At 40.7% G+C, this 72,089-nt stretch overlaps 1 protein-coding gene across 1 annotated transcript; it reads right to left on the bottom strand.

Annotated features, from left to right (window-relative positions):
• Positions 1-20,894: 20,894 nt before the first annotated feature.
• On the bottom strand, positions 20,895-39,921 carry WDR1 (WD repeat domain 1). The gene is made up of 15 exons (XM_030947412.1): positions 39,650-39,921; positions 39,249-39,370; positions 35,258-35,348; positions 32,296-32,443; positions 30,717-30,897; positions 28,814-28,891; positions 28,051-28,131; positions 27,699-27,932; positions 26,792-26,879; positions 25,755-25,911; positions 25,039-25,126; positions 23,949-24,059; positions 23,293-23,466; positions 22,132-22,276; positions 20,895-21,843 (listed from the first exon to the last, which is right to left on the bottom strand). The coding sequence occupies exons 1-15, from the start codon at positions 39,663-39,665 to the stop codon at positions 21,734-21,736; spliced, it is 1,824 nt and encodes a 607-aa protein (XP_030803272.1). The 5' UTR covers positions 39,666-39,921; the 3' UTR covers positions 20,895-21,733.
• Positions 39,922-72,089: the final 32,168 nt, after the last annotated feature.

Consider the following 72,089-nt stretch of genomic DNA (forward strand, 5'->3'; position numbering starts at 1 on the left):
TAAGCACATCCGTCATGGCATTGACTTCCTTCTAGAACTCAGACTGGTTAGTCAGACTCAGCATTTGTAAAGACATTAAAAACATGTTTACTAGAAATTGAACAGTTCTTATGCTGTTCTTAATCTTAGACATGTCTAAGAAAATATAGGCACAAGTTAACATGATTATCAGGCTGGAAACACCTGCAGTTCCCCAAAACCCAGGTGCTGTGGCTGTGGGCTAGCTGGGCTGCTCACCTGTGAACTCAGAGCTGGCAGTGTTGGTGGTGCATTCACTCACTTTAATGTCCAAAATGCACAGGAGGACAAGGGCCCAAGGAAACCAGTCTCTCCCTTTTCCTTTCACTGGAAGATAGAAGTATGGATTTGGAAGAAATTGCCCATACAGAAGAGGCATTGATGTAGAAGAATAAGGACTGTCCATGCTCTCCCTCATCTCACCTCTACCTTTTAATTGCATGGTAAAATACTCAATTACTCAGACTCAGAAGTTAATGTTGAATGTACCACTTACACTCCTGGGTGATCTCTTTCTATATGTACTATGCTTTAGGCATTATCTGTAAAATCATCTACTGCTTCAATTCTACAGCACAGATATTGTCTCCCACCAGTCTTGACCTTGTATTACTGGTCTTTATATGCCTTTATTTGTAGGGCCTTTTGGCTTTATGAATCCCTGATCTTCTAGCCTGTTACATTTTTGTGAATGACAATTTTGGAAATAAAAATTAGATATGTATCATTTACCCATATTGCCCAGGAATTTTCAAACACATCCAGAATTAAATTCTTGAACACCAGGAGGGTTTTTTTACAGAATTTTTGGAGAATCGCAGAACAGCCCAGGTTGGAAGGGACATCAGCAAATTGTCTGATTCAGCCTTTCATGAGAAAGGGAGCCCAGGTGAGACTGTCTAGCATCCTGTTCATTTGCACCTTGAAAACTTCCAATGATGGGAACTCTACCACATCGGAAGGTTGCTCCCATAATTGATTGTACTCACTATGAGAAATTTCTTTCTTATATGGAAACCTCCTCTGGAATAACTGACATCCCTTGCCCCTTCTCTTTGTGGCTCCTTGAGAAGGGAGAGCCTCTGCCCTCTTTGTAGCCATGCTTCAAAACCTGAAATTCTGTGGTGAAGCTCTTCCCTGAATCTTCTCTTTTCCAGGAAGAAAAGACCTAACTGCTTCAGTCTTTCCTCACAGCGCAGATTTTTCAGCCCTTTGATCACCAAATGTATCAGAATTATATATTTCAGGATTATAGTCACCATGCAAGCGAAACACAACTCATTTTAAGTCAAGGCTTGCTTGCTGTTGTTGCATAACAAGTATAACACAGACCTGTTTTGTATAAAGCTGGACTTCTGTATTATCCATAGTCCTCCTGGTAGCAGTTTCCCAAACACAGCTATTAGTAGATGAAATATTCTAGATTACAGGTTAAGATACAAGGTGTATGACTGATTGTTGCTTGTTGTGAGATCAACAGATATTGCCAGAACACAAAACATAATTAATATTATAAATTGCCCAATAGATCAGTCATGTAAAAGACCTCAAGGAGAGAAAAGTAGGAAATGACAACATTTATACATTGAAATACATACAAAAAGAGTTACTGCTTTGTTTTTATATAAATATTTCAGACACATTTTACAGATAATAAAACCATAAACTTTGCTTGCAGTGTCATGGCTTTCTTTTATATGAAATTCTTCCCTTTGACATCAACAGCCATACACTCAAATTACAGAGGAGTTTGTACTTCATAAAAGGTGATTCCTCATTTGTACTTTTCCATGAGTTCACAAATGCAGATATTGCAACCAAAGTTCTCCTATTTCCAGATTAAAACTAAGCACAGTCAGTCCTTCAGCTTTGGTGGAAGATACCAGGACTTTGTCTGGGAGTGCTTTGGGACTGGAACTTCATGGAGGCCAGAGTTATCATCAAGGTCATACTACATAACAAATAATAGACTTTCCCTCTAGATTTTGAAAATTACTGGTTAATAAAATATCTAATTCATACCCACTGAGTTTTTATCAATTAAGGTCTGGAAAGATCACTTGTGGAATAGGCTGCAAGTTGTGAAAGTTGGGTACAGCATTTTAGCATGTCATATTCTCTAGACTTATAATTTTCTATGGCTTAACACATCCTCATATTTTGTATATTACAAAAAAATCACATATTTTAATGTATAAACGTAATCATGTGTTGCAAGGCCAAACAATACTAAAATATATAATTCACTTATATATGACATTATATATGTATACTGTATATATGCATTGTATTGTATTTTAGATATATGCATGTATTGTATATATGTATATATACATTTTTATATCGCAGCTCCCAGGCTGTGAGCACTTGTTTTACCAAATAATAATTTGTCTCCAGTTTCCACCAGAGACACAAGAGTCCTTGAGCCAATTACCTATCCCAAGGTCTAGTAACAAGCCCTCAAACCAACACAGTCCTCTTCAAAATTTGAATCCTCTCATTTACTGATGGTCTTGGGTTCAGAGATGACTGATGTAAACAAGCAGATGAACAGACAGTCTTTGGATGGAGTTTTTAATATTCTATGTATTTTTTATTCTAGGGTACGAACAAGAAAGTAAGGATCATTTAGAAATGGTCCCCTTTCCAAAATGCAAAGATCTTTCTGTTCACCCTTCACATCTGATTCCCTTTTAGAAGCCCAGAAAAGCCAGGCCCCACTCCTTTATCAGGTTGCTGTAAACACAGTTTAATTCTCTGCTGAACTTTTGCCTGGCTGAGAACCAAGCCCTCTTTATTATTTTTATTCTCTCAGTGAATTCTTCCTCTACAAGATATACTCCTTTCTTTGTTAACATCTACTTTCTTTGTCCATGTCTTGTTCTGTTGCACTAAGGCCTCTTCCAAGGGGAAAAATAATTTTTTTCTGATTTTTGCCAACTCCTGACAATTCAGGTCCTTTGTTTGTCATGATGCAATTGTTAATAATTTTTTTCCTGTAGTAGAAGTACTGTCTCACTGTGACTGAGGCAGTATCACTGAATGGGGCTTTTATGGAGCTTGGGTCTGCAGGAGAACTCGGGGAGCAGGGGAACATGCAAATGTAAACAGATATTACTGCAAACCAGGTGGCAACACTAGACTGTTCTAGGGACCAAGACAGCAGTAATCTGTGAGATGCTTTGCCTGGCTCTATATTCAAGATCAGGTAGGAATGTCCTCCCTAAGAGCTGCTCTTCTTTTTCCCCAAATCCAACTTCTAGGCAAGGGAACGCAAAAAAGTTTCCCTGGCATATTCAGCTCCCAGCTAATGGAACAGGTAACAGCACAAGAACTAGCACTGGAGAATTGGAGAATGGGGTTGCCATTTCTATCAGTTTTTACTGCATGCAGGCCCATGGACTTCTGATGAAGAGCTGTCATTGACTCAGATCACAATCTTTTAAAAGCAGGTTCAGAAATGTGATCATTTAACACTGTGGGAAGTAAATTATGTGGTGTGAATTCTCACAGCCCACCTTAAAATAATATATATGTAAAATTAAGTGCTTCTTAGTTGTAGAGTAACCCCTTATAGAGTTTCTAGGGCAGAAACTACACTGTAAATAGGAGGGAAAGCACTCACATTGCTACTTGTTCAGCTTTTAATAGGTCTCAATGTTCAAATGTATTCCTGAAGATTTGTGGCAATAAACTGCCAAATAAAGTTATTTAAGAAAAAAAAGGGAACACAGCCCTTTACTCTATCTGCATTAAAAATACACTTTCAGAGACGCTGCAGTCAGCAAAGGGCTCGTAGGTGCAAGCCTGACACTGAACAAATAGGATCAAGTGTAAAAGTTTATCTGCATTAATAACAAAATTCTTCATCCTCTGTTTCAGCTGCTGAGTCTATTAGTCAGAATGATAATGTCAAGAATGTTTTACTGTAATGTTTTTGGAAGAAAGCCCAGGTTAAGAGATTAGAGCTTTGTACAAGCCTTGGCCACACAATTTCTCTGTGAAATGAAATTCTCTCCATTAATATATCTTCTTATCTCCTGCCCTTCTTATACTAACAAGAAACCACTTCAATGGTTTCTGATATCCTAAAGAACACTCAAGTGACTGTGTTGTGGTCTGTCCTCTGCAAGTAACGCAGAGAGAGTTACCTTCCAAATTTTCTCCTGGTTCTCAATGAAAGTTTAGTCCAAATGAACATATTTTCAGAAATTTTCAATTTAAAGAAAATCTATTAGAATGTTACTGCCAAATACTACCAAACAAATGAAGTAATCCAGAAAATTAAAATAAGCCATATTTTTGGGGCTTAAGAGAGGGGTAACAGATATGTGTGGTGAACAGGTAGAATGAGTGTCTGAACATCAGAAAATGAAGAAGAACTTTACTGTGAGGGCAGCTGAGCACGGGAACAGGCTGCCCAGAGTGACTGTGGAGTCCCCTGGAGATGTTAAAAAGCTGTTTGGACACAATTCTGAGCAAAATTCCCCATTCTTGAGCAGGGAGGTTGGACTAGTGATCCCTTCCAACCTTACCCGTGACTCAGGTCTACATCCATGTCTGCTACTTTCCTTGGGGCATTTCCATCACATTACATGTCTTGAATTTCCTTCTTGTTATACAGAGTAAATGACACAAATAGCAAATACAAACATCAAGGAAACAGAAATGCCCAGTCCTTTTTCCAAGGAGTAATACAAAGACTACATATTAGTTTCAGGAAGCAACTGCCTGGGGAAGACCTTTTTTTTACCTTATACAACTCTAAACCTCTTGTGGCTTTATAGCATCAAAATCCTCTGAGTGGCTTTGATCTATGAATTCTAATCCTACCAGCAAACAGACCTCATTTCATTATTTTCTCTTGTTAAAGAGAAATCTGCTGATGCCAAAATGACTGTGACGGCCAAGGGGCAGAGGCAGCGTGCTCCTGTCTAAATTATTACTCTTTTTGACCATTAGAATATTTCAAAAATGCCAGAAAACACTGGAAGCAAATAAAGTTAGTGAAATTGTCTTAATCTGGTCTGAGACAGTCCTTTCTTACGAGGTATTTGGTATATATTATGGTTAAAGTCCACTTCAAGCTGTCTTATGAGGATAAACATTTTGAATGAAAGTGAAAAACACAGAATTACAATAAAGATACCAGGCAAGAATATAAAATTAGATATTTTTTGTTTGTGAACAGGAAATACAAATCTTCTGAATTGCTCAAATGCTGCTGTTCAGCAAGGAGAAATTTCCATGAGTTCACATTTGGTTGATATTCGTGTGCTTCACTAGGTCTAATTTGTATAAATGAAAATTACTCTTGAAATAGCAACAGTAAGGTTAAAAGTGGACAAGTTTCAACGTAATAGCATGTTGGTGTAGGGCTGTCCATATACTCTGTCAAGATGAGGAGTATTCTCTCTCTAAGTGCACCAAGTGGCTGCTGTGACAGACACAGCATCAGAGAGGCTGAGCAGCAACAGGAGTAGGAAATTTCCACAGAATTGGCAGGTCAGATTTAATCATAAGACCTCAAAAATTGAGTGTTGCCAGACAGGAAGCATGGATAGTGAAGCTGGGAATTAAATAATTCCACATACAGCCTTCTAGTGAAACCCCTGTCGATTCGTTAGTAAGGATTAAATCAAATACTCTCTGATGGGTTTTGCTGACTGTTCTCCAAGTGCCCTAAGACTCAGCTCTGCAAGGACATACCCGTGTCACAGCATTTGGCAGCTCAAAGGCTGAGTTTGGGTTTATGTCTCTTATTAATTAATTTGAACAATTTTCTAGAAAATGAGGGCTTTTGATATGTTTTACATTTCCAATTTACCCCTTAGAACAGGTTTTCTCTGGAGCCTCATATAGAATACCCTGATTTGGAAGTGACCCACAAATATCATCAAGTCCAGCTCCTGGCCCTGCACAGGACAACCCTGGAGCTTGATGCAACTTTCTTTTTTACAAGAGAGGATATGAACAAAATGGTTGCATGTGCTGCGTGGCACTGACGTCTCCCTGGTTACTCCTGCCACACAAAAGCATATAAATTATTTACTTTCAGCCCGCTTCTCCACCTTAGGGCAGCACTGAGCCATTGTAGCCTTTTTCCTTTTGGCACCCAAGCCAGCTCAGCTGTCCATGTTTGGCGCTGCAATGCTCTGGGCAAATCTGCATCAAGGCACAAGAAGAACAACATTTTATTTGTTGCACACAGACTGCAAAACAACTGGAGGTCGAGCCCTTTTTTTACCTTGAATGCATTTGTGAATGTTGTTAGCTATACTGTAAATTTCCTAACAACAAAGAATTTACCTGGCTGTAAACATGGCCCCATCTGTCTTTTACAACTGAGTCACACAAAATGAGTTCTCTTTTAAGTAGATTTGTATCTTACATGTAATTATGAAGTGCAGCTCTGGAGAGAGACAGAAAATGAATAGATCTTTTGCATTTGTACAACACTGAAAACAGCAGGGCCTTGGGTTTGTGAGTCTGTGATTTATGATGAATGATGAAATACCTATGAACAAATATCAGACCACATATGAATCTTGGGCCTATTGAAACCAATGGGCATTTTGGTACTGGCATCAGTTACATAATATCTTCCGCATCTCTTCTCACATTTCAAACAAAATGTAATCTTTCAGCTCAGTTTAAGAAGTGGTGGGAAAAGAACCCAGTAAATTGCCAATTTGGAGATTTCTTTATCTGGTTCTTTGTTAATGCCAGTTAAGTGGAACCTATTAAATTCAGGATGGTATAAACAATGATGAAAATATTACCAGTGAGTTTTTCTAATTAGGATTAGGAACAAAAAGTTCAAAATCCTTGGTGTTTGCCCTCTTGTCTCAAAAGGCTTAGCATTTGTGATGATTTGTGCTGATTTTTGTTTAAAAAGGAAAACAGAAAATGGAGTAGGTATCCTTTAGTCATCCCTAGGATATGGCCTCAGCAGGATCTAGCAACAGCTAAGTTGTTGAAACAAAAACTCTGCAGTGGCTGTAGTTCATGTGCACACTGAAGTGGCCTGTTCCAAACCTTTGCATCTTGTCATGTAGCTTACTAAGGACAATCCTGGGTGGACCTTGGCAATAAGAAAAAATGTTATAACATATTAATTTACTAAAAAATGCCCAAGAATCCTAATTCTTGCTTACTGATAGAAAGTCCAAATTTTTATAACTGTAACTCTTACTCATATTTTCAGTTTAAAGGTTCACTTCTGTTAGGAGGAAAACCACAATACTGAATCAAGTGACTGATGGGTTAAGGCTAACATGTGACCTACACCCAAAGAGTACTTTTGTTGCAAAATCAATGACCCTTTTTAACCCATAACCTGGCTTGGCATTGCCAACACATATTTTACCTCAATACTTGTCTTAACCTTGCTCTGCCCTGGTTGCACAAACATGCTGCAGCTTTCCCTCGCATCAGATTTCTGTTGCTGCTTGTTCACAGGTAAGACCTCAAAGCTGTGCTCTGCTGTTATGTTTTTGAAGCAGCTGAAAAGCAAAGTTCACACTTGGACAAGGAATCTGGTTTTCTCTAGAGATACATTTTTTGGTGTTATTTCTTGTTATATCTAGATAATTGTTTTTATTAAGCTGTGTTCATAGCAGTGACAGCAGGACTCAAAATAGCTTTTTAAAACTGTGCTAAACTACAAGGTACCTGGACTTGCAAGGAAGACAGGCTGATCCCTTGTGCAGTGAGTGGAGCATCAGGAACCAGTGAGCTGTCCTGTCCAGCTGGGTCATCAGGCTGCAGAAGGAAGAATCATGCTCTGATTCTGTTGGGAAAGGATTCTAATATTCAAGTCCTTTCTCAAGTTCAATATTTAAGGTGAACTGCGAGAAACATTTGAGAATTTAAGACATGGCAAAATGGATTGAAATCTGCAGCAGAACCATAGAGCATGGTGAGGCCAGGGAAAGGTGTTGTATGTAGCAGCAAGGCTTTTAGAAGGAAAAATCCTTTCCTTTTTAATGAATAACATGTTCTCAGGCAGTACCCCAATTACTTACTTAAAGATTAAGTTTGATTGAGTTGCTGCTTGTGCGTGGTTTCGATTTGGTCACAGATGTTTTATGTTGAGTGCTGTCATGAATCAAACTGGAACTTAGTAAAAATTGGGGAATTTTGTCCTCATTGGAAAAGTAGTGATCTTTAAAAATTATCAGAAAAGAAAGAACAAACAGTATGGTAGGCTGTACTGCTAAGAATCCCAAAAGGCAGTTCACAGTCAGTGAATAGCTCTTTAAAGAAATTGGTAGATTCAAGAAGACCAATCTAGACCATGAAAGTCTTAGTCCATGTTTCCAAAATTGTTTTCCCAAAGGAATTGAAAATCTTTTCATGAACATAACTTTATAAAGGAAATAATAGTCCAAAACTGGGTAAATAATCTCTTTGGGATCTCTAACATGTAATCTTGGAGTACGCAGATTCCCAAGGTCAGTGTTGCTGAAATTATTAGACTTCCTCATGGACACTCAAAAGAGTTGTCTGGGGATGATGAAAAGCACAAGTTTGCTTTTCAAAGACCCGGTGATGAAATTATAATAAAAATTCATGCATGAAATTATAACAAAAATTCAGCATCAGAAGGAAATATCTGTGTTACTGTAATTATGTCTAGACATGACCTATTCACAGTCCTGGGCAATTGGTTGTAGGAGGCCATGCTTGAGTCTGGGGTGTAGACAAGATGATTTCCAGAGGTCCATTCCAACATCAACAACTCTGTGATTCTCTAAAATTATTATACATATTAAAAGAGAATTATAAATTTTAATATTTTTTAAATTTTTGTCTGTGATGAAGTTACTGTGAAAAAAGCAGTAATCAAAGCAAGTAAAATATTGTCTTTCTGTTTTTGCTTGATCAATGACTGTGTTGTTTCAGTATTTATGTCAGCATAACCCTACTGAAATCAGCTTTTTCTGACACCCTGGGGAATTCTACATCCAGCCATTTCCTTGTCTGACAGTTTGTTACAAAATCAAGAAATCTCCTGTGATGTAAAAGTAGGTCCATCCTTCATTCAGTGTTGATGTTTTCAAGAGGAAAAGACAGAATTATTCAATCATCAACCATTTTTCATTATGAATGTTCAAAGAAAATCCATCTTTAGTCAACAAAAAACTTGCATATGTGTCTGCCAGGAAGGCACATGACTTCTACATGGGTTTGTTAGTTCTGGGTGAAAAAACAGGCCAGATCTTCTAACTCTAGGTCCCATTTCAGTACTGGTATATATTCTAAGCTGGAATCACCTTCTCCCTATATCAGTCAGAAAGGCTGCATGACACAGTTACAAGATACGGGAATTCTGCTAACCTGCAGAATTCTGCAAGGTTACCTACAGTAACTTTCAGGTCTTAGGTAAAACCAACCCTTAGGTGAAACAACACTGCAGCAGCTGTCAGTATGTGACATGTTGTTGACCTGTCCCAGTTAGCCGACTACGAGATGACAATGGCCCAGTCCAGAAGACAGCAGACTGCAAGGAGCATTCACAATAGGCATTATGGACAAAACTGTGTCAGGTTTGGCTCCTCCACCCCTCACGATCCTCCAATGTTATCCCAGCAGACTTTGTACCCTCAGGCAATTTCTCAAGGCATGCAACACACCCAGGTCATGTCATGTTATCAAACTATGCCCCTGATGGGTTGCAACACAGACTTGTATGACTTCAGACTTGTTGAACTCATCAGAAAGTGTAATGCTCAGGAGAGGTACAAATCCAAGCACTGCATGGTGTGGACATGAGCAAGCTGTTCACGTTAACCCTGCTTTATCTTGCAGAGTGTAGCTGTCTCTGCTTGAATTTGCAGTCTGTATTCAGCCATGGGGTATTTGGCCTCCAGGCTTCTTGGTCCTGGTGAGAACAAGAAATATTTCTGCTGGGGCACAGGAAGGGATCAATCCTGCTAAACCATGGAGTTATAGAATATTCTGAGTTGGAAGGGTCCCGAAGGAATCATCAAGTCCAACTCCTGGCCCTGCACAGAATCACCCTAAAAGTCACACCACGTGTCTGAGAGCACTGTCCTTGAACTCTGCCAGGCTTGCTGCTGTGACCACTTCCCTAGGGAGCCTGTGCCAGTGCCCAACCACCTTCTGGGTGAAGAACTTTTCCTGATATCCAACCTAAACCTCCCCTGACACAATTTCAAGCCAATCCTTTGGATCCTGTCGCTGGTCACTACAGACGAGAGATCAGAGTCTGCCCCCCCTCTTCCCCTCACAAGGAAGTTGTAACTGCAATGAAGTTTCCCCTCAGTCCCCTCTTCTCCAGGCTGAACAAACTAAGTGACCTCAGCTGCTCCTAAGCACTAGACAATGGTGTAGATTTATCCCCTGAAAACTTAATATGTAACAAACAAGACATTCCTGGGTGAAACTTAAATGCCTTTGATATGTATCAGGCCAAATTTGATGATCTAATAGTTCCTTGTGACCTTAACTTGGGTGAGATATGCTGCATGGGGAGGTGTCTCACCAGGGGGCACTGGGCAGCCAATTACAGCCCACAGGAAATGGACTGAATTGTTTCCTTTAGCAATTTTTTTTGCGTGATACATTCCCATCTTCTCAGGTAATAAGTGACAGGGAAAGACTTTTCTTGCCTAAGAAAAGAAATGACACAATTTACGAGAAAAAAAAAGTACTAAGAGAGCACTGTGTTAAATAAGGTAACAGGAACATATGATCATGTCAAATATTCCTGTAAAATCTACTGGCATGCAGCAATGATTGTAATGTAGGTGTTACCTTAGGTGTATTATACTGGTATGTGTTGCAAAAGAAGCAGGGCAACTGTGATCATAGCAAGCAGGAGATTGTTCCGCTTACAGCATGCAAATGAAAAAGTCTCTTCTAAAATCAAATAAACCTGACTCAGTTGTCAGGATGTCATCAGTTGCACTTGATGAATGGCCACTTACAGCACACAGGACACAATTTTGGCACGGTATCCTCCTGGCAGAGCACCAATCCTGCCGTGCTCCTGAGGCAGGCACATGTGACTCAGCAGAGACTCTGTGCTGCCTGACTGGAGGCTCCTCTTCTAACAAAACCATTTGAAGAGAGACCGTTTGTGCTATGAATGGGAGGTGGGCACCCTGTTTGCATATCTCTAAAGGGGAATCTTCCCAAAATACTCATGATGTGGTTGCTGGTGGCCATTTGAGCTCTCTTTCTCCTTTGAAAGGGCAAGTACTAATAATAAACAAGAGAAATAATTGAGCAAAAGGAGGAGTTAAATGGACAAACAAATAGTGCAAACCATACATGCCTTCAAGTACACACACACTGCTCTGCACTAGCATACTGCTAGTGATGAAAATGCATCATGGAAGTATTTGATACATCATGTATTGGCCAATAATGGACAAATTCATCTAAAAATACAGGAGGAAGATTTTAAGGTATAGAATTCCAGTTTTAGAAGACTTCAGTTCCAATCTACATACCAGTAAGTGCAGTGTGGTTATTACAGGGCTTGACTAGATGGTAAAGAGAAAAGATTTTATGGTTGAAGAATTTTAAGCTAATTGACTTGGACATAAAAGAGCAGCCAAAATATAAATTAGTTGATCTCTTTAACAGCCTATCTCTTTAAGATTGTAGGTTCCATGGAGAAATCAAACCACTGTGAATTGAATCAGGACCATTATGATTTATATATTAATCCCTCTTCAAAGTATAGCATTTTTATGGAGCCATCATAATTTAATAATGTAAAGCTTAATGATTTAAAGTGAACCTCACAACACAATGCCAAAACAGACACATATATCAATATTCAAAAATAGTATCTATTACATTTATCAGAACCAGCCACCATTTAGAAAACCCCTCATAGAAGATGTTATCTTTCACACTCAGTTTACATTATCCAAACTGCTTTCCTCTTCCTTAAAAATATCCAGAAAGTTTAAAATTCTTGGCAGAACTTGAATCAATTTTAGTAAGTGATTGGCAGTCTTCCTTCCTAAAAGCCAGTGTTGCACCATTTCTGCTTCAATTGCAATGAAGGTGTTCCAGAGGTTAATAACAACTTCATGCCAAAGTGATAGAGAGGCTTGAAAGCAACAATACCTGGGAAAGTGACTCACCTTTCTGTAAATAATCACTCAGAGCCAGTCTTACATTTCTAGGTATCACAATGTACAAGGAGGAGACATCAAAAAAAGGGATAAAAGACCATAAATGGGATATCCAGCTCACAGTGCTGGGTAGATGCTGCATTCCAGCAAACTCTCTGTGGATCTGGGAAAAACCAACAGCAAAGAGCACAGGATGGATTTTATCTCAAGCTTTCCTTCCATGAGCCAGGCAACTTCAGAGCAGAAATGGGGTTGTCTCTGCAGATAATCTGTTACCTTGTGGATAAGGGTGCATTGATCAGGTCATTCAGAACCTACTCCAAGGGAACAGGAAGAGATAGAATTACTTAAAGCATTTAAATTAAGTACCTTCTGTCTCAGAGCAGCATTATCAAAGGTCTAGCAGGACTTGGTGAAGACACTCTAAGACCCTCTGGGAACCAGTACCATCACATTGGAGCTAGTGAGTGGAGATGGGTGGGATCTCTCAGTGGAGGACATGGGATGGGAGAGCAGACACATGGACACCCAGCCATACACCTGATACAAGCAAGGGATAAAACATAGGTCTAGCAGCAATAGGGTCAAGCTTTAGAAACAGGCTTGATTTTCTTTAGGTCTGGAGGGCTGATCTTAGGGAGGTTCCTCTTCAAAGATACAAAAAAAAGGTCTTCAAAAGCCATGATAGGGCTAGAGTCTGGCAAAAAGTAGCAGTTTTTCGTACTTGTATGCATTGGAAGCCTTCTTAAGTGAAATTCAGCAACTTCTCAGAGAGGACAGAGCTATCTGGCTGGCTGAGCTAGAGGTGTTCTCCTACATGCTATTAAAAAAAGTCTCTTTTAGTCACTTGTTCATGTGGGTGTGTCACAACATCTGTTCTCTACAGGTGAACCACAGTTGAGATAAGGTTAACTTCTTTAACTTCTTAACAGCTGAAATAGTAGAAGCTGATAGCAGTTGATGATAGGTGTCCTCCAAGCTCCCAACAATTTTTTTGGACAAACAGAAGTGCCAGGTAAGATACACAGAACAGATCATACGAAACCTGTACCCAAACCCAGTTACTGCGACAGGAACCTAATTGAAAAATACAACTGCCTGTGCTTCTTCCTTAAAATATATGTTTCTGGCTCATGGAAAGAGTTTTAACTCTAGATTATAACACAAATTTGAACTATGAACTTTCAAATAAAGAAATGCTCATCTTCTGGAAAAGGTGGAATGAAAAAGATCTCTGAAAAAAATCCAGCCATCTCTACAAAGTCTCCTCTGTATGCATGGGAAAACTGCCTACCTCTGTCCCCAGAAAAACTCTCTGCAGACCCTGCTACTCCCCCTGTGTGGCTCCCAGGCCACATGCCCACCTCCAGTTCTCCCAATGCCTCCACTGAGTCTGCCCAGCTCTGGTGAGGGCAGGCATATCTTCCCATCCTGCCACTGTTCTCCAGGGACCAGGGTGTCAGGGGCCAAGTAGGGCCAGTCGGCAACTTTGTCCTTGCTGTCTGTCCAGCTGCTGGGACACCGAGCCTGGTTCACACCAGGCATACAACTCAAGCAGCCACAGTGCCATGCCCAGCTGTGCTGTGCTCCCTTGGGCCTAACAAGACAACTCAACTCAGCTGAATTACTTTGTACCCAGTGTGAACTTTGGCTTAATTTCTTTTTTGATATTCCATAACCAGGTCCAGAGTGATAAGGTCACCCCTGAGCCTCCTCTTTTCCAGGCTAAACACCCCCAGCTCCCTCAGCTTCTCCTCATCAGATTTGTGCTCCAGAGCCTTCACTAGCTTTGTTGCCCTTCTCTGGATTCACTCCAGCACCCCAATGCTCTTCCTGAACTGCAGGGTCCAGAATGGGTCACAGAACTCAAGAAGTGGCCTCACCAGTGCTGAATACAAGGGGAGAGTCACTGTCCTGCTCTTGCTGGCCACGATATTCCTGATCCAAGTCGAGTGCCATTGGCCTTCTTGGCCACCTGGGCAACTCTGGCTCATGTTCAGCTGCTGTCAAACAGCACTCCCTGGTCATTTTCCACTGGGCAGCTTTCCAGCCACTCTACCCTCAGCCTGTAGCACTGCCTGGGGTCAGCCCTGCAGGGCTCAGCATTTGGTCTTGTTGAATTTCTTACCACTGGTCTTGGCCCATTGATCCAGCCTATCCAGATTCCTCTGCAGACGACTGGAGAGATGGTGACCAGAATCATCAATGGTGGTGAGCCTCTCTCCACTGCCCTGCCAGAAAAGCTCGTGTGAGAGGATGAAATGATGTTATTATCAAGGAAGACTGCTATGTATGTACCCTCAGGCATAGCTGCATCACCAAGAACTATGCTGCTGGGAGACCTAAGTCATGTCAGGCACTGTCTTTTGGGTATCCCTGTGCCCCTCAAGCAATCTGCTGAAGGCCCATGCCTCATAGCCCTTGAGACGCTGCCCACATTGCCAGTGCAGGACTGGCTCTGCAGCTTGCTCAAACCTGTCAGCTGCACTAGGCTGCTGCAAAACCCAGCAGCACTCCCCTGCCAAGGAGTGTAATGTACCCACCTTGAAAGACCTTCCCTTCATAAGAGTTCTTTGTTGGCTCAGCTGGTCCCTGACCCTTGCACAGTCCAGCTGTGACGTTTTCTGTGCATTCAATGTTATCAGAAGAGAGGCAGCAAAGCTCCAGCTCCAGATCACACGAGCAGGGCTGGCCGGGGCCGTGGGCTGCCGTGAGGGGATACACCGATACAGGAGTAGGGCTGGCCGGGGCCGTGGGCTGCCGTGAGGGGATACACCGACACACGAGCAGGGCTGGCCGGGGCCGTGGGCTGCCGTGAGGGGATACACCGACACACGAGCAGGGCTGGCCGGGGCCGTGGGCTGCCGTGAGGGGATACACCGATACAGGAGTAGGGCTGGCCGGGGCCGTGGGCTGCCGTGAGGGGATACACCGACATACGAGCAGGGCTGGCTAGGGCCATGGGCTGCCATGTGGGGATACACCGACACACGAGCAGGGCTGGCCAGGGCCGTGGGCTGCCGTGAGGGGATACACCGATAGAGGAGTAGGGCTGGCCGGGGCCATGGGCTGCCGTGTGGGGGATACACCGACACACGAGCAGGGCTGGCCAGGGCCATTAGCTGCCGTGTGGGGATACACCGATACAGGAGTAGGGCTGGCCGGGGCCATGGGCTGCCGTGAGGGGATACACCGACACACGAGCAGGGCTGGCCGGGGCCGTGAGGGGATACACCGACACACGAGCAGGGCTGGCCGGGGCTGTAGGCTGCCGTCCCACGCAGGGACAGCTAAGTCATTCCCGAAACAGAAATAGCTTGGAAGTGTCGGTCTGAGCAGGACAGTAGTGGGAAGCGGAGTGGAGGTGCCGTCAGCAGCGCTGTTCTGCCACCTGGCGCTGGAGCACGGTCCCGGCCGGCCCCGCCCGCTTGGTTCCGTCCCGCCGGTCACCAGCCCTGGGCAGCGCCCGCCCCAAGCCTCCCCCGCCAGCGATCCGCGACATGCCTTCACCACGGAACTATAACATCGCTCTTTAACCCTGGATGGTTTTTACTACTTATAAATATCATTCCCCTTTGCACAGGGCAGTCCTGGTGACTAAATTGTGTCTCAGAATGTGATAACTACTAGTTGCAAAGATGTACCTGGTACTTACCCATCATTTACAGGCACGTGGTGTGATACTTGGGGTTGTCCTGGGCAGGGCCGGGAGTCAGACTTTGATGATCCTTGTGGGTGCCTTTGAACTCATAAATTCCAACTATATTCCCTGATTCTATTTTCATTTTTAATGTCCAAGTCTAAAAAGTACCAAATATGTACATTTATGATCTGATTAGGTGTGTTCTTAAACCCTTCCTTACCTAACATTTCCCTTTTACATTTTAATACAGTGCAGGTGTTTTTGTTGTTGTAAACTGAGGCACAGCTTAGTCTGCAGCATGCATTAAAGATTTGGGTTTTAACTGCTTGGAAATGGATTGCCCGTGAAGATTATTAAAAGTACTCAGCAGAAGGGACTTTTTTCCACCTCCAAATAAAGGCTGTTGGGAAATTTGTAGAAAGACAGTGTCTAAATACCTTATGCTTTAACTTGGCTGCAGCTTCTTCCCCACAGTTTCCAATTCCTGGAACCAATGCCCCTGACTTGTGGGGTTGCACCTGGGTGCAATGGGCGCTTCTAGAGTCTCTGCACTAAGAATGATGCTGAGAACTTTGAGGAGATCAGTAGCAAGCCAGTGCTGCTTCCCTGCAGGTCAGTGGGCATTTGAAGGGCCTTCAAAGGCAACGCATGGGGCAAGCCCCTGTGTTCTGTACAAGTCATGCACAGACTGCAGCTGCATACAGGCAACAGGGTCCAGGAAACAAAGGCTAAATATGCCAACCAGAAATCTGGTCTGCCTGCAGTGCATGAGAATCCCGGCATAGACATTTAACAATACTTATTTGGTTGTAATATTCACACCTGGCTACCCTGAGAAGATTCCTCCTTCCCATTTTAATGCCTGCAAGCTTTATAGACTAAAGCAAATCAAACAGGCAAACACTGAGGCCTGACTGACATGTTAAACAACTCTCAGGTAGTCAGATAATCTGACAATGCAGCCTGAATGATGTTGATAAGCCATGTTTTCAGGGGTTGCTAAATACAGGTGACTCCCTTGCTCATGTGGGACAGATTGGCAGGCAGTCACACAGACCAGGCAATTAGGAATGTCAAGCAATTCTGGGTATCATAGAAGAAGCCTCTTTTGGTGTCAGGGGTAAATTGGACTTCGAACTTCTATGTTTTTCTGCAGGAAGTCAGAACTCACTGATCTAACTCGGAGGTGGGCACAGGCTGACTGCTCACAGAACAGATTGGCTGGTCTGGGCCAGCAGCCCCACTGCTCCCAGCTCCATAGGCAGCACACTCAGCTGCCAGCTAACCTACAGAGTGGGAATAGGGAACAGCTAAGCCTGGCTTCTGGATTGAGTTTCTCTCAGATTGGGTCAGAGAGATAATCAACCATGATATGTAGAATTTCATAAAGATATATCCATCTATGAAGCTCTTCTTATCAGGATGTAACTGTTATTACAGCTCCAGGACTGAACACTACAGAAATAATTTTAATCATTACAGAATGATTTCAAAGTGACGCTTATTCCTCAGACATGATGTGCTTTCTGTAGGTCTCAAGCAACAAGGCAACAAAACATAAAGTTTCTTCTTGCTTGAATTTTTCAAGGAAAAATGGAGGTCTGTTCTTAAATGAGGGAAATAAACTGGCACAAGGTGATAGAAAAAGCTCAAGTACTCAACACTTTCTGACTTTGGCATAGACGAAACAAACCATGTTTATCATGAGAGGGCTCTGATCACTGGGAAAAGAGTTCGACTCTGAATAAAAAGAAGACCCAAGGAACAGGGGCTTTTTTGCTTCCACTGCAGTCTCCAGAGGAATGAATGTACACTCCCCTTGGAATTAATCCTAAATACTTGCAGGACGAAGAAATAACCAACATGGACTTGTCACAGGCAAATGAGACTTGACCACTTCATAATTCTGCATCTCACTGCTGACAGCAATGCTGAGGATATGATGCAGCACATCTGGGCCTCAGACAATGCCTCCCACAACAGCTTTCCTTAGGAGCTGAGGTATGTGTGCTGGAAGAAGTCAACAATTTAACATCCAGCTAGGGGCCAGCAGGTAACAGAGAAAATATTCCAGGGGGTACAATGCCAAGGGCATAGTGTTCAACCTTATATTATCTGTTACTTCTCTGCTAGTAACAGATAATATAAATGTGTGGTCATGCAAAACAGCTTGGAGTATCAGGTTGGATATTAGGAGAGAGTTAAGTGGAAAAGATTACTCAAAGAGGCTGCATGATCTCCATCCTTTTCAGTTTCTTAAAACTTGATTAGAAAACAGAACAAAGCTGTCCAGTATTGCCTATAGCCTTACACCATACTTGAGATGAGGCCTTTAGGTCCTTCCACCATGTCTATGAATTGGTGTAACAGACTTCATTCTTGTCAGTAAAAATATTGGTACTTCAAACAAACTGCCTTTAGTATGCAAAACACACACATTTATTCATTGCAGTCTGATGATTGTTATGGGTCCCTTCCAAACTGAGACATTCTATGATTCCTTCCCTGCTTAGCTTCATTCCTAAGTCTCTCTGGGAAGGTTTGCACCTCTAGAACAAACATCTGCTGTATATATGTGAACTTGTGACTTGTTCTCAGCCCAGCCAGTTAACTGCATAATTCTGCTCCCAGGCCCACAGAAGGCACCTTTTTGTCCTCTGTATACTTTCATCACAGAGATAGGCATGGGAAAATTTACTGTAGGGAACAGTTTTTATCAGCAAATCCTTTCTTGTGACACAACCATGAAACAGTATCTGCAGTGACATACTGGGTTCTCTGCTTAAAAATGTACCTCAAAAAAAAAAATCAGCTCCAGGTAAAAGGATTCTACATCTTTGGCATTTTGCTTCAGAAAAATATTCATGTAATTAAGATTTTAAGGCTGTTACCCTCGGTCTGAGGAATTCTAATTGTTAAGAGCAAAAGCATTTGGCAGAGGAACCAGGGTGTCAGAACGTCTATTCATAATTCTATTGTGTGCAACAAAACAAACAACCTCCATCTCCAAATAGATCAGTGATGCCCTTTATCTTTCCCCTCTACCAATTTCCAATTAAAGAATTGCATTTAGGATTTGCTGATACTCCACACAACAGCTGCTGGTAAATTTCTGGCTGCCTGTACAGAGCAGCTTCTTGGAAGGCCAATGTGCTGTACAAGCGTGGCAGAAATGGAACAGGCAGCCAGGATTAAATCACAGTAAAGGGGGATGGGAGAGGAATGCCTGCATTACAGCCTTGCGAGGAATTACTGGTCATGTTACTTCTCCAAATCTACCCCTGGCCTAATTAAGCTGCATTTTCACTGTAAAGCAGGCAAACTGCCAGTCATGGTGAAGTGAATCCAGCTTTCCAGTAACTGCCAGGAGGAGCTCAAAAGCATGTTCATGTTTAAAACAGAAGCCTTCAAGAACAAGGGGGCTTGAGGAGCTATGTTTGAACAGGGCTTGAACTAACATTAAAATACAACTCTTAAGATAACAACATTTAAGGTGCTTTGAAGTTTTTGTACGGTGTGGGGTTGGTTGTTGTTTTGGTTTTTGTTTTTTTAATTTACAGCCTCTGAGCCTGATTTTATATTGATGTCAAGTATGACCATTTTCTTTTGAAGTCACTACAATCTGTACAGACCATCCTGGCTTTTTTTCCTGCTTCTCTGTTTAAGGGCAGGACAAGGGGTTTGAGTTTAGCACAAAACATTTGCAGTCTGGGGCAAACACAAGTAATGTAGGGGCCTGATTCAGAGCAGTACAGCCAGACTCCTTAAATCAGTTTCTGGTGTGTGTACACTGGATCAACAATGAGCCTGTGCTAAGACATTTGGACCAACAGCAGAATGTATTTTCAGTTTTCTAGTGAGGATTTGCTAGCCAACTACAAAGACCATATTAGCTCCTAAGGAATTAGAAGCTCAGGCCATAGGCCAATAAACAAATCCAGTGGAAGCTGAAGCATGAGCAGTCACCCTCACTGCCATCCAAACACACAACTCAAGGCAGGGTTTGTGGCTAACAGGCATTCCACAGGAGCAGTACTACAAGGTCTTCGAGGAATCAAAAAATAGCTCATCCTACACAGCACCTTTCAGGCATAGTGCACAAGCTCTGGTAACTGCTTAACTCCTCCTCCCTTCCCCCTTATAATTACTTAAATGACAGTGATTCAACTACCACAGGAACCCACTGAGCAGTTCAATAGCAACTCTTCCAGATCAGACTCAGGAACAATGGAGGAATTGCTTGCTGTGCCAGTCCCTGTGCAACAGCAGAACAAGTTTTAGGGGCTAAACCCTAAGAAAACCTTGCTCATTTGGATCTTAAACCAAATATCAAACACATCCTTTTCCAAAACTTCTCTTGTCCTTGCACTGTTAGTAAGAATTAACATGCAAAACCGCTAACAGAGAGACACAGTAAACACAAAGAAACTATGGTGCAAAATATCCCACTTCTTAGAAGAAGAAAAAAAATCTACATCAACTGTTCCACTATAGATGTTGGTTTGCAGGCTAGGAGACATTCTGATCACCACTCCTAAAAAGAAATCAACATTTTTTTCCTTTTCAAAATGTGTTTCACCAACATTTCATTTTTGTAAGGCTTTTTCTTTTTAGCAATTGAGCAATAGGCCACAGTATGAGAAGCAGCAAAAGCATTTTATTTGCTGTATTATTAGTGTCATTAGAAATATGATTGGTAAAAAAAAACACGCGAGTCCACACAGAAAGGAAAGCTTAATAAAATCCAAAGACAACTGGAAAGGTGGTGGTGGTGGTGGTGGTGGTGGTGGTGGTGGTGGTGGTGGTGGTGGTGGTAGAGACTTAGCAGAGAAAATTTAAGTCTTCCAAGGTTCTAGACAGCAACAACTCTTTTTGGCCATCAGAGATGGTAACAAATCTTCCTACTACTTTGCATCAGAGTGTCCTCCTCCACCCTTGTTGGACTGCTAGCTTCAAATCACTTAAACCTATTGTGGAGTGTGAGAAGGGAACTAAACACAACATCAGGATCTCTTCGCATGAGGTAATGCTTTCATGCAACTGTTCTGCACATGCAAAGGCATAAAACTCACCAAGCAAACACCATCTTCTCAAAAATCACTTTAAGTCATAACAACACTTCACTTTGTTTAATTCCTGTATTTTCCAAAAGGTGGTAGAAGTACTGCATTTTTTAAACAATAACATGCTTCTCCTTCAAACAGAAAATATCTTTAATCTTTAAAACAGAATGATTTCTTTTCTCTGACACTGAAATGACAAGACAGTCCTAATTCATGGAAGTAACAATTGTGTTTCTGAAGCAACAAGTTGCTACAATGATTATTTGTAAACATTATACCCACAACAGTAAGTACATTAAAATCCCACACTTCCACCTTAAAATAAACCACAAAGATTTGACATGAAATACATAAAAAGTTTATTATGTATGTACCCCACCTTCTTATCTGGAGGAGAAAATCTGAGGCAACAGTTTGGTGCAGTATAGAGAAGCAAAGCAATATACAGTAGCTGCACACAGCTTGATTGGTTTCAGACCACAACTAAATACTCTTACTATGACTGTTAGTACAGAAATGTTCTGTAATTAGAAAAAATGAGAAGTATTACTCTCATGCTGTACAGTCTTACATTTCTTGGTTAGAAAAGAACAACTGATTGAGTTTGAATCTTTCGCGCCTGAACCTTGCACACCAACTTGTTCGGCTGTTGCCTCTGGAATGTTCAGCACAAAGGTTAAGCTCCAGACATAATTTAAGTGCTTTTCATGTGCAAACTGTTATTCGCTAAAGCTTTCAAAGTACATTTAATTACAGATATGAACACCCTGTAAAGATATGAGGATATGACAGCAGACCCAGAGGCCAATACAGATTTTTTAAAAGAAATGCTATGTTCCACTGCAGTAGTTCTAGTCCCTGATTAGGTCCTTCCAAAGAGGGGGCTTATTTCAATTGTAGGAGATAGACCACTCTTTAACAGAAGCATCGTGGGATGTTGTAACCAGAGTATGTTCATCCAGCCACGCCAAGCCGCTGACATGATGTAGTCTGTGAGCATCTGTATCACAGTGCAAAGTAACAGAAAAGAGTTAGGAAGGCTGGGTTGACAAGGTACCTTCAGCACATTCCAAATATGATTTTTAGCTGCATTAAATACTAGTACTGGATTTTAAAAGTAACTACAAAAATAACAGAAGAACTCCAGCTAGTGTGGCTAGATAGAGATTAACAAAGGCTAAATTACATTGGGAACATTTGAAGCCTGCTTACCATTAGTGTACAAAACAGTGCTGGATCTCAAGAACTACTAACAACTTTCAAAAGTAGTATGTTGAAGAAAACATACCTGGTATCTTGACTCTGGTCTCTGGATCACTCACAGTCCAAACATACACCATCATGTCCATGCCTCCAGAAGCAAAGTGTTCATTGTCTGGTGACCATGCAATGCAAACAACTTTTGCATGGTGTCCGTAAAAGACATTATGCTCCTATTTGAAAATTAGAGAGACAAGGGTTATTCCAACAGTTAAAGCTGCTTCAGGAAATCACTAGCTTTCAACGTCCAGCATCAGAACAAGCTACTGCAAGACTCCAGACAATGTACATCTCAGATGCAGATGGATGCACTAAGTAAACCAAGTGGTGGCTTAATTTTATGTGATTTATTTAAACACTTAGTAGGCCAATAAAACACAAACCCCTTTTGTAAAAAAAACCTACTAAGACATTTTTCTATGAAATCTTGATATGTTAAGGGGATATGCAATTTAGAGGCTTCTAAAATAATTCCACAGATGTTTCACAAGGCAAAATTTCAATTTTTACCTGGAAAATGAAAAGTTTTTTCTGGAATGCCATCCTGTGTTTTTACTTCAATGTTGTTTTAGTCAAAGTTTAAGGAGTTTACAGGCTGATATGCATTGACTGCTTGGGCTGAAAAGTGGAAATTGCCCATTTTTTGGTTTTTAGTTAAAAGACGGTAGATTGGCAGATAAAGCAAGATTCCCTGTCCTAGCATGTCCCTTTCATAGCTTAATCCTTACCATGGAACTGTGGGCCTGAGCCAGCAGAATTTCATTGCCAAGTCTGCTTTATTTATGTAATTGAATTTCATTGTATTTTTTGTATGATTCTTATCAAACTGAGCCTACATTCTTGTCCATTTTACAAAAATGCACACAAATTCTCTAACAGACATATTTTGTTATTTCCTTTAAAAATCCCAAACTAACAAACTAGTGGTTCAGCAGATCCAAAGGAACTCTTTGTATTTAACTATGGCTAGTCTGTGGAAATCCAGCTCCTTCCCTATCTTAACTATTCATTTATTATTACACGGATTTCAGTGCTTTCCCAGCAGTCAACCCATGCTGCACATTTCCTCGACCATTCTTACCATCTGGAGGGTTCACATAGGCTGCTGTAAATAGCAATACTAGCCCAAAATAGCAGGTAAACAGTCACAGAAACATCAAATTTACATCAATTATTTACAAGTTCTTACCGCATAGCCATCAGCAACACTAAAGACAGTGACAACTTTGTTTGCATCACAGACTGCAAGAAAGGCACCATCGTGAGAATATGCCAGGTCAGTAACAGGACCTTTAGCTTCCAAAGTCTTATCATCACTTTTCAAAGAGGTTCCTTGGATTGAATACAAATGGACATTCCCATCCTGCAAATCAATAGCAAAGAAGGAGAAAAGGTAGAAAAATCATTACAGTAGAAAGAGGAGTTCCTGGAACTTTTTGCATTAATTCTGTCTGGTAATGCTTATGTTAAGAAAAGGTTTAGATAACCTGTCATTTATGCTGGTTACAATCCACCAAAGTATGGAAATTAACACATTTTCTATAATTTGCCAACTTCAAGAACACACTGGATAAAAACAATTTGGCAATTTCAAAACAGCAAATAAAGGAAAAAAGACTTAATTTAAGAAAAAGTGAAATAGACTTTAGGTCACAATTAGGCAGATTAGGTCACAATCTAGGGAACGAAAGCCCAAGAACACCAAATACACACACTTAAACAATACTGATGTTGTTACAAATTGTCACCTACCATTTCTCAACACACCACACCTACTGTTATTTAATACTTCTGTTACTTGCTCCAGTGTTCACAGTAATACAGTTTTAGGAAGTGCAACCTTACCGCTCCTCCCACTGCTGCTGTACTTCCTGTGGGGTGAATGGCTACAGCTTCTGGCTCATAGCCAAGGTCATCAATTGCAAAACATTTTTTCTTATCTTTCATCAAGACAATCTGTAAGCAGAAAACCAGAAACTAAGACCCTTCTTCAAAGTACCTAATATAAAACTATTACTTTAGTCAAAAATACAAATTCTCTCTAGTTACTCAGATTTTTATTGTATTCTCATCTTAAAGGGAACCGTTTCATTCTTAAAAAAAATTGAAGAAATGCCTACATGTGGTGACTAACTAATCTGCTGTACTGCAGTACTTGTGTGTTCTAAACTACATAGTGTAGGGCATTCTCCATTGCCTTCAGCTTTGCTTCACTGGCTTTGAACATGAAATAAACATGGACAAATCAGTATTTTTAGCAAGGCTTACTCCCTTCCTGGTTCATTGTTAAAGGGAGGGAGGCAGGACCAAATTAGTAGCAAGTTAATGCTGCAGTCTTAAACCTTAAAGGCTATTTCCTATCCAGCTCTATGCTATGGTTATAACACACATGAAAACAGGTTTGGATAACATTATCAAATATTAAAAACACAAAACCAGCACCCATGCAGAAAGTATAAATCATTAGAAGTTAATAATGTTCTGATACAAGAGAGCCTCAATGCAATGTCTCAGTTTTCTGTGATCTGCATACTAGTGGCAAGTGAGCTAGAGCTGCTTATGCTGTACAACAGCATGAGTTAATTGGATTAATTGCAAAAAAAAAAGCAGGAGAAAAACATCCTTTTGCCAAAACTGTGTCACTGAACAGATCTGGCATGAGTGTGATTCTGAGGTTTAACCTTCCAGCATAAAGCTGTATTGATAACAAATACAGATGCATCCACACAAGGGACTTTCTGAAATTTAAATGTGAAATTGGTACAGGATGCAAAAAGACAAGGGTTATCAAGTATACTGCTGAATTATGTTCCCTATAGGTCTTATTAGGAAATTCTATAGATGTGCAAGGTAATCCCACATGAAACAGATAAGTGTAACCATACATGGCATTATTAACACAACAACAATTGATAATCCACGTGTTAATACTTACTTGTCCAATGCATAAAACTACAGTATAGCCACCAGGACCCACAGCTAAACATTTTGGCTGAACATCCATTTTCACAGCATCCTGGCCACTGGATGAGGATGTGACAAGGTGAAGAAGCAGGACGGACAAAGGAGGAAGAAATTATTCCATGTCTACCATTATTTTAAATTGCCCATTCAAATAATCACCCACTAATCATCAAGAACATGCATAACTTAATTTTCTTATCTACTAATCAGCAAAGTTTCCTACTGCTTTGTGTTTAAAACTTGATCAAGATAGTAACCTTTGAAATGAAAGTCAATGTTACTATACTATAGTTTAATTTTTAAACTAACTAGATTATCTTAACAGGATTCTTTAAATTCTGGTTTCCATGAAGAAACAGTGTCCCACTCCTCCTAAACATATTTATCTCCACTACCCCTGAGTATTTATGAACGACAAAGCAAATACCTTTCCAAAGCCCCTAACTAAGTCACCTAATACAAGACAGTCTCCATTTAACCCATGGAAGGGACAAAGCAAATTGAAAAGCCTGGGATGCATTTCTCATTGACAAAAAAACCACAAGGTTGGTACAGTAATCATTTCTACAGTTTCCATGGTAACATAAAACCTAAATAAACTCCAGCATTTCTATTTACCATATAAAGTCAACAGCACTCTTGCTGTAAAGCAATTATAGTGCAATAAAAGGCCACATTTTAACTAACCTGTAATCTCTCTTGCTAAGGTTGGTGTAGCGCACAGTGTCATCCATACTGCAGGTGACCAGCTGGTCCATCTCATCCACTGCCATTCTAGAAACCTGGTTTGTGTGGCCTTTCCCAGAAAAACCATCATTCTCTCCAGTTTCAGAATCCCAATAATGTGCATAACAGAATTAAGGAACATTTGAAGATACTGGTGCAGTCAAATTCCACACCATAAAAAGTTACATAATTGAGAGAACAGCTAAGGTTAGAAGGGACCTCTTGAGATTTAGTCCAGCCCTGCTGCTCTAATTGGTGTTAGCTACAACAGGCTGCAGGGTTCTGTAAGGTTTTGAGTACCTCTAGGGACAGAGACCCTACAAGCTACATGGGCAACCTTATAATATTTATTAAGTGAAACTCTGATGTTCTGTAGTGAGTTAAATGATCTATCACAAACAGCAGCAAATACTGGAGTAATTAGCATTAGGTCTGAGACTAGAAAATACTTTTTAAAGAACTTTAGATAGAAGCCCTTGTAACACTGTCTTTCCCTCATTTTACCATGGTAACATCATGTGAACTACTCACACTGTATTACCGGTCTGAAAAGAAACAGGACCTGTATTTATAAGAGCTTATGCCAACATGACATCATTTAAAAGGCAGGAAAAAGGACTGTAGCTTTAACTATAAGCTTCAAAATGCTGGAAATATAACTTTCTGCATATTTTGTCGTAAGTGGAAAATATGTTATTGCTGTTTCTTGACGTTACAAGAGGCTAATTTATATATTTACTTGCTTCTCCATACTATCAAGCTACCTATCATAAAGAAACAACAACTGAAAATTAAGAGCTGGCTTATATTTAGCAGGAAAGTGTGAAGGCAGGTATTAAAACAGGTATTAGGGGAAAGCTAAATAAACTTTAGACAAAGTATTCACTTGTGTTCAATAAACTTTGTCTTTGGCAAAGCTTTTCTTTTCCATCTCTGCTAATGAGCTCTCATATCAAACTATAAGACTAGAACAAGTACCACCATTATTCAAAGGATATTAATATGACCATCATTACTTCCAGAGTAAATATAGGACTTTCCACCATTTTTGTGCACTGTAAGACACTGAATTGATTTACTATGACCCTGTGAATGGAACATAAATAATTACTGATGAGCAATTTTTAACACATACATAGACCTATTTGAGAAGAATGATAGGTTATTCAGAAAATAACATGCTATTCACAAGCATAAAAAGTCACCCAGTATAAAAACCACTATTTTACAGCCATTTAACTGTTATAGCATTGCTATTGCAATGTCCTTGATGAGAAACAATAAGCACCATGGATGTCCTTATTAGCCTGATGAGCCAAAATACTTTCATAGCCTCTTCATCACTGCTTTTCAGGCACTTTATGATTCAGGGAAGAGGACTAAATATGGTCATGTACCCACACCAACTTCCAGAATTATAGCAGTGATGGCAAAAATCTGGGACAATGTTTCTAGTTCATGTAAAAATGTAAGTTCCCATGAGAGAGAGTCTAGTGCCAGCAAACTCTTTAAATCCTAAAATTAAAGTTCAATTGCATGGTAACCCTAATCACCTTCTCCACAATACACTAGTTCTGGGAGAATGAGATATCTCTGGTAGTTTTCTATCTATGATGTATTTCTTTTCTCATCTCAAGAATGCTTAAAAGCTGCAACAAAAGATAAGTCGATAACATTAATTAAAATGAAATTACCAGTCTGGGTATTTGCACAAAACAGTGTCACCCATGTAAAGAGTAACTTCTTGATTCAAGAAACAGTCACATACAGCTCATTTGGCAATGCTAATTAAACAAAGCTATTTTTCAATAGCTACCTTACAATAGCTTACAATTTCATCTTTACAGCTTCAATCACTGAGTCATTTATTGCAGAAACTCATGCAGTAACAGAACTTTAACCTACCTTTATGACACGTAAAGGCTTATTTGGATTGTTCTTGTCCAAATAATTGATATAGCCAGACAGGGAGATAGTCAGTAAATGGTCTTTCTGCCACAAGCAACCCAGCTGCTGATCCAACACGTTTGATCCCATGTTAAAAGTATTTACAATAGAATTAGCACCAACATCCCAGATTTTAGCAGTTTTATCTCCAGAAGCAGAAAGCAACTGACTACTGTCAGGGCTCCAACTAATCTGTAAAAACAAATGTCACCACAAGACAGTAAATGCATTTATTAATCCAAGACTTTGCAGTTCATTAACTAGGTAATGAAACACTACTGATCATCTGCACAAATGAAGTGATACTTACAGCATAAATACCTCCATCATGTGCTTTGCCTCCACCAAGAGCACACACTTTCTCTCCAGTCTTCCCATCATAAACAAAAATCTTAAAAGAGCACAAACACATACAACTTAAAGGGAAAAGCAGTAACAGAAAAAACCCCAAGATAATATCTGATATTTTGATACACTAGAGTCCTTCTTAAGGAGAGGCACAAGCTATGCTGCACTGAATAATTAAGACTAAATAATTGAGATGAAAATTGTAAATAATTACAGCAAGTCCCCTGTACTTTGGATCCAGACATTTGAAATTCTGGAAAATGTTACAGTTTTGACTCCTACTGTGATGACAGCTGCTTAGCACTTCTGTCATGAGAGTCCACCCTCTGAGAAGGTCAAGCTACCTATGGTAGAAGAGTCATTGTCAACCTGCCCTTATCAGTAGGGAGTACATATGGAGCTGGGTTACTATCCATGAATTCACTATTTCAGCTAGACCTCTCAGGATCATAACATTATATCTTCTAAAAGTCCAACATGTTCCTCCCAAAATAACTTGTAAGAGGATGCTAGGGAGATGGCATGGGGAAAAAAATCCAAGTAAGAATAGTCTGGTTATTACCACTTATCAGTTATTACAGATTTACAGGAGGATAGTTAAAAGTTTCAACTTGTGGCATAAAAAAGAAGCAACGTGGGTTTTACGATGCTAATCCTATTCCCAAAATGCACTAGAAAATCTTCTCATGCTAAAATCAGTATTAAAAGAGTTCCTTGTGTTTTACCTGCCCATCTGCACTAGCTGTAGCAAATCTGTTCCCATCAGGAGAAAATCTCACACAGTTCACAAACCGTGTATGGTCCTGTAGAGAAGAAGTAAGAATCAGCAAACAAAAAAGAGACCATTTTACATAGAAGACAATCTACTAACAATGAAGTTCTCTTACAGGTGAACCATAAATTAGCTGTGTAGGAGATGCTTGCTGTAGAGAATTGCTATGAGGCAAGTTTAGCCTCTATCTGAAGAGAATCATGGGGCCAAGAACAGTCCAGGGAAGACACTGTGACATCATTACTGATGTAGTTAAAATAACTCAGTGCATATCAGAAGAATGATTACCCAGTTTCAGGGATAAGTAGTAAAAAAACTCAGATGCAGCCTACAAACATGAGCTTTTTTCCCAGTGGTGACTGATTTCTTCTGCAACATTCCTCAGATTTCAACTCTCACTTCATTGTGCAGTGATTTTATACACACAAGAGTATTTTATCCTTCTTATTGCAAAAGAAAAAAAAGCACAGGCATGAGGAATAAGTTACTATTTTACTGAAATTCCATTCCTGGGAGACTGCATTAGTGATAGTTCTGTGAAGTAATGAGGCAAGACTGATGTATGCTCCCCAAATAGACTATTTACAAGTAGGAGACTATTCAAACCACGCAAACTAAAAAACACATGTTAAATAGGGAAGCACCACAATGAGGCTAAAGCTCCCATGCAGAGAGATTTGGAAGACTATTTTTAGTAATATGGAAGGCAGGTTCTAACCTACTTTCACCAACTATACCTTTTTTCCCCCGATGATACTGCAGGCTCTAATTTAAACCATATAACAGCCCATACCAGAATCCCATATATCAACCCAAATATCACTTTAAAAGGCAGACTGCATCATATGCCAGTCTAAGCAGCACTGGTAAGCAATTTGGACTTCAGAGTTCTAAAAGAATCAGCTTAGCAAAATGCAAGTATCAGCTTAAGTTCAGAAATATATTAGGCAACTACATCATTTCATTGCATCGTAGAGCTCAAAACAATTCCTTTTCTAGAACTGGAATGGAATCCTTACTAAAGTCAGCATATGAAGACTACTCAAGGCTAATGTGTAAGAAAATAAAAGGCCTACTACACTGGTTTTAAAACTAAAACTAAAATACAAACTAAACATTTTCAATCGACTACTGCAAAAACATCCAACATCTTTACAATAGTTTTTTTGAGGCAAGAGGTCTCCTGCCTTCAAAGCTCTGCAGCTTTCTGGCTTTTTGTTTTCTTTGGCCTTAAGCAACAATGACTACCTTCACTGCGATAGTTCCAGGCTTTGTTTCATGTAAGCGATTGTAACAAACGGAATAAGAAACAAAGTTAAAAGGAACATGGAAACAGAAAACTGACCACACAAGTTACATATCCGTTTATGAAATAGAAATCAAGTTATGCTTTCAAAAATCTACATTCACCCTTTCTAAGTGGGTCCTGGGATTTCAGATTTGAGCACTCCATCAGATTGGAAAATTACATTAAAATCACCACATTTCTTGAATCCTGCACCTTCGAAAGCTTTAAGAAATTCTACACACATCTGCACTGGGAAACAGAGCTCTGAAAGCATCAACAGAGCCAACAAAACATCCTACTTCATCCCTTCCATACCTTAGTGACAAGGAAAAAAGAATATTGGAAAAACTCTTTCAGGTTCTCTTTTCAACCAACCATTTATTTTGGTTTTCTTGACCTGAGACAAACATTTAGTTATACATGGTTTTGAGAAACCCACTTGACACCAGCTATGCTTCAAGAGGGGGAACTGAGTACTTCTGTTATAACAGCTAGTTGTGATAAGAACTGCAAGCTTGGTGGAAACTGCACAGTTTAACAACAGAGCCACATCTAAACTTCAACTCACGCTTAGTGTAAACTTGAACTTGAAAGGCGGTCCCTCAAAGAAGGCAGCGCAGTTGTCATCACTGCCGGTTGCCAGCCGATATGGTCTCGTTTGTTTCATGTCCACGCTGTTGATCACTTTATTGTGCCCAGTAATCTCACCAACAGAAGAGCCACTATCCCACAGGAACACTGCTCCAAATCTAGTGAGAAAAGCACACAATAAATACAATTCATAACAGTTACATGTAGATTAACTCCTTGAACATCTGCAAACGGCAGATTTGAGTGCACTCAAAGAAAAGAAATTAGGTCATCTCATTAATCTCATGCAAGCGCATCATAGATCCCTGAAGGCTATTTGAGATCTTGCTGGTGAGAGATTCTAATCTTCAATAGGAGACATTTGCTGAAGGGGACAATCAGGTTTTGCATATAAAGCTTCTAAAATTCAGAGATCCAATGTATATTCCTCACTAAAACTGTTGGTTTATAAAAGAAAGCAGTAAATTACTCCATCTGCCTAGCCAGAACACAGACTGCAGAAAGCTGGGGTAACAATGACATTGGATCACAGTTTTCTGACTATTTAGCCTAGATTGGGTACCATCACTTTTAAAACTCTTCTTCCTTAAATCTTTAAGTAATAATATTTGTAAAAGCTTTTTTGACAGTTCTTGCTCCAAATCACTTTAAAAAACCAAACAAACAGTATAATCAATACTGAGGCACTAAACTGCCAGAGCATTGCTATTTGAAAGGCCTTCTTTAGAATGCCTTCAACAATATTCTAGACTGAAAGTGCATTCACTAATAGGAAGCTGGCCATGTTTTTGAAGGAGAGCAAACTCACATTGTATCTACCCACAGGGAGATGAGAGGCAGAGGGAGCAATGGAGGACAAAGAGTCTCTTTCAAGGACACAGTACATGACAGGGATTAAAAAATGGTGCAGAGGAGTAAGGAACAGCACCACATGATGCTTTTCAGCTCTTTAGGCATAAGACTACCTGGTCTAGACTGTGCTTTAAAAGTTCTCACAGTCTTTGAACATTAAATGGAGGACACAAACCTAAATCGGCATCTAATTTAGTCAGGTAACGGACGACTGCTTGTTGCCCTTTCATTAAACTACCACGATAAAACCTAAAAATACAGACATCTTACCAAAGAAGAAAATTCAGATACACTTTTTTTTAACTCTTATTCAATCAATTGAATAAGACCATGAGTCCAATAAGTGAAGGAAGAGGGACAAAATAGTTTTCCCATTCCTACTCTATCAAAATTTGACAAAAAAAAAGACCAGACAGCTTTTCTTGAAAGTAATACCCACTTACCTCTAAGAAACAAGTTTCATACAATTTTTAAACTTATTAATTGTAACAGAACCGTATTTTCCAACTAATTTAAAGCTGCTGAACACTACGTAGAAAATACTCCTGCAGAGCAGCACAACTTGAAGTCAAGACAGGGAAAAATCAATGACTTCATTCCATTGAAGAATTAAAAGCTTTCTGCAAGGATGTTAGAATGCAGAGGTTTATAGTAAATGCATGTATGTATGTATAAGCACACACAAACACAAAAGAATTACTCACTTTTCCCTTCCTTCTCCAACAACAGCAATTCTCTTGCTGTCTTCAGTCCATGCAAGGTCCTTTATTTTTCCTGCAAATGGCTGATACTCATACTTCAGTAGGTGTTCTTTCTGTGTAGTATCCCAGATTCTCAGCTTTCCAGAGACATCTGCCATAATAAAACAGAATATAACTATTGTTCCAGCATGACTCAGTCACATGACTCATCAATCTGCCAGAGTACAGATTTTCAGCTACACTAAAGACTTGTACTAGGGACCTACTACCTTACCCTATTACAACTACTACAAATCTCTTTATTTAGGAATGCTTAAGACTATTTCCATTTCAATAAATCAGGTTTTCAACCAGATACTATGATTCAAGACATGCAGCACCAAATACAACACACTGAGAAAGCATTTGCAGACACATGAAAAAAACTGCACAGTAAGAGAGTAGTAACTGTAATGTTATCAGCTGGTTTGTGATAAGTATCTGTTACACAAAGAAGATGCCAGCCCAGTCCCCCTGCCCAGCAGCTACAAGACAGCTCAGTGACCCTTCACCGGGAAGTAAGCCACCCTACACCCAAAAGAAGGGAGAAGTACAGTGGATAGTGGCTAATGCACTCCCATTTGTACCTTCAAAGGAGACCTGTTTTGCATACAAATACCAGGCATATGTAATGTACAAAGAGATTTCTGCCCACAGAACTCAATTCATGCACATCAGTGTACTTTTTCTATACAGAAGCATGTACACACTTAACGGTGTGGATGCCTGCACTATCTGGAATTCTAGACAGGAATGCAACAGAATATTCAGGAACAGTAATGTCAAAAGCAGCAGACATGGCACAAGCAGTTAACAATTTAAGACTTGAGATAATGAAAGCTCCCTGGGTCACTGTTTCCACTGAGTATTGTAAAACCCAAGAGCTATTCAGAGCAATTACTGTGGTGCAGGATTGTCAGGATTGTAACCGGAGGAATTGTTTTATACACAGACAAATTTACACATCTCTAATGAAACCCACACAGCAAAGTCTGTGTGTATTGTACCCTTCAAAAAAGCCACTGTTTCAGAATAAACCATGTGCTAAAATATGCATCTTTCACCTCAGCAGAATGCTTAAATTCTGTTCACCATTTAGTGGTGCATCTTTACAATTCAATTTAAACATACAACCACCCTGCATTTTTTGGACCTGGTCATAGACTGATCTTCTTCACTTCTGCTAAAAGGACGAATTCAGAACTTTACAGAGAGAATTTGTTATTGAAGCAGAATTTTAATATGGACTTTACAATCTGTTTTCTCCATCTATTAACAGGTAAGACACAGAGCTTTAACTTTTCAGTATCTCCCATTTCTACATCTGCTATGACTATAATAAGAGAAATTACCATAAAAGCCAAAAGCATAATGCCAAAGGTCTGTCTCATGAAGCATTAATGCAGGTTGCATGGCTAATGCAGATTTATAGACAGAGAAATGAATCTTACATGTTATACTTAGAAACAGCTTAAACAGCCTGGTCATCTATCTTCAGACCCCATGCTCAGCAGTATCACAAAACTATTTATAAATGACACACAGAAGATGCTTTTTAAGGGAAATACTGCAACCTAAACTCTTTCACTTGGGTAGGACAAAAATTAACCAAATACTTGCCTAGCACAGTATCTATTACTGTTCTTTTACAAAGGACTGGAAATCTAAAAGACTACAAGAAAAAATTAGATAGTTATTTTGAGTATTAAGTGCTGCACAAACCTAGAGCACCAAGTTTGTAGAATACAGAATGCAAACTGGATTTTAAGAGGGTATTCAATTTGACACATTGTCCACACACAAGACTGAGCCAAGAAAATCCTGGCTGTGGTCCCTTTCAGACAAGAATGTGAGAAAAAAAAAAAAAAGTTCTGCTGTAAGTGTTCTTAAAGGTTCCCCAGTACTCCAAAAATACTTATTCTAATATAGCTTTCTGATATTTTCTTTCTGAAACCAAGAAGGACAGGACATTTTACACTTAAAAAATACAGTTCCCTTGAAATTGCTGAAAGTGAAGCTCCCATTCTAAGACCTTTGCAGGAATCAGTGCTTCATTTCTAAGGGGCTCATATTCAAAATGTTTTATTTTCAGATATATTACTTTAAAAATATATCCATTTGGGCACACTACTCGTTTCCAAAGCACTTCTAATTGACTATGACAAGCATTAAAAAAAAAAATCTATATTTTAGCTGCAAGTCTTTGAAAGAAATACAAGTTACAGTATTGCATTTATCAATATTCTTCACTGTATAGCACTCCTCCTGAAAAAAACATCAATTATTTGATGCAAGCTTCTATTAAAAAAGGCTTGTTTAGTTCTTTCATAGTCAAAACCTCCTATCATACAGGAAATTCACACTGTAAAAATTCACGTTACACATCCTCAGACTATTGATTCATATACATTACATGAAAACTGAGACTCTGCCTCTTTCCCTGCTAAATTGCCAAGGAAAGCTTTTTTAGTTCATGCTAAAAAGTAAAAGTCATAAATGTTGCCAAGTTTGGTCAGGAAGAAGGGGGAAAAAAATGAGTACACACTGTTTTGGAATCCCTTTCCTGCCTAGAAAGTATCAAAGTTTATTAACATCACAAACAATAATCCTGTACTTCAGAAATAACTTTTCATTCTGTTGCATTTACAAAAGTCTTCATCACACTAAGTATTTAGGGTTCATTTCTGGGTTTTTTATTGAAATACTACATTTTAAAAAGACCAAGAATGTCTAAGCTCACTGCCTGAGAAAGAGGTTAGAGGAACAAGGACAGAAATCACTCCTCCTCCAAAGACGTGCACCTAAGTCCACCAAAGCACATCCCATTGACTGCATATTCCACACACACACATGACGTGTTACTGTGGTTTTGCCAGTAACTTTAACACCTCTGTCCACACACATCTCATCCACATGGATACTTTACCTCCAGATGCTATGTAGAATCCACTAGGAGCATACTTGGCAACTACAACCTGGTGGGCATGCTCAGTGTAGATGTCAGCAATTGCAGGATTCTATTTAAAAGGGGAAAAAAAAAAGTTACAAAGTTGTACTTCCTCATTTTCAAAGGAATAAAATCAGAAACTCAATAATAAAATTCAAAATTTCTCTCTGCACTCCTTTCTCTCAAACTCTGCCTTCCAGCTTAAATTGAGCAACTGTCTAAAAGTGAGAAGTGCAGTACACATTGCAGAACACTGCTGGTACCACTGAAGCAACACACTACTTTCTAACAACTGACACAAAAAAGGATTTCCTCTTAAGGAAGTCTGAAGTGCTGGGACTCTTTCTTCTCAAATACCTGCTCAACAGTAGAAAAACACTCTCCAAAATAACAGGCCAAGCATCAGGCTCTTTTCTTAGAGCTAGCCCAGGGATAAAGCAGTTACTCAAGTAGAATACTAAATACGAGCTGTGCTTTGCAACACACATCTAAAATTCTACTGTAGTCAAGCATGAAACTTAAGCCTGCAGTCAACCACAACACATGGCTGTTAATCATCACCATGTACCCAAAATCACTCAGTAACCAATGAGATGTGCTAGGCTTGCTCTTTCTTGATAATTGCACTCTGCTTAAAAGCCAGAAAACCTGATATCAAGAGTTGTACAGGAATCCTGAAAGAAATTCACTGCCACTCCATCATAATTTTATCTCTTCAGTCTGAATTATGTTTTCAGACATAATATTCAGATATTCAGACATAATATTTCAGATATTTTAGGTTGGACAATAAAATGAACTCTGTGTCTCAGCAAATTAGTAGCGTTATACAATAGAGGCACAACACAAACCAAAAAAAAGAATGACATCAAGGCAAAAAACTGCTTTCAAACTAGTTGTATAAAAAAGTCATTCTGCACCCCTCTCAATTACAGTGTATATATGCTACAATAGTAATACACTACTCTTTAGAAATATTTTTCTACCATTTAACAGTCTTGCTCCAGCTTCAGAAACTTGACTCATAGGATGAAAACAAAATTCCATTTTAACTGCTATAATTAATACAGATTTATTCAATCGAACCAGAAAACCACCTGATGTTATGGTATGACTCAGCCATCCAATCGGGAAAAACTAAAATACCCGCTCTGTGTTAGAAAGCAGCCTCCTGCTCACAAGAGTTCTTGCTGCTGCAGTACTGTTACATCTCAGGAGACAGAATTCAGCTTGCCCATGCAAAAAGGAACTCTTTTTCATTCCTGCTTTTATGCATTGCTTGAGTGCATTACAGCTCTACTTAAGTCACAACCATCTGCACTTACAGCATGCACATCCCTCTCCATTTTGTGTCCAACTGGATTTCATCTGAGCAAGACAAGATAATGTTTTCTCTATTCTGTATCTGCATCACCTACACGGTCAGGGAGCTCAGATCCCACTGCATGTTGTTATTAATGGCATGGTAGGTGCTATTTTACAGCAAGAATCTCTAAGAGCCCAGGAAACTAAGCTGAGAGACTAACTTAAAGGGTTACATGAAAGATAAAAGACCCAAATTTAAGATATGGTAGATAAGATTGCAGAAACCAGGCAGTAAGTCAGGGCTGTCAAATTGTACATTTTTTATTCAATAGTATTATTTCTGCTTGTAAAGTCAGTTTTCTAACTTGCATGTTTTTCGTATCAGGCCCAACCCTCAAAAAACCGCTTCTAAAAAGATATTTAAGGAGAAAATTATAGTGTGAGCTGAGACAAACGTAGTACCTAGATTAAACCAGCAGCAAGCTTATGTGGCTTATGTCAAACACTGAAACCAGAGCCACATATGAAAGTAAGCAGTTTCAGTTCCAAACTTCAAAGTAGTATTAGACTCATGAAGATAAAATATTAATGAAGTATGAAACCTTAAAAAATATCACTACTCTTTCTCACAGAGCTTTTCCAGTACTGCTCCAGAGGTACTTCTTGTTAAAGGAAGTCTCTAGATCACACTCAGAGATCAAGCATTAACCCTGAATGCTATATTCATCTGATTAGCTAATGCTAGATAGCTTTAGACTTAAGGAGAAAGGTGATCACTGCATTTTGATGACCTGCTTTTTTTTTTTTAATTAGAGCACAACCATTCCATTGGAGAACTGCTCATGGAGGGACTACACACAGAGACCCCCCAACATTTCATTTCGTTGTTGCAAACTATTAGAGAGACCTCCATAATGTGAAAGAAGGCACAGCTCTTAACTGAGAGTGGACACACTTGCAAGTCAGGTTACAAACTGCAACATTCTCCAGCACAAAAGCCATAGAACAGGGGTTGGTCAGTTTTTGTGTTACTGCTACAATATATTCTGTAGTCACCTGTCAATTATTAACAGTAGCAAACTCCCCTCGTCAGACAGGTAAATCTGCATATCAGCAGGAACTGCACCATAAAACCAAGGATTTGTGACTTCCATTCCCACCTTCCCTTGAGAGTTTGAACAGTTTGAATTTGAATTCCCACAATCCCACCTTGCCTGTTCTCAGGTCACTGTGTCCCCTACACCCCCCAGCTCATGCTGGGGCTCACATTTGGACCGGGCTAATCCTCAGTGAGCTGATTCAGGTACAGCAAATTGCTTTCTTCCGATTTAACCTCCAAAACAGGGTCAGGAGAGCATTAATAACAGTACAAGGGAGAAGGTCAGCATTCACGGCTTGGTCAGAAACTGTAATGTAAGCAGAGTGGCTCTTCCCTCTTCTCTCATCACACTGTGTGTCATTACAGGGTTTAACTGGGGCTTCTGGTTTCAGAAACTCGAACTTTTCTTGATACTGAGAGCAAAACACTATTACAAAGACATTACACCGACACAATGAAACCAGAGTGTGAGCTTACTTTTGGTTTTAAGTGGATGAATTTAAAACCGATAGCAATCAAGAAATCTGCAAGGAATTAAGTTATTAGTAGCACTTATCTATTATGGCATGACAATGAAGAGACGTCTGAATTTAGTGGGGATGATGAGATAAAACAGGGAAACAGCTCAGTTTACAAAGGTGATTTACAGGAGCAGCCATAAACAAATCCATTGTTGTGGAGACCTAGAAATTCCAGAGGTATGTCCTGCCCCTTCCCCCTGCAGCCCTTCCTGCTGCAGGCCAAATCTGCAATAGGAAAGTAAACCTAGGGGAGAATTTGATTTCTAAAGAACAAGCAATCACTTTGAAAAACTCATGTTTAAAAACCTGTAGCAATACAGTGGCCTAAACATGCAACAATTCCTCCATGCTTTTCAAAGGAATGCCATCTTTGAAAAGAAATAATTCAAATAACTCTCTTAACATTTCTCTAGTTAGCACCACGGAAAAAAAAACCAAACGCAAACCTCCACACTACTGAAAACATTAACTGGGGCATTCTAATATTTAATCGATGAACAAAATTCCCTGTGAGCAGTGCTGAGAATTTGCACCCAGCTTGTCATGGAGTCCAGCAACACATAAGTCTTTTGATTCCTGGAGTTTGGGCTGGGTGGGGGGGAAGAATCTGAAGAATAACACGTTTAAAGATACAGGTTTGCAAGTATTTACATGCTTCTCTGACAGGATAAGGGCCCCGAACAGCAAAGAGGGAAGAGCTCATTTATTAGGCAAACACAACACTCAACTTCATAATAATGATACCTAAGAAGATAAACAGGGCCAACCAGAATATACCAGTCTCTCATCTCTTAAGTCCTATGCGAAGAGGGGAAGAACTGCACATTTTACCGAGATTTTCTACGTGTTTTAAAGTCGCTGCCTATGGTTTTATGCCTGAGTCATGCACTCCACTTATTCCCCCGCTGCTGATCACGGATCTGTGACCTCGACTGAAATCGCCAAGACTGAATGAAGCACAGGCTGTAAAAGGAGGGGCAGGGAGACAAAATGAAACTTAGCGAAAGATTCATACTAGAAAACAAAATAAATCAAGATACATTACATCAATGTTCCTGATGATGACACATTTTCCATTGGTGTAAAGAAAATTGTTGCCCTTAGGATCACCTCCAATAATTTTGGAAACGCCTCGTTCAACCTGTGGAAGGCTGGCAAACACTTTTTCTACGGAAAAATAAAAGCAAAAAATAGATAAAAAAATAATAAAAATATTTTTTTAAAAAATCAAAATATAAGGAAGGCTCTTAATGCCTTCCCGCTACCAGCACACGCCCTGCCGTGCCGGCAGCCGCCGTCACTTGTTGCTGTCAGCGGGCTACGAAGCACCGCCGGCTCCGCGCCATCCCGCGGGGCCGCACCAGGCTCCGCAGCCCGCGGGGCTCCCCGTGCCCGTTCCCCGTGCCCGCCCGGCGCCTCGCCTCCCCGGCGCCCCCGCCAGCTTACTGATCTCGTACGGCATCTTCGCCCACTGGTGGCGGCGGCAGGCTCGGGCAGGGAAGGGCGGCGGGCGCGGCCGGGCCGGGCTCTGAGGCTCCGCTGCCGCCGCTCAGCCCCGCACGGCCCCGCGGCGCGAACCAGGAAGCGCCCGCGCCGCGCGCCGCTCTCCGCTGCCTTTGACCATATATAGTCAACTCTGCTCGCGCCGCGCCGCTCCCCCGCCAGCCCGCGCGCGCGCGCCCTCCCCCGGAAATGCCGTGGGCTCGGCCGGGCCCGGCGGGGCCGCGCTGGGGCGGCTTCGGAGGCGGCCCCGCCCCGCGGGGAGCTGCGCGCAAGGCGGGCCGGGCCGGGGCCGGGGCCGAGGCCGGGGCCGGGCGGGCGCCACTCGGTGGCTCTGACCGGCCTCGGCCGCGCCGCGTGCGCGGGGGCCGCTCCCCGCCGCGGCGCTCCCGGGCGGTGCGTGCGCGTGCGCGGCGGCGGGGCCGCTGAGGGCGGGTCTGCGCGCGCCGGCACCGCCCTGTCCCGGGAACGCCCGGCGGGAACGGGGAGACATCCGCGGGGATCGGGGGGACATCCGCGGGGATCATGGGAACCACCGGCGGGCACGGGGGGACATCCGCGGGGATCACGGGAACACCGGCGGGCACGGGGGACATCCGCGGGGATCATGGGAACCACCGGCGGGCACGGGGGGATATCCGCGGGGATCACGGGAAACCGGCAGGCACGGGGGCGGCGGGCACGGGGCCCGGGCGCGGGGGGATATCTGCGGGGATCACGGGAACTCCGGCGGGCCCGGGGCATATCCGCGGGGATCGCGGGAACCACCGGCAGGCAGGAGGGAGTATCCGCGGGGTTCACGGGAACGGCGGCGGCCACGGGGGAGCATCCGCGGGGATCACGGCGGCAGGGGCAGGCTCGGGGGCTCCGCGGTCTGCGGAGGAACAGTCCGGGGCGAGCCCCTCCGCGCCCGCTGGCGGCCCTTTCCCGGCGCCGCTCTTCGCCGGGAAGCGTGGCGGCTCCCGCGGCGTCCCTTTGGGCGGCTCTGTGCGGGCTCTGGCGCAGCGGTCGCTGTCGGGATGCCGGCAGTGTGCCTTGAGCTACCGCGACAGCAGAGCTTTGGTGGGGAACCATGGTCCTTGTCAGCAGGGACTGAGTTGCTGTAGTCACCTCCTGCAGGAGAGGCTATGCGGGTTCCCGAGTTCCTCTTACAGAGCTCTTGGGAAGGCAATTCCTGTCACAGCAGTATTTTCTTTAGGATCAGTCTTCTCTTCATCCCTTTATATATTTACAATTATAATATCCTACAGTTTTGTGCCATTCAACTTAAGATGTTGCTGAGGTGCTTCACAAACTGCTAATTTATCACCTGAGTTGTCCCCTGAGGCCAAGTTAAATGACTGTTTAAATTAAGTTGAACCACGTACAGCCATTCATGTTTCCTATATAACTTCGGATAAATTGAATTCTTCCATCCCTCCAATATTAATATAAATATATAATATATAAAAAATAAAAATATGTAATAATGGAAATATAAATTAAAATATATAATAATATGAATACATAATAGATATATATCTATTAATATTAATCATGTGTACAATCAGATCATTTGTAAAGTGAGTGAGTTTTCTCCTATAGGACAGGAAAAAAGCATCAGGATAGATGAGTGTGACAGGACTGCCTTGCCCAACATGTGAATACAGAATATAAAAAGAGCAAAGCTTTTGGTGTGCTCTTGGCCCACTGACCTGTAATACAGACATGGGGGAGCCCTGTGGGATTCTCCTTTGGGGGGTGGGGGAACAGGTTGGGGTGGAAAAGCTTTGGGTTCTCAAATACAGGAAGAATCAGTATTACAGTGCAGAGGTGTAAAGCCTTTCATGCAGAGAGGGATAAGCATTTCAGGGTGAAAGGATGCTGAAATTTCTCAAGAGCCTTTCCTGAGTTGGTTTATGCAGCCATCCTGCTCAAGGAGCAGTGAAGACTGCACTTAACTACTCTGGGATCGTTGCAAAAGATTTCTGTATTTTTCACTTCTGTGCTAAATGTTTTTGGATTTTCCCTTATTCAGTGTTCAAAGAGCTGTATTTTCCTTGAATAATTACCATATGCCAAATAAAAATCAAGTCATCCATATGAAACCAGGGTTTTTTTCTTCACCTCCTAGGATCTTTTTAGAATAAAATGAATCTTTATGTGTTTATTGTGTCAATATTTCATGCTAAAAACAAAGCAGTCTACATTGGCCATAAGTTTGGGGTTTTTTGTGCCCCAAAGCTGTTTTATATCTTCTTACATGCCCAGAATCATGTTTACGTTTTCGCAGCTACATTAGCTCATTGAAGATACTTTCCCTCCTTGTAAGGGTTGCCTTTGTAGTTTTTTAAAGCACTGACCTCTGCTCACATCTTAGGATTTTTAATATAGATTTGATATTTACTTGAAATTATGTAGCTGATGCATTATAAATATCATATTCACTAAGTTCTCATAAATAGCGAAATAATGGCTGTGGCTTGGAAGTAGCAAGTGTGCCTGTAGAAACTCCTTTAAAAAATCCAAAGTCAGTTTGGGAAGATTTTTTCCCTTTTTTGTAGGTGCCTCAAGTATTTAAGAGATGAGAAATCCAAATCTGGATCTTCCCAATAAAACTGGTGGTACTCTTTAAGTGTCCATTCCTCAGACCATAGAAGGGAATTGAATCAATGAATTGTTACTTTTCCCTTTGTAACTATTTGATTTAGTTTTTAATTACTTGCTTAGCAGTCTTAGCAGTTTTTTCTTGTTTCCACAGTTGTCCTTGTACTTTAGGTCTTGGGGTTTTTTTGAACAGAGATCTTCAGCAAGCTCAAGTAACAAGTGCTTGCCCTCTTGGGGAACCACAGCCAGCTCGTACTTGGCTGCAGATTTATTAGTAATACCTGTAGAAGTTACTGGTCCCAGATGTCCTACAGCTCTTCTCTTGAGCGACTGAGTCGGGATATCTCTGCTATGTCAATTGGCATTGATGTACCTGCAGAGATGTAAAAAATCTGCTATCCTTGGCCTGGCACTGGGCATGCATGAAGGCATTTATCAGGCATATATTTGGAAAACCTGGTTTCTCTGCATCTTTTTCAAGCATGCTTCATCTTCATAGCTGTAATTACATAGAGATGTCCTGGACATCATACAGAGGTTGCTTCAGAGAATGCTCAAATGTTATTCTTTACTTGTTATTTTCCTAGCGGACGGCAGATACATACATGGCTTGTGAAACATGTAGTGATTGATTTCTATTCCCAAAGGCTCCGTTCTGCAGGCCTGTAGGTGTTGACCATTAGGCAGTAATATCAATGTTCACATATTGAGAGTTGAATGCTAATATTATTCCTAAGGCTCTGGGCCAGAAAAAATGGAAATTTCTGTGGAGGTGTGTGTACTTACAGCTGCATTTCAGAGCAGTAGCTAAGAAAGTGATGAAAGAACAAAGTTTATGCTGTTGCACTGCTCTGCACATGGAATTTCTAAAATTCCTAGCAACTTTTCATCGTTTTTTTAGCTTTTACCCTTCTTCTTTGCTGACTAAGAGGTGACTTGAATACTGATGAAAACACGCCCCTTAAATTTGCAACTCAGCAGTATAGCCTGAGGCACGTGTTAGCAGCTCCTTAGAAAGTATTTCAGAGTCTTTTGGTATTTCCAAGTCACTTAGCATAGCATTGCATTTATATACAAGTTTTGTCTGATGCTGAGTAGCCATCAGCTTTTCTAAAAGAAAATTAAGTAAAATACGTCTTTATGCTGTGGTTTGTTGGGGTTTTTTTCCTCCAAAGCTCCGCCTTTGTTTCTCCCTGTTTTGAAGTCTAAATGGTGAAATCTGCCCCTAGATAGTCAAACAGAAATGGTACAAGGAGTTTGAAATGAGAATTAATCTTACACATCCATAGATGCTGCTATTATGGCATTTCATAATGCACCAATTGTGGATATGTAGGTAATTTAGGAATTAAATATATTTAATAAAATATTTATAACTATTACAAATATCAAGAATATAAATACTCTTTTTTAAAACCTAATGCTTAGTTTTAATTCTAAACAGATTTGTGTAGAGTCAGTGTCAGAATGCTGATCATCAATTCAATGATAAAAGACAAACTGTGATGAATATTTTCTGACCCTGGTATACTGAAATACACTGAAAGCTAAAAAATACAATAGCTTGAGTTACTCTCTTAATAAAAATACTATGACAACATGATAATTCAATATATAAAAATGCAAACATACTAAGATTTGGTATGAAATCTTTTTGGTACTGACATTTGTAGAATCAGAATTTGTTCCAGATGGTGAAGATCAAATTCCTTCTAGTTTAAAATAATGTAATTCTGGGCTGCTGCAATCCTGCACTCATTTCCCCAGGCTACCCCTTATTCCCCCGTCTCTTGCCCAGATACTGGCATTCCTGTGTTCCCATTCCTAGATCTGAGACCTGAACTGGGCCAAACCAAATGGAAGAGTTGCGAGGTTGGTTTCCAATTAAATGAGTATTGGCCTGTTCCACAGGACTGTTAAATGAGTGCAAGAATATTGCAAAATCAGCAATACAGTTTTAGATCAGCTTCAGCTGTTACAGAGCTAAACCTTGGTTATTTCTCATTTTTACAGGTTTATCAGAGACAAGGGGAAATCTGAGGCAAAGCTTGGATGTAAGACAATTGGAATAGTAACCACACGTGCACTTCACATGTCCCAGCAATAAGGAGTGGTTGCAGAAGGCCTCTCTCTGACCTCTGTGTTTTGGAAAGAGCTGAGGGAGCCCTCGAAAGCCAATACCAAGTAAAGGCTGTTGACACTTTAGGCTGAGGGGCATCTATGGACCTTTAATTTCTGTGCTCTTCTCTAAGATGTATAATGTTATTCTCAGATGGGCTGAAACTCTGCGTTTAAGAGATGTCAAAATACTGTTATGAGTCCCTCTTCAGAAGCTACATCCCTTTTTATGTTTGAATCAATTCATCTTTAGCTGGAGCTAGTAATACAATTATATGATGTTATTAAACTAAATCCTACTTCGGCAAAGGTAGTTCTTGTCAGTACCATCGAAAAAATTTGTTTTTCTAGTACCCTCAGTGCAAAGAAGAAAGGAAAATTATATGTAAATTTGAGGGAGTGCGGGGAACCCACAAACACAAAGCCCTGTTATATCAGCCCATTCTGCACTTTTACCAGTAATGCAGCATTCTGTTTAGGACATCTTGTCAGGAAACGTATAAGAAATAATCTGAGGCGATGACAAAATAATTACACAAGTGGGGGGAAGGAAGCAGTTTTGATCCAGTTAAATTGCAAATACAGCACAAGCTCATAAAAGTGAATTTCACAGGGATAGGCAGTAACAAGTGGTCCAGAGGGAGGTAATTAGATCCTTCTCACCCTCTTAAGGGGACAGACATTGAAATCAAGAGGCAATTGATTTAGAAGAGATAGAAGGAATGTTGCATAATTAACCCATGGAATTCTTTGCCTCAGGCTAACTTCCAGTCGAATTCCTTCGCTGAATTCAGTCACTTACAAAGATAACACTTAAGATGTTATATACATTAGAAAACTCTCCATAATTGCCTTAAGTAAGAAAAAAACCCAATTGTTTTCCTGGTTAAAGACATAAGGTATTCACCACCTGGGAGGACATGCAAAGTTCCCCGTGAGAAACATTACCTGAACATGGTGTGTCTTTGAGCACAAAGCTTTGACTGCTGTCTGCAGCCTTATCTGGGTTGTGGATTACTCTATTTTACTCTATTGAAAATGATCCTGCCTGAAACAGGTGTAATGGAGCCTTGGGAAGCCATATATACTTATACCTCCCTATTTCACAACAGCCTAAACCAAATTAAACGAGGCAATTTGCAATTACCAAAAGTGTTGAGCAGTTAAAGCGTAGGGGGCATCTAAAAGGATCTTTACCCTATTTGGGATTACAAAACAACAGTTGTCAGGTAAGGAACACCTACATTTGTCACAAGGACTGCTGTGCTGTAGATACTCTGCGCTCAGCAGTGTTCCCACGTCTGCTGCCGTGCACAGAATCCATACCTGTGTTGCTCCCAACAACAAAAGGAATACAAAGCTTCTAAACCAGGAAAGCTTTTGTTCTTCCCAGAGGCAGATTATACACTGTCTTTTAGTGAGACACAGCTACAAACAAAACCTATTCCTTTCTAAATGCTTATTGTTGATTTGATCTGTCAAGAAAGCTGTACTATTTGGTTACAGTGCTATTATAAACACGAAGAGAAATGTGAGAGTATACTGGAGACAGATAAAAATGAAGTTTCTCATCATACAAACATTTTAGCTACCAAAAAAAAAAAGTTAACAGCATTATGACCAAGCAAACTTTTAAAAAATTCAATGACTTCCAGCTGTCGCTTATGTACCTGGGATACCCCTGAGGGCTAGACATTATCCTTCATTTAATGAAGCTCTCGATGCCTTATATGGGAGATGCTGAGTTTTCACATGAGCATTTTATTTTGGGTCGTGGTGCTCTTTCCTACATGCTGTTTTTGCAGCTGATATTCAGCCACTCCATTTATAGTTGTCACGTTTTGCTTGTGACCCAGCCTCTGCTCCCTGTAGCATACCACTAATGCCACTGGTAAGAGGCAGAATAATTTTGTCTGCCATGTGACCTGCCCATGGGAAGACACAGCTCTCTGGATGCAGTGGCTTTCCCATGCCATTCCTGTACTTGCTTGGATTCACTGTGCTCTGGTTTCCAACAGCTTGAATCCAAACTAAACTTGTCAAAGCTGAGCATGTTAAGGAATGCCATTTAGGCCTCAAAACAAGGTTGCCTCATTTTCAGCTGCTGTGAACACACTCACATTTCCTCACCCCCATTAAGGGAGGGTATGGTGTGCATGTGGTTCCACCATAAAAATCAGACCTACAATAGAAACAGCTTAAAGTAATTACCTCGAGGCATCCACATGTGGAAGTGTTGATCTTCTGCCTTCTAATGACAGCTTATATACAGTTAAAGTTCCTATAACATAGTTAAGAGCATAGGGAATATTTCTTATGTCTTGGGACATGACAAGTTTCTTCCTTCTAACATTAATATTAATCCTGTGCTGGAGAATATATTACTTTCCAAGAATTAAAATCATAACACAGTTTCTCCATTCTACGTTAACAAGCTCTTTAGAAGTTAGATTTTGTTCTCATTAGTAGAGCAGAACCATACTCTTAATTAAGCAAATGAGGCAGACAAAGACTAACATATGCAAATTAAAAAGAAGCCTGGTAGGCAAGAGGAACAAAAAAGAGGCAAAAGACTTCAAAAAAGCAGTAGTGTCAGAGAATAATTCATCAAACTACAGGGAATTTCTGAAATGGTGAAGAAGGATTTGCATCAGAAGATGTGACTGTGTCCACAAAAAGTTGTAATCCCAAAGCTTTACTCTGGAAGAGGGACTGTCTCATCTCCACTGTGTAAACCACCACAGTGTTCATTTACATGGGAGATTGCTCAGTCTAGCAAAGGGAGCTCTCAGTTGTGCAACATTTATGAGGACAGACTTGAACTGAGCTGTAGATAGGTTAGTATCATTTTCCACGTAGTGAAAATCTGATTCCAAACTAAGTAGCCTCCAGAGACATTTGTTTTCCATGCTTCTCTGAGCTTAAGTAGAGTCTGCCAAAATGACCCCACTGAAAGGGGAATCAGAGCTTCTTAACAGAGAAGCTCCTTAAATGAGATTAGATTAACTCCATTTGTAACGAATTTATTAAATTACTACAGTCGGGCTATTCAATGTGTTAAGTGTCAAGAAATTCTTCCCATTGAATAGGATATAGTTCTAATTCCAATGGTTCTAAAGCCCATTTTCCACAACTTTAGGTCCATGAAGTTCAAAGATCTACCAATTTAATAGTTGCCAGGCAGGACAAAAAGAACACTTTTTTTTTTTCTTTCCCTATTTCAGAATGCTTTAATGCCCATGTAAAAAATGCAATACAAAGTGGCAGAACAAAAATCAAATCCTGCCAGGAAATTTCATATGGCCTTCTTAGCTCTATTTTGTCTGTATGCAGACATTATGATGGAATTGGTTTTCCAATGGTGAAGCTATTTATGCTTTGGAAGTGGATTGCTAAATATAGCTGATAATGATCCAAATTTATCCTACAATTTCTGCATCATATATAATGACTAGCTTTTACAGAGCCTAAAGAACCAAAAGCTAAAATCATCAGCACTGAACTGTCAGGAAAACGATGGTGATCTATCTACTATAGAAAAAAAGGCCTACATCCTTAAGAGAATTAAATGTCTAAATCCTGTTTAAATGGCCTTCTTTCCACTGAAACAACAGAGAATCAGGCCTTTAAATAGAACTTAAAACCTAAATCTCTGTGGTTTTGCACCAATGTCATCATCTGCAATATCTGTGTATATAATGGAAACACCATAAGGAGATATTAGACTGCTTTATCAAGGCATCTATTGACTGTTGTTCAATCCGTGGACTACTTTAGGCTACAACTTTTGAAACAGTTTACCTGTGAGGTAACATATCTGTGAATTACTGTAGGCATACACATTTTTCGGATTACTCAAGTCAGCATACAAAAAAGATTTTTTAGTTTTTAGTAAGAGAACTTCCTGATTTTGCTGATGCTTTTGGCATGATTGTTAATATTAACAGGCTGTCAGGCCTGTCCTTAGACAGGAGCCTTAACAGCATTTACTAGTGGGGACATTAGAGTGTCCTGGGGGCCTGTTTGATAGATGACAATTAAGTGACAGTCCTTATGAAAAAGGCAAAATTCTAAAAATAATTGAATTTGTGACACAGAGCTCTTCCTGTTCTCAGTCAATTCTTCACTTCTGTCATAAAAGAACCGTGCAGAATCACTTGTTGCTGAGAGAAATGCACTATAATAATGATAACAATTATTTTAAGCCAGAATTAATAAAAAATTGGTCTGCTGATTTCAAGAGTTAGCTCAATGGAATTAAATATATTAACAAAGGACATAGATCTGCCAATAATGCCTCCTTACATGTTTATGCTTCAGTATCCTCTAAAACCCACAGTAGATTCAACTGTAGCTCCTTTGTAGGGGGTTGGTTTCTTTTTTCCCAACAGGTTTAATTAATTCTTCTTCAGAGAAAAAAAGTTTTGGATTTTACCCTTTGGTTATTGCCTGGTCCCTGCTTAGAAAATCTAGGTGGTGAGTGATCCTGTGTTGTTTCTTGGCCCACATGAATATCATTTACGCTGCTCCTGACAACTTCCTCTAGAGAAAAAGCAGACAGAAATTCACACATTCACTCCATTTAAAATCCTGCTGATGAGAGGCAGTTAAGTGAGACATACTTATTAAAAAAGGAATAGATTTGACTACCAAGTAAAATAGGGGAGTCAGAACATGAAATCTGTTTTTATATAAACAGACTATAAAAAAATCTATCGCTTGTACAGCTCTGTGAGATCCACTAATGAAAGGCTTTTCCTAAATGCAGAGAATATAATATAATATATATATTATATTTATATTATAAAGTAAATATTTATAATATAAAGTAAGCTGTCAAGAAATATTGTCATGCTGTAGAAATCACAAGCAACCCATGAAAGAAGGCAGTGTCATGTGTCATTCAGAAGCCTCTATGAACCTGGAGTGACACTTGCTGGGCTGTCAGAGCTTGTCGGGGCTGGCAGAGCTTACCTGGGCTGGCAATGAGGGTCAGCAGTGGGCTGCAATTGCCCCAAATACACAACTGCATCAAAGATTTCCATGGTGCTGACTGAGGGCCTGATCTGTATCCTTCTCTGACTTACAATAGCTATTGGGTAATAAAAAGGTTTGCATGTTGGATAAAAACATGATTAAGTGACCTTTGGAGATGGTCTGGTCCCATCCTCCCTGAGCAGTACAGGGTCAGAGAGTACAACTCTAGTTAAGCCAAACAGACCCCAAATTCTACCAGAATACTATTTACTCTTCAGCAAACCATTCATTAATTGCATGCAGAGACAAAAACATGCAGATGTACATACCTTATTCATTCAGGCCATTTAATTCAAAAAGGTATTATAAATAACACCAGATGTTCTTAAAAGGCCGATCACCACATCTGAGTTATAAATAAATGTTTATTAATACCTATGTAATATTGCATCCAGTTTTGAACTGTCAAAGCCTAGTTTCAGTGAACTTGCTTAAATGGAGGATGTCCAGAGGGCACTTAACTCAGAGACTTGTGATACAGGATCATACCACAAAACATTTCAGAAATTTAGAGTAAATTCACTCTTGTTGCTTTAACAGCAAGACTAAATTGCTCAGAGGATGAATTTTCACCTTGCTTTGCATCACTGTTGGTTTGTTCTGGAAACCTGTGTTCTTGCATCCTTCTGTGCTACCCAGCTTTTACACACATAAAGGAAAGCAGCTAAAAGTGCATTATTCTCCCTCCTCTTCAATCCAAATTACTCTGGCAGCACATCCAAATTTAATGTAACACTCTTAATCTAGGGCAACAAGTCATCATTTAAAAAACTTTTAAAATCACTCACTTTATGAGCCCCAAGATACCACAGTAACTTATGTGCTAAGAGCTTTGGGTTTGTGGTGTTTGTTTGTTTGTCTGTTTTTCTGTTGCTATTTCAGGATTGTTGAGGTTTTATGGTCTAAAAACATTTCTGGCAGATGAAATTGTTAAATTGTTAAAAAGATGCTGGTTCTCTTAATATAAGAACAGCCATGACCTCCAGTGCATAAAAGCCATTATATAGCACATCAAGCTTTGCAGGTCTCAGCACCAGGAAGACAGTGACAACCCTGCTAAAGCCAAATGTGCTGCTGTACTGTGTCTTTAAAGAACCAGATACTGTCACAGGAGAGCAGAAGTATGCTTAACAGAGGGGGTTTTGCTAGCCATAGCTTTCACATGTTCTGTGAACCTCTAGAGTCACAATGACCAATATTTTTGAGTCTCTGGTTAAAATTTGCAAAGAGTAGAGCTGTAGAATATATATAATATTGAGCAAGCAGTTCTATGAGCCACCATATGGCCCCTTCAGGATATTCAGCTCATGAATTTTTCATTAATATTTTCACAGGATTTCACTAGCCTGTATATTTCCTGCCCCCTTTCTGATACCTATTATTTACCTGAAGAATATGGTCAAAAACAAGCTCATCAGGTGAGGAGTAGCAAGGGCCCTCCTGTTCCAGTGGGTGAGTAAACTCTGCCAAGGAAGCTTTTCTGGTGATAATGGATGTCTGGATGTCTTCCAGATGGGGGCTGTGCTAAAACTGATGTAGCATCATTTGTGCTCTTGAGAAATTTATTGACAGATCACTGAGTGCTAATACCTTAATGTGCAGAGGCAGGTTTAGAGCTGAGTCAAGAGAAGATGACTGCTCTGCTGCATCAAGGAGATCAGCAGAATTTGAAAGCTCTAGGGAGAGGCTGCAGATGTTACACCTCCTCTCTGACTGTGCTCTGTGTCTTGGAGGTGTAGTCTAGAACGGTACCCAGCACCAACAAAGACTTACAATCTGCCTTTTTCATCTGAGTGACTCATTCTGAAAGCAGAAAATAGAATGCCATTTGGGCACCATCTTTTAGACTGCCTTTTTTTAGGTGTCTGATCCAGTGAGTTTATTCTATTGATTTTGAGAAGAATTGACTGTGGGAGTCCTTTTTTCTGCCCCACTGCAACACGCAACATGGGAATATAGGACTGGAAGTGATCCTGTATCAGTTATTGTCCTTTACTGTTATAGACATGGTACAATGAGTACTCCAATTTAATAACAGCTACGTTGTGGCTTTTCTTTTCACAGGAACCCTGGGAGGGGGATAACAAGAGGCCTGACAGACCCTTCTCAGCCCCTTGGGGACCATCCCCACACTGCCCAGGATGCCATTTCAGCCCTTATCTAGGAATGCCCACCCCAGCCCCAGTGATGCTGGATCCAGTGTTCTTTGCCCAGGCACAGGACCCCTGAGTGAAGCCCCCCCATGGGCTGAAGGCTTGGCCTGATCTTGGGCTGTTCCCATCCCCAGGGAAGTGACACATGCCCAGGGCTGAGGCTGGCCTGGTGTCCCCAGCTGCTTCAGGGAGCCCTGATGAACCCCCTGGGGATCTCTCACCTGGCCTCGCTGTGCCCTCACATAATTTTTGTATCCTCTATTGCATCTGGAAGACTGTTTCACAAGCTCAGTTTACTCTTATTCGGAGCTCCCCCCCCAGTTTTCTACCCTAAAGCTGTTTATTATGAGCCGATAATTAGTGACAAATTATTCTCTCACTTTGGCAGAATTTTCTTTTCATAACAATGCAATGATGTATTTGTAATCAATGATCATATAAAATTCTCAGTTCTACTTGGATGGATTAAATAAGTCAAGCCACCAATATGTGATGGAGTCTCCAAATTCCAGGGACATCCTGGCCATTTTTCAGTTTATGTCTCAAGTGGAGAAGAAATGCTTCACACAAGAACATTGATATTTTCCTCTTTATGCTTGTAATACTGCAGTTAAAACTTCCAAGAATCATCTTTGCCTTTTTCAAAGTTTCATTATCAGTCTGAGGTATCTTTTTATTTAGCACATCTGGTTCCTCTTGCCTCCAAACCATGAGATTCTAGCTTAAACACCAGTCAGTGTTGTAGGAGCCCAAGGACACAACTGTCTGTTTTGTACCTGTTGTCTCCTCTGCTCCCTCATGCTGGCAAGAAATGGGACAAGGAAGAAAGCAAGGAGCACAGACAGCAAATTCCCAAAGAGTTCAGGAAAGTGATACCCTAGGGAAGGCTGAGCTATAATTTCGAACTGTGCTTTGTAAAAAGTATCAAGATAGCTTAAACAGAATGTTTCTGATCTCAGGGAAGTGTGTAACTGTCTGGAGACCACCTGTGGGCCACTGCTGCAGGCTGTGGAGACACACTGATTGTACAAGTGACATTTCACATTAGTCAGTGCATGAATAAGCACTGACTAATAAGCGCATCTTCCTGAGCTTTGCAAGCCTCCTTCTATTTGTTTCTTTTTTTTTATTTCCATAAATGTAGTTTCATAACTGGCATCTTAGTAATTTCAAAAGACATCCTAACTGTTCCTAGCAAAACTCTGTGTACAGGGCTGCTCTTTCACAGCAGTGCAGAAGCAGGAACTTGTAATCATGACACAGCACACAACTTTGATCTTAGTACAGAATGCTTTATGTGCACACATAAGAAATACTTTAGATAAACTCATATTAAATTATCCTTTTTTTAAATATGTACCAAAGGACCTTTGAAATTTGGATCTGCAATTGTTTGCCAGAAGTTCTACAGCAACATTCCTGTGCCTATTAGTAACTTCAGTACAGAGTTCAGTACTTGAATATTACAAGCAACAAAGCACGGCTCACTTTAGACAAGCTTGTCCATCCATCATGCTCTTTTTATCTGCTTTTACCTGAGGCACTCCAGCTCAGACAACACAAGTACAGATCCCTTTATAATACTGAAATGGAAATTCTGACATTAGAAGTTTCCTTAAACGGCAAGATTGAGGTCCTAGTCTCTTTAGGGAAAAGAAGACATACTTGCTACATTAAAGTCTTGGCAGAAAAAACTTATTACTAATGATGGAACTAATAACACCTGAGTTCTAAATCTTGGTGTACGCTTTCTATACTCTTCTCACTACATTTTGTCAGCATTCCTGTCCTCTGTAACACTCTTTGCACCTGAAATTCCTCTAGTAACCCTCACTTAATAGCTAACCATTACTTTCACACCAAGTCTCCTTCACCGTGCCTAAGAAAGCAGCCTTCAGTACGGAACTGTGTTGACACTGTTTGGTTTTGGGAGGCCAATAGAAGGCTGTTGAGTTTATCCTGGGGCCTTTCCTTGAGGGACATCCATTTTGGTTGCTTTTCAAATTGTGCATGGACACTGTGTAGTTGTGACAGTTACCAGTGCTGTGGTTTGCCAAAGGAGAAAGAGCCTTGAGAGAAGAAGAGAGAGTCTTGAAAAGAAAGGGAGAAGAAACAGATTTCCTGTGGGTTCTGTGTTCATGTGAGTGCTCTGTGTATTTGCCATCTGTGTCTGGGCATGAATATAAGTAAATATATCATATATGTGTGCTCTGCACATACTGGGAACACATCTCAGCCTCACTGCTGGTTGGGCAGGAGACGCAGATGTGCAGCCTTCCCTCCTGGACTGTCAGATCCAGCATGGAATACTCCCCTCTAACAGTGATCCTTACCCTACAGATGGTAGTGCTTCCAAATGAGAGAACTGGTCTGAACCTGGTGAAATATACTGAAAACTGAGTATGTTGGAGCACTGCCTCAGCACTTTGAAAACCTTCTAAGCATAACAACGCTTATTTGATGACTTTGACTTTGGGGAAGACTTTTTCCTTTTTTTTTTTTTTAAGTATCCATGCCATATCCCTCATATCTTCCCCTCCAAGCTGTGTCTTCCTCCGTGACTTTTCCCCCTGCTTTTGCAACATCTCTGAGCTTAGTTTTGGCCTGTTTTGGTCCTTTACATTGCACCAGATATAAACCTGGTCCTTTTCCTTGTAGTCACTAAATTTCTCCAATTTTTTTTTTCTCCTCCAATTGCAGTTCCTTCGATGGTATCTCCCTTCCAGAGTGTTTGTAAGTCCTTCTTTTCTGTTTTGGCCTTCAGCAGGGATCCATTTTGGCAAGCTTTGCTGCATGTGCCTGCACTTGATGGCATATGACCTGCCTTTTGATGGCTTTGACTTTGGGGAAGATTTTTTTTTTTTAAGTATCCATGCTATGTCCCTTATATCTTCCCCTCCAAGCTGTGTCTTCCTCTGTGACTTTTTCCCCTGCTTTTGCAACATGTGTCAGCTTAGTTTTGGCATGTGTTGTTCTTTTGTGCTGCAGCTCATTTTCTCACCGACCATTTTTTGAAGACACTAACTCTCCTGATTTTCTGGGGTTTTTTGGGTTTTTTTCAATTGCATTTTATTTGATCCTATCTCCTTTCCAATGCGTTTGTAGGCCTTTGTTTTCAGGTTCGCAAGATTCCGTTTCCTTTCCCGAAAGGAAATTTCATTCAAACATACCTTTCTAGAGATGCTGCAACTTTGTAAGTAGAAGAAAAGGGGGAATTGTGGAGGGATAAAATGTAAGAGAATAGTGCAGAAGTTAATCTTTCACCTGAGGAGCTGCAGCTGTACTAATCACCAAAGATTAGGAACAGGCCTGCCCTTAATAGGCCACAGCTGTGTCTAATAAGAAGATGAGTGCTACAAAAGAGTGGGTGAGGAGAGAGATGGAGTTTGTTAGCTGTGCTGTGAAGTAAAAGGAGTCAGTGCTGCAAGAAGCTGCCCATGAGAAATCACCAAGGTATGGGACTTTGCGATAACATGGCAACAATAGTCCTTTTTGTGTTTCTTGATCTACGTTTCACAGTAGTGTCAATCCATAAATCACTTTTACTTTTGAGCAATAAATTCTCTAAGTACATTTTGGCCAGCGAAGTTTATTGCTATGTTGATTTTCTTCAACAAAGAGAGAAGGATGTAGAGCCCCTTGGTTTTTTTCCTCTTACTGGACAATACTTGGTTCTGGATAATCCCTAACAATTTATAGTGACTGTATTCCCTGGTAGCAGCCAGGTGTCAATGCAAACAGGGCCAGAAAATGCCAGGATCTGACCCATGAGGGATACGCTTCAAGAAGAACTTCAGACTGCCTTCTGTGCTGGTGCTTTCAAAGCAATGCCCAGCTTGTGGTGTCCAAGGTCTTAATTTTGCTGAAAGTGTGTAATTAAATCTTGTGCTCCAATGTAACTATTTGGTCAGTTTACCTTTGCCTTCCCTTTCCCACTGCCTGGTGCTGGTCAGGATTAGATGACAGCTTTTCCTGGGAAGGTCTGTTTGATACAGGACAGGAGCCTGCAGGTGATTTTGGAGGGTGGCAGAAGGAGCTGTGCTGCTGTGGATACCTGGCAGCAGTGGGTTCTGGGTGTTGTACACAATGGGCTGCTCCTCCTGGAGCATCTGTGCAGGGCTGGGAGTGCTGAGACAGCCTCTAGCTTTGGGATGACTAGAAATAGCTGGTGAAGAGGGAAGAGTCCAGGTATGATGCTTTCCACAGGAACTTTAACACCAAGAAAACCCCAAAAAAGTCTTGGCCATCAACTTGCAGCACTCCAGTAGCAATTAAATTAGGTTTATGCTATTGGCCATATTGTTAAATAATTGTTTTTCCTGAGTTATTGAATAAGGGGTTAAAACTGTATTTCTCTATCAGAGATTATATCCCAGCACAGGGGGGTGCAGTTAGTCTGTAATTAAGGCTACATGCAAGAGCATATTTGGGAATTGCTCTTTGATTTGCATCCAACCTTTGCTCTGTGCAGCCCAAGGCTCTGAGGACCCTTCACAGAGGCTGACTGAGGTGAGTGGTGGGGGTAAGGTATTTCATAATGTAGGGTAAATAAATAATGCACAATCCTGAAATTATCTGCTACTTCCTCCTTTCCTGCTTGGACTCTATGATGAGCCACAGAGCCCTGGCACTGAATGCGTGATGGAAGTGATTCTATCATACAGGAATTAAAACCTGTTAGGTACCATTGTTAGAGAGAGGTTACTTCATCTGAAGTAACATCTCACAGAGCTCTCTTTGTGTCTCTGCGAGTCTGGTTTAGTGTTGAATTGACCTGATATCAATGCCAGCAATTTTGGAAAATTTCTTGACTCTCAAATGCTGCAACTCTTTCAACTTTCTAAAGGAGTTTGCCAGCTTGTCCCACTTGAACTTGAGGTACGAACAAGATATCTTCCTAGAAGTGGAATCTGAGAGTTTTGCTCAAGTTAAAAAACTCAGGGAGATTACTCAGACTTGCACCACATGGAGGGATAGAATGTAAGAAAATAAAGATAGTGCAGAAGGTAGTCTCACACCTGAGGAGTTGCAGCTGTACTAATCACCAAAGACTAGGAACAGCTCTGCCCTTAATAGGCCACAGCTGTGTCCAATAAGATGAGTGCTACAAAAGAGTGGGTGAGCTGGGTGAGGAGAGATGGAGTTTGTTGGTTGTGCTGTGACGAAAAAGGAGTCAGTGCTATAAGGAGCTGCCCATGAGAAATCACTGAGAAGGTATGGGACTTTTGCAATAAGATGACAACAGCACCAGGGTTGTGGTTTTTTTATGTGTTTTGTGTGTGTATGGTGTGTTGTTTGGTTTTTTTTTTTGTTGCATGGGGGTTTTTGTTGATTTGGTTTCTTTGGGTTTTTAAAATTTGTTTGTTTTCTGATTTTTGTTTTTTTCATGGGGTTTTTGTGTGGTTTTATTTTTTTTGGTAGCTCCAGGTCCCCCGACATTTGTTGGACCTTCTGACCATCCATAGCTTACTCACAGGTCTCAGACAATTCTCTGCCACTCAGAACATCAAAAAACTCTCATTAAATCTGACTTTATTTCTGCAGCAGCTACACAATCTCAAAAGAAAAGGCAAGATATGCCTCTCTGTCTACAAAGCCACATAAATTTCTAGGACTGGGAGTAAACCTGTGTGTCTGTGCTGTAATGAGCAACCACAGAGCAGTGTTGGTGCTGGGATGAGGAGCAGTATCCTGTAACAATGTCTGTGCTGTGCAGATACATAATTGAGGGTCTCTTAAAACCTGTTTTGTTGCTGTAAAAGGCAGCACAGCAAATTTATAGCTTCCAGCACATCTGTAACATTATGAGATAGTTACTGTAAAAAACCCCACCAGCCTCCCAGCCTGCTCCTTTCCATTTGCTGTTTGGCTCTCTAGGTGGCAGGTTTTGACTCCAAAACATGGGTTTGGCCCCTGCTCTGAACTCAGCTCAAAGTGTGCTGGAGAAATAAAAGATAGAAGCAAACCATTGCCACTTTTTTCCTTTTCTGTGTTTGATTTATGATCATATCTGTTTGTATGAGTTGGAGAGAGGTGTTAAAGAACCTGCCTGGTTTCCTCATGGTGTTCTCACTACACTCGTGATGTTTACATGTCTTCGTTTTTCTTGCTTTATGTTGTCTGAATTGTGTGGCTTTGGCAGTCAAATGGGACCTTCCTTAGAGAAATACCTGCCTTTTAAAATAGTCAAGAAATGGCTCAGACTGTTTCTTCAAGGGCTTAGCAACTCTGACTTTACTTTTTTTCCTTTTATTCTTGTTTGCTTCTTGGGAGAGAAGCATCCTCAGTGCTGCTGTGTCCACCAGGCTGTGTGACCTCCAGAGCAACGGGTCAGCTGTGCCCTCAGAGCCAGCTGGGTTTAGCTGGAACCAACCCAGTCTTGTGGGAGGTGTCCCTGGCCATGGCAGTGGTGTGGAACTGGATGATCTTCTGAGGTCCTTCCACCCTAAACTGTCACTGTCATGTTTTCTGGAAAAATCCCCTTGCCCAGGATTTTTCTCCTGGAAAGCCGAGAAGCCTCAGAGAAAAAGTAAAACAATATTATCTGATTGTTTCTCCTGTGTTTTGCTGCTTTGGAATGTGGTTTGGATGTTGTTTATCCAACAGGTGGATGTCTGATTGGTTTCATGTGAATTGTTTTAACTTAATGACCAATCATGGTCAGGCTGTGTCAGGACTCTGGAAGGAGTCATGAGTTTTCATTAGTATCTTTTAACCTTCTGTCTGTATCCTTTCTCTAGTCTTTAGTATAGTTTTAATATAGCATTCTTTAATATAATATCATACAATAATCAATTAGCCTTCTAAGAACATGGAGTCAGATTCATCATTCCTCTCAACAATGGGGGACCCAGAAAATACCACACTCAAACCATTCGGTGTTTCCCTGATTCGAGGTCTGAAGTGGCAGCCCTTGCTTGGAAGAGGCTGCCAGGGCTCTTGTGGGCCAGGAGCTGTGCCTGGGAACAGCTGCTGTGTGTGTGGAGCCAGCTGTGTGCATCTACAAGTGTCTCTGAATGATTTGTACCCTGAGGGACGGTGCTTTGCTCAAGGTCACGCTCTCCTCCCTTGCTCTGTTTTCAGACTGCTAGTCTAATTACTGACTGGAGCTCTGGCTACAAGGAGGAGAAGCAAAAGGCCAGAGATTGAGCCTCCAATAATTTCAGTCATTTAACTGAGTGTATTTTATTTATCTCTCTGTAGGCAACTGTTATGTTTGTTCAAGACAGGCACTAAATTTTTTTCTTCCCCAGAGTATCGATGACTTGAATGTAAATCCAACCCAAGCTCAGAGATGCCAGCCTAGACTGTGGCTCAGCCCTGTCCTGAAACATGGAATTTGGGTCAAGATCCATATCCACATCCCAAAGTTTAGACATGTGGTCGGGGGAACATGAAAGAAACAAGGCAAAGACAGCAGAACCTCTGAAATGGTGACATTTCAGGCATGTTTGATCACTGACCTCTCCTGGTCAGAGCAGAAACATGAACACCCTCACCTGCCTGCAGGACAGCTTGACTGGCTCTGCCTGGAGCTGCAATCTCCCTCCCCTTGGCCCAGTGACTTCCCCAAAACCATGTTGGAAGTCAACCTGCCACTCCCACACCTCAAAAAGTAACGTGAGCTTTCCTTCCAATTTTAAATTGGTACCATTTTACTCGGTATGCACCGTGTCATCCTCATTCCTGATGCATTGAAACAGCAGCAGATCCTTATTTTCAGTTTGTCCTATTTATGGTACAGCCCATTTCTGTTGCAAAAACACAGTTAATAATTTATTTAATGTGTCTTTTATAAAACACTTAAGAACACCAAGATCTGATTTTGTACAGGGAATGAAATCATACAGCACTAATCCACTCTTTCATGCAATGATGGAAAACAATATAATTAGAAGCCATCCTTTCAGCCTGGAAATTGTAATTGGATTGTCAGTTTTATGGCATCAGCCTTCAAAGGATAAACAAGAATTAGTCAACTAAAGAAAATATGCTCAGCTTGTTTCTATCAGGGGCTATCTTCAGTGGTTAACTTTAGGGGTTATTGTTGTTTGTTCACTTTTTTTATTTGATGCTGGCAAATAAGGCATCCTTAGAGGCTTAAGATGTGGATTTTTTCTTAGGAAAACCTGCTGTGGTGCTAGTCACTCAGCCTGAAGCACCTGCAGTCCTTCTGTCCTCTCTGCTTTCCACCCTGAAGTTTGCTTGGAGCACCTCTGGGGGTATCAGTGATCCTGAGGATCAGATTTTGAGATTTGGTGGGGAAGCTAGTGCACCCTAAATGGAGGGTGACACAGCAATGGCAAAAATGAAAGAAAATGCTGTCACCCTGGTTTTTAAAGTTTTTCTAAGCCTTCTGATGTTGACATTCTTGCAGTGAACTTTCTCACACTCTTTCTGTAAATAACTCATTGTTTTGCATTCCTTTCTCCTCCTCCATAAAGTTGATAGACTATTTGCTTGACCAGTGTCGTTGGAGAGGTGGCACTGTCACCCTCCAATCCACTGTCACTTTTGGAAAACTATAGATGTTGTAGTCAGAAAATAAACTTCCTTTTTCTTTCACCTCGAGAACAGCGGTGCGCGCTTGTGTTTTTTCGTGTCCTGTAGTGACATCTGGTGACCACCGAAGTGTACTGCAGCCTAGGCTGAGACACGGAGTCCTTTTTTCTGTTTTGGCCTTCAGCAGGGATCACTTTCTGCAAGCTTTGCTGCATGTGCCTGCACTTGATGGCATATGGCCTGCCTTTTGATGACTTTGATATTGGGGAAGATTTTTGTCTATTTTTTTTTTTATGAAGTATCCATGCATTGTCCCTCACATATTCCCCTTCAAGTTGTGTCTTCCTCTGTGACTTTTCCCCCTGCTTTTGCAACATCTCTGAGCTTAGTTTTGGCCTGTTTTGGTTTTTTGCACTGCACCTGATATAAACCCAGTCCATTCCCTTGTAGTCACTAAATTTCCCCAAATTTTTTTTTCTCCTCCAATTGCATTTCAAGTGATGGTATCTCCCTTTCAGAGTGTTTGTAAGTCCTTCTTTTCTGTTTTGGCCTTCAGCAGGGATCAATTTTGGGCACATAGCCTTGCCTGCACTACCCCCTGATATGGCCTGTCTTTTGATGACTCTGATATTGGAGAAGATTTTTGCCTATTTGGTTTTTGAAGTATCCACGCATTGTCCCTGATACCTTCCCCTTCAATTTGTCTTCTGTACTTTTCCCTGCTTTTGCAACATCTCTGAGCTTTTTTGGCCTGTTTTGCTCAGCTCTTTTCACCCACCATTTTTTGAAACACACCTTTTTCTGTTTTTATTCACTTTATTTATCCTATCTCCTTCCAATCTTTGATATTCTCCCTTCCGAAAGAAATAAATTTCTTTGCCTATTTGGAATCTTTAGTGCATGTCCCTGCGCTTGATGGCATGCCATGCCTTTTGATGGCTTTGACTTTGGGGAAGATTTTTTTTTTTTGAAGTATCCACGCATTGTCCCTCACATCTTCCCCTCCATGTTGTGTCTTCCTCCGTGACTTTTTCCCCTGCTTTTGCAACATCTCTGAGCTTAGTTTTGGCCTGTTTTGGTTTTTTGCGCTGCACCTGATATAAACCCTGTCCATTTCCTTGTAGTCACTAAATTTCCCCAATTTATTTTTCTCCTCCAATTGCATTTCAAGTGATGGTATCTCCCTTTCAGAGTTTTTTTAAGTTCTTCTTTTCTGTTTTGGTCTTCAGCAGGGATCTGTTTTGGCAAGCTTTACTTCATGTGCCTGCACTTGTTGGCATATCGTCTGGTTTTTGATGGACTTTTTCTTTGCGGAACCTTTTTGTCTGTTTTTTTTTGAATATCCATGCCATATCCCTTATATCTTCCCCTCCAAGTTGTGTCTTCCTCCGTGACTTTTTGCCTTGCTTTTGCAACATCTTTGAGGTTAGTTTTGTCATGTTTTGGTCCTGTGCACTGCTGCTCATTTCCTCACAGACCTTTTTTTAAAATCCGTAAATGTCCTGTGTTTCTGGGGTTTTTAAAATTTTTTTTGTTTTTTGATCTTCTTTTCAATATCTTTGTGTGTTTTTCTTTTTGTTTTCTCAAAATGCCTTTTCCCTTTCTCAAAGTGAGCTTTTGCATTCAATGGGGACTAATAATGTAACCTTTGGTGCGTTTCCCTGTACTTGACGGCATGCCTTTTTTGTTTTCCAAGTCATGGCAAACAGCATGTTTTGTATTTTCTAAGAAAGATGAATCATTGTTAAATGAGCAGTTATATATGGTATAGTCTGACTGTGAATGCATGATTTTTTATTTAGCATTATTGGAAAAGGACCAAATGAACACAGTCCTACATCCTGTGTATCAGCATTATTTGGTGTTTCATTTTAGACAGACGCTATCTGAGAAGCCTCCCACATATCAGAAATCCTGACTTCTCTGCAGGAGTGGGCAGAGGTGATGCTGACAGGCAAGCAGGCAGCAGGGAGAAGCAGGTCTTGCTTCTGACTTTGGTTTCATCTTGCTTCCAGCGCATTTCTACCAGCGATACTGAGTTCTTTTAATTTTTAAGAAGTGTTTCCCCCACAGATCTGTGAGATTAATAGGAAGTGTCAGTTGATGCAGAAATGAGTCCAGGATCATTTAAGCTGTGCCATTGTCTAAAAATAAAAGGAGAAAGGAGGGTTTTTTCTCCTTTTTTTGTCCCCTTTAGAAAGGAGTCATGCAATATTAACTTCACCCCAGCAGAACTGTCTGCCTGTGAGCAAGGGTGCTGAGAAATGCAGATGATTCAAGAACACGAAGTGTGTCTGAACCAGGCAAGTGCCAAGAACACAGCCCTGAGTGAGCAGTTTGGGAAGCAGCAATTCTGCCATGAGGTCACTGTAAATTTGAGGGAACAGGTTTTCCCTCAGTGTTCTGGGCCATGGCTTCTGTAGGCACTCCTGAGTAGGCATGTAGCTATCTTGTACTCCTGGCAGCAAAGCACAGCAGGCTGGAAACACAAGATTTCTTCCTGGTGTTCAGGTCAGGTCAGTCATGTTCCCTGCAGCACTGCAGGGCGGAGTGTTCCACTCTTGGGAACCACACCTGAAGTGCAGGAAGTGCAGGAAGTGCAGGAAGTGCAGCCTGTCGGCTGGCATGGAAGGCGAATTATTTGGCCTCTCTGAAGGAAGCAGAAGAAAGTTCACAATGGTTCTTCTTTAAGGCTGGGGGAAACATGAGTGTTCAACTGTGTTACCATGACATTTTGTTCTAGCAAACCAGAATCTCTACAGCAAATCAGATAGAATATATGAAAACAAATCCTGTTGGTTAAGCCGATTCATTCCTGTGAAGCAAGAAGTCCCCATGATGATTGCTCTTGTACCTTCCTGGGAATAGGTAGTGAGGCTGGAGAGGAGAAGTTTACTAGATCCCTTCACTTAGCTACAGAAATGAGTGAAGAAGACTGCCAGCACTTCAGATCTGGCAAAGTTAATGTTGTCCATCTTTATATGGGTCAACATTGTGGGTTTGCATCATTGAACCAAAAGGAAAAAATCCTTTTTAGGAAATATTTAATGTTACACAAAAAGGTACACTATGGCATAAGGATTATTTTGAGAATAAAAGAATAAAAATAAACATCATGAAACTAAAGATATATTTTGAGATGCTGCCAAAATACTGTTCTGCTGTGCTGCTTGTAGATCAAGGAACATTAATAAATTAGTAAAAGAAGGAGTCCTTCTGAAAAATCAGCAAGAGCATAATGAGATTGTCACAATTTTAGGGAAAACTATCCAGAGGCAAAATGGAAAAATACACTGTTACAGATGAAGAATGCCTCCTTTGTCTCTATACAATTTATTTGAAAATGGACATATGTGGCAGATTATGCCCGTTAAGCAGATCATAGACAACTTGGAATTTTTCTTACAAGTGGTTCAGTGGTCCCTGAGAACAATAGCTTCTGGGGACATCTGATTTATGAGAAACCTAATTCTTGAAAACAGCTAGAACTGCAGCTAAAAACTGCAGATGGCAGTCCTGAACCTCTGAAACCACTCATGGAGATTTACCTGAGCACTCTAATGATTTTGACTATCTATCTGTGTCATCGCTGTGAGGAGAAACCCCGATCAGCAGCTTTGGATACCACACACCGACAGTGAGAGGCTCAGACAGATGGAGACAGAGACAAAGATGAAAAAGTAGTTGTGCTCTCACCGATTCATACAGAGGGATAAAGGCACAGGGGAACTAAGGACTTGTGGCATTCTATTCTTGTGATAGCAGAAGTATGTGCCAGGCTATCCAAAACTAAGGCAAACACAAGAGCATGGACCTGGATCTCAGAGCAGCTTGTGAATTGAAAGCTGCTCTCAACATCCTCCTCCCCTCCCCTTCTATGGTTTGTAAGACCAGATTTTCTAAATATATAAATTCTCCGTATTGGAGTAAATGACAACCTCTGGTCCTCGAGGATTCAATGCAAATATTTCCTGGAGATAGTAGTTCTCTATTCATCTACACATCACTTTTTTCTACCTTCTTAGAAAAACATTATTGAGAAGGTACCAGATAAATCGGATACTCATTAATTTAATTTTTTTCTTCTCTTTAACATTCATCCACCTTCCACCTGTGTAGGACTGTTTTTTATTTTTAATTCACCAGTGTTTTTGATGTAACCTTAATACACTATTTCCACATCCCCTGGCTACATCTGGGTCAGTATGAGAGAAGACAGGAGAATTTCCGTTGCACTTTGCTGGAGGAAGATAAAGGTGCAACCCTGCATATCACCAAAATGGTGCTGTGACTGAAGGAAGTCTTTCATCACTCTCAGAGAAAAACGCAAAGCATGCTGAGTGTGAGAGGACACTGCCCTGTGCTTCTCCAGCCGCCCCAACAGCAGCACAAGTGGAACTGGAGCAATGGGAGGCCCTTCCAACCTTCCTGCCTGTGATGTGAACAGGCAGAGATACCTGCCCACATGCAGCTTGTATATGTGCGTGTGTGTATATATATGTATGTATACAAGGTGCATATGTATATGTATGTATATATGTCACGGACATATTTTAGGAGAAAAATCCAAGCAAAAGTATTTTTCATGAGAAGCTGAGAAGCCTCAGAAACAAAATGTAAACAATAATTATTTGCTGCTGTGGAATGCAACAGGTGCATCTTTGATTGGTCTCATGTGGTTGTTCTTGATTAATGGCCAATCACAGTTCCGCTGTCTAGGACTCTCTGGTCAGTCACAAGAGTTTATTATGATTCCATTCCTTTCTATTCCTTGCTAGCCTTCTGATGAAATCCTTTCTTCTATTCTTTTAGTATAGTTTTAATATAATATAAATCATAAAATAATAAATCAGCCTTCTGAAACATGGAGTCAAGATTCTCATCTCTTCCCTTGTCCTGGGACCCCTGTGAACACCACCACATATATATCTCAACATAATGCAAAGGGCTATATGTATATGTGTATGTATATATCTCAACATGGTGTAAGGGCAGAATTGCAGCATGTTTTCCCTTCTGGCTCAAGGAACTGAGCCTCCCTCCATGACCGACCCTCTCTCTTTATGCATCAGTCTGCATCTGAAACAATAGTGCTAAAAACAGGCTGAAGAAGAGAGCAAAAGTATTTCCAGCAACAAGAACAGAAGGTTTCTATTCCCAAGCATTGCGAGTGAGAGGTCCCTGTCAGCAAGACACCAGGGCAGCCGTGCCGCGGGAGCTGGCCCCGGTGCCCAGGAGGTGCAGGGCCAATGACACCTAGTGTCAGGAGCCCGGATAGAGCCTCCAGAGCAGGGGCTGCTCCACTCGGCTTTCTGCACAAAGCCTGTTTATTGTATTTAGTCTTGTTCTCTAGATGGTATCGCCCTCCCTCTACTCCTTGTCATAATCCTTTTGAAAGATTTTTCTATGGGATATTTTTCTATAATTTTCTGTGGGATATTGGATTTGTGGTTGCAGCCTCCATAGTCCATGGCAAAGCTCTTAACTTATCCTTCAGCTCTATTCATTAATCACCTGCCTGGGAGTGCCTGGGACAGAGGTGGGATATGCAGCACATCCCCAGCTGAAGTTACAAGGAAGAGAGTCAGCCTTGTTCAGTAACCTTCTTGTGATGACATATTCTCTCTTTTACTTGGTTATAGAAATTACGACCTGCTGACAATCTTGCTGGCCTCTGCCACCTATTTTATTGTTGTTCTTATCTATTTAATCTGTCAGAAAATAGGAAGACAAGACTCATGTTTCCCATCATTTAGAGTGTCAGGGTTGACCACATGGAGGATGAGGAGGGAGAGCTTTGTCTCTAGAACTGAAGAAGGGGATTTTCCAGTGGCAGAACTACCACACAATACAAGAGAGTGCTGAGAACCCATGGCCTCTGTAACTTGATATATCTACCTTAAAATGTCTAAGCAGTAAAGTCTTTTTACTGTATGCTCAGCAGAAACCTGATACTTCCTGTGGGATTCCATGCTTATCTTGCTTGCCAAGGGAAGAAATGTCTCCAGCACAAGCGTTTCTGCTTGAAGTACCATAACTTTGCTTCCTTTGCTCCTGGAGATGGACAGAGAGTCCAGTCAGACTGACTCGATCTGGCAACAAAAGTACATGGATCTCTTGGGAGTTTTACTTTATAGGGATTATGCCTAAAAATAGTAAAAATGAAACTTTAAGGAAGTGAAAATAGCAGTTGGACAACATATTATACTTCAGTTTATATCTACTTGACACAAATTTAATAGGCTTGAGTCATGTTATCTGTGACCCTCTGGCAGAGATGCTAATTTCCAATGCTCATCTCCTAACAGTGATCTTGAAGGCTTTATGAGAAGATCAGGATTTCAGAACTCGCCATCATCTGTGCTTTGGACCACGTTAAGTCAGTGAAGACATGGGAGGAGTTTTTCAGCCATTTATAAATATTCCTAAACAATGGAAATGATCTGGCTGTGGGGATCTCTCTCAAAAACACATTAAAGTCTGACTCAGCCTCTTGATGAGGATATATTTTAGTCTCATTAATAGAGTACCACTGTTATACACTGATAATGAGATCAGGTGAAAAATGGGGACTGTAAATAGAAGCATAAATGGCAATGGCAAAGACATACAGTTCTCCAGGGGACATAGATTTTTCCTCATGTATGATCAGAGTGACCATTTCCACGTAATAAATTTTTTTGCTCAAAATCACAATTTTTTCCAAATGTTATGTCAATGTGCCACAAGAAAACAGGAAAAATGTCAGCCAGTTATGGTGTCAAGTCTTCTCTTGTGAGCAAATGTGACACGAATGGAACAGTGAGCTCAGTGAACTAGGAAGGACACATAAATTCAGTTTAAAATGTTCTTGAAGTCTGAAGGTCTCTGCAGCTCAAATTTCAGAGGATGGTATTATTAATCAGTGCCTGTCTGCAGGGACAGTCCTGGTTCAGAATTACAAGATTCAGCAATCACTGCAGTCACAGTTAAAATGTAGAGCCAATTACATATAAAATATTTATAGTCTTTGTCTGTATCCCTTTTTACTGAGACATAGATTTGATTTTTTTTAAACTGATGCTCATTCATTTGCCAATCTCATCCCTGCTTATGTTGTCTCCTGGGATCCTAGGCTGAGTTTTAGGATTTTTTGTCCTTCTTACCAAGCAAAACTGATGAGTTTGTATGTCAGTGACACTCTTCCCAGGGGTATTCCTGGTATCCCCAGGAGTGTACACCTGGTTTCCAGGAGTGAAGAAGCAGCAGAGATGTACTCTGAAACAATTTCTCAATAACTGCTGTTAACTGTTCTTCCTTACAGAACTACAGGCAATACAGACAATTTTTACTGTGTTTGTAAGTAGTTGGCCTTCTCTACTAAGCTGACTGCATTGTAAAATTTCTGTTATTAGAATGACATTATATTCTATTATTGGTTAGTGGGTTCTTTGCACCCTTTGTGGAAATGGCAGCTCCAGATTTGCCTGAAGAGGTTTTTGCTGCAGCTGCTAATCTAAATGCAAAGTGTGAAGCTGCCTGGTCCATGCTGGGTAGGGACACTGCCTGGCAGCTGGTGTTCCACTCTTTCTAGTAGGACAGAAAAGACATAGGTATTCATCTGACACTATTCTCCCTGTCTGGCATTATCCTCACTTTCAACCCATCTCTCTTTCTGGCACGGAAATTAAAATCTGCTATACTTTTATGTAAATTGCAGACACAAACATTTTAACTCCTAATGCAATCAGGTCATGAGAACTCTTGTATTGGGTACTATTTGCAGGTAGGTATGAGATTGCTCCCCTCAACAGGGGTGTTGCTGCCAGCCATTAACCTCTGGGTGGCTGATATTTGGAGAGTGGAATGGGAGAAGTGTCAGTTTAGCCTTTGTTCATAATGAAGAGAATAATGACAGCTATATCAAGTGTGTTTCCCTATATAACACTGCTTGTTAATTCTAAATTAATTCAGGTTTTCAAGTTATTCTGAAAAGAATGGGACAATTTTATTTTTTAAGCCTGATTGTGGGGACAAATATTAGGATTATATTGACTAATGCTTATTTATATGTTGCATGTCTTAAAAGCACGCCCTCCATAGGGCAGATTAAGACATGGAAATATTGCTAATTTTATTTCTCTGAATGAGGAACAAGTTTGCTTAATTCTCTTTCTGACTATTTGATTCTGTTCATTTATCAATTTTTAACAAATTATTTCTTTTTAGTTACTAGCTAATAAAACATGCCTTATTGGAATATCCTATAATACGATTTCCTGCTATATGCAGGAATATATGCATATAGCATATATATATGCATTCAAATTTTTAAAGTACTTCATGAACTTTGTTGTAATTCACATTTTCTTAGTATTTAATATAAAAGATGTGGTGCAGGTAAATTGTTTTCCTATATAACTGTTGAGTGTCTGATCCATTTTCAGTTATAAGTAAAATAGAAGACTCATAATAGGAAACAAAATCCATCTTGCTTATGTTGGAGAACCTAGGTGAAAATAAACCAGGAAAAGTGGGAGTTGGATCACAGCAAAATTATTAACATTATTCTTGGTATATTTTTTGAAAAAAGCTTTTGCGTTCCTTAGACTGAAATTCAATTAATACAAAAACACAAGTCAAAAAAAGTCTTGAGGTGAAAATATTCATGTAAATTTTGCAAAATCAAAAACTGTAAGAGAAGAAACTGGTAGATCAAATATGCTGAAGCTGTATGGATTGCCAAGACTTTGAAGGCTCAAAAATCTTAGATACAGGAGTCTAACAGAGCAATCTCCATTTTCCTGGTCAATAGTGAAGACCTTGCACACATGTGCATGCTTTAAATATAAACTGCAGAAACTGTTTTACACTCTAAAAAGGATGCTTGCCAGAGGTGATATTAAACTGAAGGTATCTGGGAGGAATCCAGGCAGTCCACAGAGCTGGTCCACAGCATAGGCCAGAGAGATATTTGTTCTGAAGGAAAGAGTTTGTGGTCTAGAGCTCAACACACTTTATGTGTTAATCCTGGAGAGCTTCTCAAGCTATTCCAGTTACTAGTTTTTCACTGGGGAGCCATGAATCCACTCTATCCTTGTGCTGTGTGTCCTGTGCTGTGACGCAGAACATCCCTGACATGGCAGTGAATGGCTCCCTGGCAGCTCAGGTGTAACACACTAGTGCCACCAAGCTTCTTATTTCTTGCCCTTAATCCTCTCGCTGCTGCCTTTAATCTGTCACTATTGACAACTGCTCCATGCTGTCACTCAGACTCCCGACTGAAGGAAGCTCCTCCGGCCACTACATCCCGGCTCGGCTGTGAAAGTCTTTCTGATCCTCCCCTCCTCTCAGTTAAATACATTTTAACTATACCCACAGTCGTTTGGGCATCTTTCCTCACTTGATATAACTTCTTTCCTTGCAGTCTCACTGGGAATTGTATCTCTTCACTCCTCCTCACTCAAAACACAACACTCTCCAGCATCTGCCACTGTTTCTCCTTTCCCCTGTTTCCTCAATCACATTAAAAGCCTCATCTTTGTCTTGAAGGTCTTTGTAGCTCCATCTTGTTCAGCATTCTGATCTCCTCTCTTACCTTGCTCCCCTTGCTCCAGTAAAGGCTCTAGTCTTTTCTTCAGATTGTTTTCTTCCTTTATTCCTCTCTGCAGGACTTTTCCCACATTGTATTTTTAGAGCCAGATCTGCCATCAGAGGTTCAAAGCTTTCATAAAGGGTATCATACTTTCATGACATATTTCTGGGAAGCTGTCAGACCCTGTGTAACTTCACACATGACCACTTCTTTAACAAATGGCTGATATAAAGGCTTGAATCTCTGGCTGGCTTCTCCCTGTCTGACCTCTGTCCACCTGTAGGACTGCAAGCTTGTCAGGGCTGGCTCCAACCCTGACTCTGGTCTCTTTTATGAGCCTGACTGCCAGGCTTCACAAGATACTTTCTGAGAAATCTGGTTACATATTGCTATAGTTTTTAAGATACAAGATATAATTTTTTTTTTATTGCACTGTATACTCAAGCAACCCTTTTTATATATAGGGTGACATATCTTGCTCTGTTGAGATAGCAGTTGGGAATGCAAGTGCAGATGTTAAGAACAAATTTCAGAATAAATATCCTACAGCACAGCTGTTGCTTTGGTAATATTTTTTAAGCACAAGTTTGATTTTTTTTTCCATTAGTGTTCTAGAAAAGGAGCTGAGAGATCTTTCTCTCCCCTGTATTTAAAATACCTCTAAGTTTGGTGTTTCTCCATTGATTCCATTGCACCTGAATCTCATAGCTGATGACATGGACTTACTAAGGGGGATGATGGTCCTCACTTGCAGCATGAATGATGTCATTTTAATTTATTAAAATACTATTTTTCATCACTTTTCCTATCAGCTGAATGTGAGATCATATATAGATGTTGGAGCCTGGTGACAACTGAAGCACAATATCCAGTTGTGTTCTGCAGTCTAGGAAAGCATTAGTGTTCCCCCCATCTGTTCTTGCTTCCATTGTAGTGGTTTGCCTACCACATAATATTAAAATGCTGATAATACCCAGCAAAACACAGACTGAATGTTTGTTCCTGTTCTTATCATGTTCAAACAGATTTGCACGTGGTTCTTACTCTGCCATCACAAATTGAAATAATACACTCTGATTTAGCTGCAGCATTCCCATGTTACCATACTTGTACCTGCAATGTGCCTCATAAATCAGGACTAAATGAAAATTAAATTGGATGAAAACTATTTTATTTATGTTTTATTTAGAAACAAATAGGAACTTTATCAACAGATGTGAAAGTCAACGTTGTACACAGCTATGAATGTGGAAGAGCCCAAATCTAATATGTATATGTATATGTACATATAATAAATTGATTATAGTTTATAATATATTAGTGTTATGTCTATTAAAGAAGTAAATATGCAATGAAATATTTTCTTTGCTAGTTGCTGTAACATAATTATAAAATCCTGTCTTTCCCAGCCTGATGTGTGGCATTTCCAGAGCAGTATGTGTTGTTTGCTAGATGACAGTAATTGTGAACAATAAGTCTGACTTTATAGTGGGTAAAATAGGGAGCTCACTCTCAGTTAGGAGTATGCAGCTTCAATTCAAAACAATTGTGTGAATTGAGATGTATTTAACATCTTCACTTTTCTCCATTCCAGAATTATTTTTTAAACCTTTTTTTTCACATTATATAAATGCAGAAAACATGAGGTACTTAGTGCATGCTGTTACTGCTGTGAAAAAATCAACCCATTTGTAAACACATGGTTAGACTCTGTGTGTATGAGAGAATATGTATGTATTGTTCTTCTCCTACCAGCCCAGAGTGTCATTAGTTTGGTCTGATCAGACAGACAGTGCTCTGTGTGGGATTACAGCATGGGCTTGTGAGCAAAAGTGGGACAGAGGGGCAGAAGGACAGAGCTGTGTAATCAATGTAAACTCATTTATTATATAAACAAGCATATCTTCTTGATCCAGACGGATTTTCCTTATGGACAGGTGGTGGTGTGGCCTTCCTTTTGGGCATATGGGGTTATTAGGCTGATCTAGTTTTTGAAAACATGAGAATTAGGTTTATAACTGTGTTCTTTTATTTGTCTGGGTTTGCTGTCTGTTCTTAGAGGAGTGTGCACACAGTGACTGATGAGCCCCAGCAGGGCTGCCTCGCTCCATACTGGTGCCAGCCTGTTCCCACTGCTACACTGAGCTCTCATTGTGGCACAGGTGAGACACTCTAAACACAACACTGCTCTGATGGCTCAGACATGGAGCACTCTTTAAGCCAACTCCATGTAAACAGTCATTGACTATTTGGAAAAAGAAAAAATTATGTTTTGAGAAAAGGACAAACAAAAGGTCTCCAGTGCCAAACCTTTCCAGAATGATGCAAGGAAGAAAGACATGGTCTTCCCTTCCTTACCTTTTCAGAGCATTTTCATTTATAGACATGGAAAATTTGCTACATTATATAAATGGTA

The sequence above is a fragment of the Camarhynchus parvulus genome, chromosome 4 (genome assembly GCF_901933205.1).
Source record: "Camarhynchus parvulus chromosome 4, STF_HiC, whole genome shotgun sequence".
Taxonomy (NCBI): Eukaryota; Metazoa; Chordata; class Aves; order Passeriformes; family Thraupidae; genus Camarhynchus; species Camarhynchus parvulus.

Coding starts and splice junctions, on each gene's coding strand:
- WDR1 (XM_030947412.1), bottom strand. Junction 32,444..35,257: donor ATTCTACATAGCATCTGGAG/GTAAAGTATCCA, acceptor TTATTATGGCAG/ATGTCTCTGGAAAGCTGAGA. Junction 23,467..23,948: donor CAGCAGCAGTGGGAGGAGCG/GTAAGGTTGCAC, acceptor ATTGATTTGCAG/GATGGGAATGTCCATTTGTA.